The following is a 72,089-nucleotide window of genomic DNA, read 5'->3' on the forward strand; positions in this document are numbered from 1 at the left end:
AGTGGAACCCAAGGATACCATGAAAATGGCCTCTAGAATCAGCTTTTTTTCCCCTTTAATTGAAATAAAGTATGACTCATGAATAATTAAAGAGCTGTCTTGTCCTGTCCTTATGACAGAGTCCCAGGAGTTCCTAGAATATTTGGAAGTGTACTGATGTGAGTCATCACTGCCAAGAGTCCCCAAGAGTCAATGACCATCCCCAAGAGTGGGTTGTCACTGAAGGGCCCCCAAGGGGGAATATTTATTACAAGGATTTCCATCATCTTCTTTCAGATCCGGTGCCCTTATCCATCCCCCGCCCTCCCCTTTCTGGTTTATTAAAGATTCTTTCTACTTCAGTACAAATAACTAGCACAATCACCAGTTTGGCCTTTGGGGAAATCTATATACCACGCATCTCAATTTCCTCCCATTTTTATGTCACAGAACCTAATCAACACAAGGTTTGACAATTATTTTCCACATTGCTTCCCAATCCTTGTCACACTGCCAGGATTTTAGAACAAAGACAGTAGCCCCCATTTACCGAGTGCCCACTATAACCAAGGTGCCCTCCTGGATGCTAGGAATAGACAAGGGAAGGGAGCAGATGGAGCCAACGTTGGACAAGGAGGCAGATGGTGGGCAAGCACACTCAGGACTGTTACAGCCTGAGATGCCCCTGTGAAGGAAAAAAAAAAAAAAAAGCCATCTGAGGGGCAGAGAGACCTGGAAGAGCGGGCTGGGGCCCTGGGGGCTGCACGCTGCCTCCTCCATATTCTAGGGGGAAGAAAGAAGGGAGGAGAAAAGGAAGAAGAAAGGAAGAGAAAAAGGGAAATAGAGGGAAAGAGAGAGAGAAAGAGAAGGGTGCATGAAAGGAAAGAAGGGCAGGAGAAAGGGAAAAAGAAATATAAGCATAAACTTGTGAGCCAACAAACTTGGGTTCAAATCTCTCCTCTACCACTTCCTAGCTTTGTGATCTAAGGCAAGTAGCTTCACCTCTCTGAACCTCAGTTCCATCATCTGTAAAATGGTACAACTATATTGCATCCCTCATAGATGAGAATATGTGCTTTTCGCATGGTAGGACCACAATTAAAATAGAAGTTCCTCCTGCAGAGGAAGGGTTCTTGCTCCCCTCCCCCAAACTACCCGGCCAGTTTCTCCTCTCACCACGGAAGCTTTATAGGGCTGCGGGCTCCATGGGAGGCCCAGAGCTAACACCTTCCCACACATAAGTGAAACCTGAGATCCTTAGTTACTGTAAGTGCAGACCTTTGGGCTTAATGGCTATTGTCAAGAAGAGCCTTTCAGAAAACTTCCAAGCAGGACCCAGGTTTTAAGGCCCCTGAGGTCTCATTAGAGCCAGCATTCCCACCTACCTACCCACCCACCCAAGACAAGCAGCCTATGGAGGGCCACCTGCGCCCCCTAGAACTCTCTGGGGGTGGGGGAGGGGGGCTTCCATGACAGCTGGTGTGCACCCAGCCTGCCCCTAAAGGCAGAGCCTTGTGGTTAGGGTTTTCTGTCTCCTTCTTTCTCTCAGCCCAGTAATGGCCCTGGCCCCCAACGCCGTCTCAGCAAAATTTACCAGGCCGGGAAGGTCGGAGCCCTCCCACAGCATCTGCTCAGGTAGCTCCGAAGTGCACCAGAACAAGCACCACCTGGAAAACCTCCGTGTCACATGGGAAGAGAAGCCCAGCCCACACTGAATATCTACTACTTTTGTAGTTTAAAAAGATTACAACATTAGTAAGAAAAAGGTCATGATCAAACTACTAGTTAAATATCCGCATTTTTAAGGTACATAAAAGTAAACTGGTCCACCCTCACAGGCCTTTTGATATCATGACCCTGGGAGTCATTTTCAAGGCAGACTCGTTATTTGTAGTTTTGAAATATTCCTTAGCGACTCTTGACCTTATTTATTGCAAGTGAGAGATCCCGGGAATCAGAGTATCATGAGAACCTGAAACCGCCACACCCCGGCACAATGTTTTTCTCCAGGAGGGTCCTCCATGCAGCAGGCCACAGTCTGCAGCGGGTTGTACAGTGGAGGCGAGCAGCAGCCCCTGAGACCTGAGTCAGGCTAAGAGTTAAGCCCCAGCTGGTGATGAGAGGTCAGGGCAGGCACACCAGCAGGTGGCCAGCAGGGATGAGTCCCCAGGGAGGTGGCATGGGGCAGGCTCCATGCAGAAACGATCAATACCTTGTACTGAACTGCTTTCCAACAAAAGGCAGTTCAGTACGAGGTATTTAGTATTTACAACTCTGAGGGCAAGAGAAGCTCCAGGCTCAGCTTCAATGACGAGCTCAGATGTGGCAGAACTGACCCAACAGGGAGCTGCCACAGTCAGGAATCAGAAAGCTCCCAAGAGGATGGCTGAGTCAAGAACACACCCTCAGAGCTGCAACCCAAGGTCAGCACCCCACTGCTGCCTTGCACCTGCTCCGGACACCCGCAGAGCTAGAGACTGGATACCAGCATCCCGACCACCTTACTTGCCAAGAGAAAACAGGCCATGGGGAATTGGCTTCTGCCTCTCTCCTGCCTTCCAAAGCTAATTGGCACAACCACATCACGCCCAGCACCCTAGCTCTGAGAGAGTTATTCATTTTTAACTGTTCAGCATCGGCAACACTAAAAGGAGATGGGAATGAATGCTGAGTACCAAGGGTCATTACCCAGGAGAGGGACGATGCCACAGAAGGTCAAGGACCCAGAAAGAAGCCTGGGAGACAAAGTAAAGTCCAGCCCCAAGTCCCAACATGTTCACAGTTCCAGCAGCAAGGAAAGCCATGACATTGCCCCAGTCTAGCTTTCTCAGATGACCCCAGTGGTCCTTAAACATAGGAATGGGGATTTAACCTCAGTGTGGCTACACAGATTAACTCCTACTAAACTCACACTCTGGCCATTCTGAGTTGAGTGATGGCCGTTCTTAGCCAAGCACTGTGCTGAGTGCTTCACGCATGACCATGTATCGGATATTTTGCAGCAACCTTATACAATGGGAACCGTTACTGTTACTATCATTTGAAAGGGGATAAAACTGAGACTCAGAGGGGTTTTGTAACTTGCCCAAGGTCACACAGCAAGTAAATGACAGGGCCAGGATTGGAACCCATTTACTTAATCATGATATGATATCAGCTACCACTATTTATCTTTGATTTTCTTTTTTAAATGGGAAAATGAATCAGTACTTCCCTCAATGCAGTTTGTTTGGCAGGCAATTGTTCCAAAATATAAAATGCATGGGGAGGTAAATCATAAAAGAAATCTTTTGCGGGGGAGACACTAGACTCTATAGTGCTGAATCATCCCTGTGCTCCTGTTCAGAGCCAATATTCTATTCTAAAAGCATGCCTACTTCCCCTGCTAATCTTACCCTGTAACCACATCCACGCTGGAAGCGACTACCCATGGGGTTGGTGAGTCGGCAGGGAGGAGGACTGTTTCTTGGAGGATACTCTGATCATCCCGGAAGCAATCTACAATATGGTCCCACGGTTTCCATAGCAACTCCCCATCTGGGCTACTTAAATGAAAGAGAGGAAGCATCCTCTGTCTCTAGGCTATTGTGGCTTTGAAGAGTGATTCCTTCTTCATCCAGAGGTCGCAAACAAATGCTTGTGGGAATCAGACCGGTAACATAAAGGAGTTCTGTAAGAGGATGGCAGGGGAATTAACTGGAAGGTTGAGGGCTGTCAGGCCCTGAAGAGTGCACACCTTACAATCTGTGTGGGCAGCCATAACTCAGTCCCAGCCCTTCCTTGCTCTGCAGGAATGTAATCTAAGTATTATTCGATGTCAGTATTTGTCAAGAACAGTTGCGAGCTGGGTCTTTGTGTGAAATCTTTCCATTTTTAAACATCAGCAAACAATTCAAAATTTGAGGTGAGGCTTCCAAGTACTGTTGTGCAGATTATGCACTGTACGACTCTGGGGTCACCAGTCCCATGGAAGTTCAAGTGAACGGTATCCCCTGCCGTTGTGCACTGGCAAACTGTGAAACTATATACATGTGGTTCGGTCACATTGTGGGGGCGGTGGGTGGGGGCGCAGGTCTGGCTTGTGTGTCTCTAACTCACCAATTTCAACTCTAAATATCTAGCCATAGAGGTTTGCCTAGATTAATGTTTGTGAAACCACCCAGTACAAGCCACGCGCGCGCGCACGCGCGCGCGCACATACACACACACACACACACACACACACAAAATGATGACTATAATAGTATTCGTTGATGTGAAAAAGTGTTCACCATATATTGATAAGTAGAAAAAACAAGTTACAAAAACATAAACATAACCTCAATTTTAAAAAATAAAATCATACTGTGTATGCTGTGTTAGAAGTGTGGAAGGCTGCACCTCCAAATGTGACAATAGTTACCTCAGGAAGGTGAAGTATCAGATCATTTATATCTCCATCTTCTTTAACTCTATTTTCTAAATATTTTTATGATGGCAAGTAATACTTATAAACTGAAAAAATTTAAGTCCATTTCCAAAGTTCTTCTAAAATGGAATCAAAAGTTTTCTTTTCTAGACAAAGGAAAGAGAACAGGACTGTGGTCAAAAGCAGTGGTTCCCAAACTCGAACGTGCACGAGCGTCTCCCTGACGGCATGTTTAAACGCAGACTTCCGGCCTCCCCGCAGCTTCTGACTCAACGGGCCAGGGACAGGGCTTCTGCAGTTTGCCTTTCACCAAGTTCCCAGATGATGCTAATGCAGTCCCGGACCAGGAACATTAAGAACCACTGGGAAAAAGCATCATTAGGCTCAACCCTCCAGAAAGACCTTCTCATTGGAGAGAAGATAAGAATCGCTTAGTAAACTTGGCTAAAAAAAAAAAAAGCAGATTCTGGGATGATCCCCAAAGATCGTGATTCAGTGGATCTGGGGTGTGGACCGAGAATCTGTGTTTCAGCAAATATACCAGGCGGTTTTGCTATGGGTATCTGGGGACATCCTTTGAGAAACAGAGCACCTCTTTGTGGCACGAGCCCACTTAAGTAGCATCCATTTATTAAATGAGCATTAATTGGCTTCCTACTGTATGCCAGAAGCCGTACCAGGGGCTGGAGGAGCTGGACAGATGCCAGAAGCAGCGAGCACCAGATGGAAGGCTCCAAGGAGGCTGATGAAATGGGGTGCAGGGATACAGGAGGTGGGTATCCCTGAAGGGCACTGGGGACATCTGGGGACACTCTTCCTCTTTCAGACCAGCCATTTACCTCTCATCAGCAACCAGCCTCATTTTGGTTGGTGTTTGAAACTTCAAACTCAAAAATCGTGCTACTAGGCCGCACCCGCTGGTTGGACCTCCACAAGCACCGATGATGTTTTCCTTGGCTTTTGCCTCCCTCTCCCGCGAGTTCTACTTCAAACGAAGTCACCAGCTCCAGGTGAGCAGTCGGACCTTCCAGCATTTGCTAACTGTGCTTTATGAATTCTTTTGCCTGTTTCAAAACAATTTCTAAACATCTGCATTCTAAACCGACAGGAAAACAGAAAAAAATCTAACACATTCCCATCTAACCATGACGCGGATGCCTGCATTTTACTGTATATCTTTCCTTCAGCTCTTTTAAAGTAAATGAAACAAATGGGCACAGCCGGAGTTCCACTTGGTCACTCTTTCCCCGTGTCTCCCTCCCCAGAGCCCACCACTCATTCTCATGGCATTGCATGTAATTTTGCTCATTATCCTGTCTGAAAATTTAGCTCTGGCATTCTCATTCTGTAATCATTACCGTCTTCCAGGTCGCCTTTTACACCACCTTTGTGCTTTGGGATTTATCGGAAGAATCACATCCTGTCTTGCCTGAGCATGCCATCCAGGGCTTCACGTATCCTCAGCAGTGACATCAGACACGGGATCTGCCTGGGGTGAGCCAACGCGGGAAGCACGTGTCGAGGTCTGTACTAGTTCTCTTAGATTTACCAGAAATAACCTGTGGCAGACTATTAGCCCTCCATTCAGTGGGGCTTCTTTTCTCTTTTATAACCCCCCTCCCCCACCGCAGAAGCAGCTCCCCAAAACCAGAGATGGAGATGGGCTGCCCACTCCAGACCCCAGGCACAGATAGACAAAACAGCCCCCTTCTCATGATCACACTGCAGGAGGTGTCCCCTTCCCAAGGGGATCTGCGAGTCTCAGCAGGCTGAGTTTTCCTGGAGTCCCAGACTCCCTGGTGTGGCTGTTGGCCTGCCCCACCTGCCCCACCCAGAGAGAGCCAAGGCCCCATACCTGCCCCAGCCCTGGAGCATGTTCCTGCCTCCCCATGGTATCTTCAGACTCCTCCAGAGATGGGTAAAAGGAAGAAGTAGTCAGAGTAATGGGTTCAAGCCCCGGAAGGCGGAGGAGCTAGACAGGTGCATGAGACAGGCAGACAGGTACACAAGATATACACCTTCCTTCCAGGGGCAGGACTGCGGGGTAGAGATAGAGATGGGAGCCAGCTACCAGGTGGAGGAAACTGGGACGCGCCTCCCCCCGACCCCAGCACCCTCCCCACGTCCTCGCCCCACCTTACCCCACCCCTGCCTCTTCTCCCAGCTCAGCACAGAACAGGCCCGATCCTGGTCTGAGCAGGTCTGGGTCGTGTGTGCAGCTTGGAGAGTGGGGCAGGGCCCCTCCTTCTCCAGTGAAGCCCACTCACTGATTATTTACTGAGCACTTATGTGCCAGGCACTGTGGATACATCGCTGCCCCGGAGAAGTTCACAGTTAATGGAGGAAGGGAGAAACAAACAAGGGAGGGAAGTTTCCTGGGGCTCCTGTCCCAAATGACCAGCTTGGGGGTTTGTGCTGACAACAACAAAAATGCGTGGTCTCGAAAAAAAACGTGTTCTATAATGAGTAATCTCAAAGAGTGATCTGATCATAAATTCCTAACTGGGCAAGTCATGGTGGGTAGTTATTGCCTCAGGCATATAACTTTCTTAGAAAAAGTTTTAAGCCAGCCCTGTCCATTGTTCTTGTGCATCTAGGTTAACACACCTTTGAAATACCAGAAGTAGTACCCCTAGAAGGGAGTATTAACCCTCAAGAGAGCACATAATCATGTTAACTACCCTGTAATCCAATCCCTGCCTTGCTTTCTCCAAACGTCCTTACATGCCCTCCTTAATTTCATGTGCATAAAAATGGCTACAAAACTGTTAATTCTCTGCAGCATTTGAGATCTTGCTCCCCAGCATATGTTGTCAATTTGGCTCAAAGAAACTCTGATAAAAGTTCTCTACAGGTTTGGACGTTTCTTAAGTCAACAAATGTGTTCTCTGGAGGCCAGACATCTGACCTGTTGGCTGGGCCGAGCTTCCTCCAGAAATTGGAGGGTCTAGAGAGGATCCCTCCTGCCTCTTTCAGCTCCTGGTGGCTCCAGGCATCCCTTGGCTTGTGGCTGCATCGCTCCGTCACCTGGCCTCCTCCATGTCTTGCTGTCTCAAGTCTCCTTTGCTTGCTTTTATAAGGGACACCGGTCATAGAAGTCAGGGCCTACCCTAAATCCAGGAAGAGCTCATCTGGAGATCCTTAACTTAATTATATCGACAAAATTATCTAAAATAATTACATCATTTGCAAATAAGGACACGTGCACGGGACTGGGGCATGGACATATTTTTTGGGAACCACCAATCAGCTCACTACATAGGGTGTGGAGGAACCTTCTAGAAGAAGTAGATCAGAGCAAAGACCAGTGTCTTTCTAGAGGGAGGAGCAGGGCCTTCAGGAAAGTGAAGGAAGGACAGCTAGATCAGAGGTCCAGGGGAGAACTGGATCGAGTCCTGGCTGGAGAGACAAACAGGATCCTCCAGGCTTCCTTGGGAAGTTTAAACTTGATCACAGAACCATGAAGAGCTCCTGGGGTTCAAGGGCTGATATAGAGCTGCAGTTTGGGGAACGAAATTCTCTTCTAAATTTAGGATGACCGCTGATGGGCAAGGAAAGGCTCAAAATGAAAGCATAATCTTAAGAAGAAATAAGCTCTAAAAATGTCTGTTGCTTAGTTTCATGACTTATGAATTTACATTTAAACAAAAGTCAGAGTGTTGCAGGCCCCCAGGCTGTCCAGCTCCTGGGCTGCTCCAGGCTGGGAGGAATATGAGAGCTAAAAGCAATGGCAGGATGACAGTCAAGTTTACGCGAGCACTGGTTACCCTTCCAGTCACAAGTGAACGCAGACATGACAGGGTTCATCCACTGGACTCTTTGAGGCGCCCTGCAGCCCAAACACCTCAGCCTTGTCTCATTCTGTCTCCTGAGGCTAAAACTGCCCTCTGAGATTTTTTTAGGTGGGGGAGGGGGGAACCTATGACCCATATCCACTCACGGCATGCCTGGGTTCAAATCCTGCCTCAGCCACTTATTGGGCAGACTGGATTTCTGTTTATAAATACTTGGCAATATATCCCTGTCCCACTGAACTTCACCCTGGCCACATGACTTACCCTGGCCACTCCTCAGAAAAGTCACACAGCCTGTTAGTGACAGAACTGAGACTTGAATGCTTCCTTATCGCCCTGTGCTGGCTCCCAGCACCAGCCTCCCAACTCCCTCGGGGGATCTGAGCCTCATCCAGGAGTCCACCTCCTCTGACAAAACACACCCCAGAGGCATTTGAATCCTCAGTGAGCAGACTGCCAAACCCAGAGCCATATAGTGGTCCCCTGGGCACTGGCACTGACAAGCAGGGGTAGAAGGATCCAAATGCTCCATCGCTGCCTTGATTTTAGGCCAGAAGGTACTCACCTGGCCCAGCCCTTCCCCGGAATGAGGATGGCCTCCCAGGACTACGAAGAGCATAGCCATCATATTAAAATCGCATCGTGCTAAGTAATTTGCACAACTCATTTCGTTTAGCCCTCGTGTAAATACATGAGGTAAGGCTGTGGTCTGAATGTGTACATCCGCCCACATTCACATGTTGGAACCCTAACCCCCAATGTGATGGCATTAGGAGGTGATCAGGCATATGAGGGTGGAGCCCTCCTGAATGGGATTAGCGCCCATACAAAGGAGACCTCACAGGGCTCCCTTGCCCCTTCCATGTGAGGTCACCAAAGTAAGAAGTCTGGGACCCAGGAGAGGGCCCACCCTCCACCATGCTGACACCCTGATCTTGGACTCCTAGCCTCCAGAACTATACGAAATAAATTTCTGCTGTTCATAAGTCATCTGGTCTATGATCGTTTGTGACAGCAGCCACATGGGCGAAGACAGGGAAGTACTGTCATCATGGCCCATTGTTACAGAAGAGGACACTGAGGCTCAGACCACCTGACTCGACCTGCATGCTGAGCTGCCTTCGATGAGTCATCTCCTTGCAGCTGACCTTTTTTGGTTCTTGTTTTTACCTCTCTCTGTGGCTCACTGAGAAACTGGGAACAGGAAGCATCAGGGAGACTGTCATGAGGACAACCCACCCCGAAGGTGGGGACAGCAGGAGGCCTTTCCCACCAGGGCAGCGCCTGGGGCTGGGACCCCTCCCCCTTCCAGCCTCACAGAGACCGCCGGAGAATAAACTGTAGTGTGCGGGCTGGGCAAAGCTGAGAAACAGCCGCCTCCCCAGGGATCAATCAGCCACCTCCCAGAGGACACAGGAATACCTGCCGCAATTACTGGCTTGATTTACTGTAGAGCTCCTCTGCCCCACCCCCACCTGTTGCAAGTCCCCTGAGCATGAGGGTCCTCCATGCCCCACACAGTGCCTGGTCACAGCAGGTGCAGTGCTTTGAAAAGGTCACATGCATGTTGGCATTCCTCCAACTGAGAGGTGGAGTCAATGTCCTCCTCCCTTGAATTTGGGGGCTCATGACCACTTCCCCCAGTGGAGTACCATGTGACTTCTAAGGCTTGGTCGGAAAAGACCAGGCAGTCTCTTCCTGTCCTCCAGGATGCTTGCTCTGGGAGTAGCTAGCTACCATAAAAGTCCACAACCCTGTCCCATGTTTAGGAGAAGCCAAGTCAGGTGCTCCAGTCCACAGCCCAGCTGACCTCCCAGATGACCGCAGCATCATGAGACTGCCTGCCACTTGAAGGGGCGAGCTTGGACATCCAGCCCCGTCAATCTGAAAGCAACCAAATGAGAGACCTCCTGCTTGGGAGAACTGCCTGGCTGAGCCCTTCCTAAATTCCTGTCCCACAAAATTAAGGGCAAAATAAAATGGTGGTGTTTTTGCACCATTCAATTTTGAGGAATGTGGAAAAGCTGTTGGATGACCAATGAGTAAAGTAACTTAGAGTGTGTCTGAGACAGGAGACTAGAGTATCAAGCTCTGTCCCCAAACCCTTCCAGGGCCTGATGGAGGCCAGGTCTGGGCGGTCCGGGCCTTGGGCAGTCACAGGAACAGGTGGAGGCAGCTCTAGGCCACATTACTGGACACCTAGCAGGTGCTAGGAACAGGGGATAAAGAAATGATAAAGGCAAGTCCTCTCTCCACCCTGGAAGACCTCATGATCCCATCGGACACCCTGTGAAAACCCAGCAAAGCCCTGAGCTGCAGCTTTCCTCAAAACCAAGCTCCCGGACACACAAACCCAGTTCCACCCTCCTTGCTCTTCCCCTCAGCAAACATTTGTCCAAGGTCCCCTTGTCCCTCCACCCCCCTTGCCTGCTTCACTCCTCTTCATCTTCAGTACTCAGGCTGTTAAGAGTGGAAAATCTTCAAAGTGAGCCAACTAGCTAAGTCAACTACAGGGAAGAAATATCTTTAGATACCAGAAGGTGTCCTACTTGCTTGGGTGTGGGTTTAGGAAATGTATTGTATAGGATATGAAGATGGCCAGGGGCTGCTTCTGTAATCTGCTCACTTATTAACCAGAGTGTAGTACGAGGTGATGTATTTGTATTGCGTTAATGGTCGACTTCTGCTTTCTGTAAACTGCTTACTTGTTTAATGTAGTTTTGGGCTTTGTGAGCTGCCTCTTTTGAAATTGTAAGAGTGAAGACTTCCCAGTTAATCAGTAACAAGGAGGTGATTCCTTGAGGCACCAAAGTCCCAGGAAGAGGCACAACATTCCAAGATACAGATAACAAGACTGTCTACCAGGCTGTTTGATCTAGCAATTCCCCAGATACATCTATCTTTGTAAAGGACATTAACAGTTAACTTCTGCTTTCTGTAATTTCCTTACTCTCTCTTTGTTCTAAAATGTAGTCCGAGGCTTTATAAAACTGCCTCAAACAAAGACCCGGGGGTGATCTCCTCTAACCCTGCGTGGTACAGAGTCAGTCGCGGCTGGCTAATAAAGGCTCATAATTAACCTCAATTGGCTCCGTGGGTCTTAAGATTTGAACACACCACAATAAGGTGTCATTTCCTCAGGAAAGCCCTCCTTGATGCTTCTGACCAGGCCTAGTCCCTTTGTAATCTTCTCATAGGACTTGGCTTTTCTTCCAGAGGGGAGCTTATCCTTATCTGTAATTGTCCCAAGTTCTCTGACCACAGCAAAAAGCATGAACGTCAGTAAGTCACACACCCTCTGTTCTAGATGTAGGAAAAAATTGGGCACGCAGAGCTAATAAGACCTATTGGAAGGCATGATGTAATGAGAACTGAGCTCCTACCAGATACTCTCAGAATAGTGCTGCTCCTTAAGCCTTACTACCTATTACAATAGGTAATATTGTTGATAATTTTGCGGATGAGGAAACTGAGGCCCAGAGAGGTTAACTAACTTGCCTAAAGCCACACAGCTGTGAGCAGAAGAGCAGGTATTAGAACCCAGATGTGGCTGGTGTGGGCCATGGGTTAACCTTCATCCCTGTGCTGTTGTGGGGTAGTGTAATCGTGACTTTGCACCCAACTGGCAGGATTCCTTCCTGCTCTGACTTTAATTTCTGCCCTCTCCCCACATCCTCTCCCTCCCTACCCCACTCTCAGCTCCTCCAAATCCAGTTGTCTATATGTCTGAGACACCTCTGGCCTGATTCTGAATTCCTACCCGGTCTGGTATGCTGGAAGTCCAGTTTTTAAGCTCTAGGACAACCTTGGAAAGAATGTCACAGCCCAGCTGTGGAGGGTGCAGTCTCTCAGCTGTTCCTGAAAAGACAGAGGGAAGCCCTCTAACCATCGGGGAAATGCTGCAATCCTGCTTTCATGTCGCTCTTTCCAATCTAGGGCCTTTCCACTACCCTCACAAGCCAGAGCAATAGCTTCAGGCTATCAGGAGACCTAGGTTCAAATCCCAGCTCTGCCTCTTTTTAGCTGTATGGCCTCAGAGGACTCACACTCTCTCTCCCTGAACTGCAGTTTCCAGAACATGCGGACACAAACAGCACCTATTTCTGAAGGTGGTTATAAAAATTTAAATAAGGTTCTCAATATGAAGTGCTAGCCTTCAGAAGTAGTTCCATAAATGCCTATTAAATTTGAAGATGACAATGGTCTTTGGTTTTACAGTAAAGAAGCTTTATGAGACAAATCAGACAAACCTGTTTTTTGAAAAACAAACAAAAAAACCATTTATTTCTGTAAACTGTTTGAGTGCAGATGTTCTTCACAACCCCAATACAGCACAGATTTCCTCCCCCCAAATGAAATGAACAAGGAAAAAAAAAAAAGAAAAAGAACTATAAAATATGCTCATGAAGAACCAAGCCAATCTCATCTTTCTTTGAAAAAAGAAAATCCATTTGAATGTGTGGCGCAGACGTAAGATTAAAACCACAGATGTCCTGGTCCCCCTGAGGCTGGGGCTCCACTCCACACACAGCTAAGGTGGCAGAGTAGGCCTTCTGGCCCATGCTGTCCTTGCTGTTGGCAGAGGACCTTCCCAAAAGTAAGGAATCAGTTCCCAGTTCTACCTAAATTCCCATTTCGCACCCCGGGCCTCTCTACCTAATGTCCTTGTCATTTGGGAGCCTCTGACATTAACCCTGAAAGACTCCTCCTGTCAAATCTGGACTCAGACCTTTGCCCCCACTCTATGTTGTAAGGAGACTTCAATCGAAAGGATGGGAATGTGCCATTTTGGACCACGTGGCAAAGCTCCTGCCAGACAACTTTTAAGGCGAATTTTCTCTCTTCTCCTTTGGTCTGAGTCAGGCCTAAACTTCTCACCACCGAGCACCATCTCTGTCAGATATGTAGCTTAGGCAACTTTGAAAGGGGTGGGTGAGGGACCCTGGAGCACATTCTAGGAGGTCTGAGCCTGACGAATGCGGTGAACGTGTGTGCTTATGAAGGCCGCCGCTGATGGCGCGTCTCGGGGCGCGCAGGTGCCTCCTCCGCTGTAAGCAGGCGGGGGCGCCAGAGAAAACCCAGGTGGCGGCGCGCCCGGGCTCCGGAAGCAGCGTGGGTCATGGTGGAGGAGGCCAGGCAGGCCGAGAGCAATGCCAGGGTAAGGGGTCACCACAGGAGGCGCCTCACATCTGAGGATGTGCATGGCCTTGGCATCAAAATGATTTTTCTTCAGAAAAAGGGGAACAAAAGAAAAAGAAGATAAAAGAAAGATGTTCCATGAGCTTCGGGAGACAAGCTATTACAGGGGCTCACAAGGGAAGAGGGGAAGGGGAGTTGGGTTGCGGACAGGGTGGCGGGCGTTGCCTCTCACTGCGTCTCCTCTCCCTGGTGGGCTGGTGGGCTGGTAGCTGAGGCCGATGTCCCCTCCCCCGGGGAGCAGGCAGATGACTTTGGCAAGGGGCAGGGGGAGGGCTGGGGTTACTCCGTCTGAGCATCGTAATTGGCTCCTCCCGCCTTCTTGAGCTCGCTCTTGATGAAATCCTCTGCCAGCTCCTTTCGATCACTGATCACAAACTCTTTAGCGAAATTCTGCAGGAACAAAATAAAACACAGAGTTCTCGGTAAGAAAGAACAAGATTGCGGCATTACTCAGGCAACACACCAGGAAGTCTTGGCACCTTAAACACTAAGAAATGATCAAAATAAAAATTTAGTGACGGAGTGCTTTGGCAAACATGACTAGAGATCAGAAAATGGATACAGTCAAGGTACTGTGTAGTCCCAAGACTATGGAGATGGGCCAAGGTTAGATGTGGGTTTGAATTCCGGCCCTGTCATTTTCTGGCTGTGTTGCCTTGGGCAAGTTCCTTCGACATGCTGTGACTCAATTTCCTCATCAGTGAAAAGCTATCTCATCCGGAGAATAATGAGAGATGAGGTTCAGAAGGCAGGTTGGTGTGATGGTAAATGTTTAACACCAGCTTCTCAAAACCAAATAGAGAAGAAAGGGAGAAGCCCTGATTTGTAGCTTTTGCCGATTTCTACGGTATAAATACTCCCACAGTGGTTGATTTCAAGCTACCAACATGATGTCCCTTTATGTGGAGCTGGGACGACATACATGACTGGCTCTCATAAGCTGGTACAACTAGGTTCAGGTACCCCAGGTCGTGACAGGACAGGTCTCCCCATCCCAGGCCTGAGGGGTGAGTCTGGGCACTGAATGCACAAAGTAGGTACTGAGCTCTCCAGCTGTACAGTTACTTGAGAGCAGGGGATTTGTTTACATTCATTCAATGCAATGGGGCCGTAGTGACAAGCTACATGCAGTCACTGTCCCCTCTTGGGGTACACAAGTTTCAACCACAAAATCTCACAGGCCTGGCACACATGAGGCTCTCAGTACATGCTTGTGGCATGGATGAGCGAAGCAGGTGATCTGGCTCATCGGATAACTCCAAGCCATGAGAAATCATGTTATTTTATTTTATTTTTTTTTTTGGGGGGGGGGGTCTCAATCAGAAGGGCTTGGGCACTCAAGCTATTTTAATATGTGGATCAGGAGACTTCAATAAAAAAAAGAAAGCTTTCAGGATGGCGATAGGAATACAGGGAAACTTACCAAAATCCACATAAGGTCCGTAAGCCAGAAGAGATCAACTACACAATAATAATTTAAAAAAAAAGTCCACAAGGAAATAACGTGAAACATTACCAACATTTATTATAAACCTATGTGTACCAGACACTGTCACACGTTGGCAAACTTAATTCTTAAAATTCTTTAATGTGGCCCAGCAAGTCTACTTCTAGAGCTCTAACCGAGAAAAATGAAAGCATACATCTGCACAAACACCTGTACACAAATATTCCTAGCAGCATTATTCACAACAGCCAAAAAGTGGAAATAATCCAAAGGTCCGTCAACAGATGAATGGATAAGTAAAATATGACCTATCCACATAATGGAATATTATTCAGCTATAAAAAGGAATGAAGTACTGATTCATGCTACGGTATAGATAAACCTCAAAACCATTAGGCTAAATGAAAGGAGCCAGACGTGAAAGACCATACTGTATAATTCCATTTACACAAAATGTCCAAAAAAAAACACCAAATCCACAGAGACAGAAGATTCGTGGTCGTCCGGAGTTCGAGGGGGAATAGAGAGTGACGGCCAATGGGTCGGGGGTTTTCTGGGGCGATGAAAATGTTTTGCATTTGCATAGAGGTGGTGGTCGCACAACATTGTCAATGTGCTAAATAACAATAAATTGTATATTTAAAATGTATACTTAATTGTATATTATGTGGGTTTCACTTCCATTAAAACACACATACACACACAAATACAAAAAAAAGGTCACCATATTCCAAGAATGACAAAATCAGGAGAACGCTCAAGGTCAAGTTTTACAGTATAAACACAAGCCATTTGCCATGTCAAGCCACCAAGAATATGAACAGAGAGGGGGGAGGGGGAGGTTAATATTTATCAAGCAGCTAGTTATGTGCCAAGTGCTGCCTCACACGTTGTCTCACTTAATCTTCCCGCAGTATATTAACTTTTTTATTTGTGATAAGACCCACGAGTTGGGCTTGGAGAGATTGTGTAAGGAGCCCAGAATGACTAAACATTCTTTCTATTCCCATTCCGCCACACTGTGCTGCTCAGTGTCTGTGAATGTCATCAGTACAAGTGAACACAAGCTGCATGTAGGCGTGAAAAAGGAGAACTGAGAATGAATGTGTTTCTCAACCCGGAGCCCCAGTGGCATGGGGGAGGGGTGGAGCCCAGATTCAGGAGGAGGAAGCCAGCAGCTCAAGGTGCCTATAGAAGGAAGTCCAAAGTCTCTCTGCTTCGTGATAGCTATATATGGCAATCTAAAGCAATAAGAACACTACTGTTTGTGTCCGTTAGTTATTAGATTTAGATTTAGATTAAGAAAAAATAAGTTTGATAAAGGCTAAGAAATCTACTGTGAAACTTTACAGGGAGCTGTGCACGGTCCAATCTAAAATCACAACTACATGGGAAATTGAATTACGGCTAAAATAAGGAACAAAACAGAATAACAGAATCCGATAGAGACATAACAATAAATGCGAATGAACAAAATTACCTTTAAAAAAGGCTATGTCTCTAACTACAAAAACAAAAAACAAAAATCCTAAATCCTAGGCTACAGACCAAAGACATGTTTAAAACCAAAAGATTAAAAAACTATTATTCTATCAAACAAAAGTATATAGAAAAGCAACCTCACCCACCCCCACTATGGGGACCAGCACCTGCCCTCCAGAGGCCTAAAGGGGCAAGCAGGAGGTGACAGCCATGTGGAGGTGGCCCCAGCAGGCCTCACAGGCCTTCCTACATCAGGTTGCTCATGCTCCTCTAGAAGCTTCAAAGGTGAGTCTATTCTTCTCATCAGCATCTCATGGTGTGGACTCTAAAAAAGTCCCCAAAAGTTCTGAGTCAACCCAAAACCCAACTGAAAAGCACTGAGATCTTCTCCAGTCCTTCCTCTACATTAGGTCTTGCAAAGCCGGTACATACTACACATGTACAGCACATAGCAGTACCACAGGCCAAACCTCAAGTGCACAGCAGCCACAGGAGGCCAGTGACAGCACAGCTCTAGAAAAAACAGGAGAGAGAATGCAAGACTACTGTACACAGTCACAGTGAATCATTTAGTATAAAATGTTAGAGCAGATCTCAATGCGGGAGGGAGAGCCTCTCAGTGGCTGGAAATGTTCCAGGTTTTGATCAGAGTGGTGGTTTTATGAGTGTGCACAAAAATTCAAAAAATTGAAATTCAAAAGTTTATCAAGCTATAAACATAAGATTTGTGAGTTTTCTTCTATTTAAATTATACTTTGGTTAACAAAAAAAAAAAAAAGGAGGTGAGGGGAATGGAGCTGAAAGGTAAAGAACATTTGAATTCCTGACATTCACCCTTTCATTTGCTAGAGGAGCAGCAAGAGACCCAGAGAAGGGGAGTGATGTGCCTCAGGACACACAGCAGCATCATGGCAGGGCCCAGGGGGCAGACCCTGGTCCTGGTCTCTCTAATATCTTCTCTTTCCTCATGCCACCTCGTGGGCTGCTCCAGACTGCCCAGCCTTCCAGACTGCCTGAGCCAAACATCAAACACTTGTAAGCAAAATGTGCCGGTCTGGGGACACTGTCACCTGTGGTTCTGGAAAGATCTTCTTTGTCGTGTCCAGAAATACTATGCCCCTAGCTAATAACTTCCAGACAAGGTCTCTCCCTTTTCTGCCACGGCAGGACTTTTCAAAGGCAGAAGCCCCACTCAGCTAAAAATGACTCCAATATGGTTTGGAAATAGACACCAACCAAGTTCAGGACACGTTTTGTCCCTGTGACTTTTCTCAAGTGCACATATGCTCATGCTTCGAAGATGTAGGCGAGACATCAGTCTGCTCCTGAGGAAGGCAACTCCAGAGAAGGACTGGGGTTAGGAACCAGAGCTCTGTACATAGTCAAGACTCTATTTGCAAGGCTAGTTTTAAAGAACATAAGTATTTTCCAACTCTTGGTTTTAAATCATCCCATTTTTAAATGGCTCCCAACTGCCTAAGTTTAAACCCCAGCTTCAGTCCTAAAGCATGCTGGGAGGAAGTTTGTGCCAAATACAAATAGGGACAGTTGTCTATGTCCATCTCCAGCAGCCTGACCCTCCGCAGGGACTTACCCACCATGAGCCTCAGTCTCCTCATCCGCAAACGGCAACAATAAGAGGACCTACATCCTAGGGCTATTGTAGTGTGCAATTCATCACCTCTGATGATGTGTAAAGGGCTTGGACACTCCACTCGATAAGTGTGCCTGGTGCAAAGTAAGTACTCAAGGTTAAGTACACAGTATTTTAAATGATCCTAAGTTAACCTTTATTCTCAAGAGAAGGACTGCAGTTAGGAAACAGGACATATTTTGTAGAGTCAGAGATATAAAGAAATTTTCTGAAACACAGAGTGAAGGCACAGGGAGTGGCCAGTTCCTCTTCCTTCACCCACACTGATTTCCCCACCCTCACCATTTAAAAAAAATTTTTATATTAGTTTCAGTTATATAGCACAATGGTTAGACATTTATATAATTTATAAAGTGTCACCCCCACCACTTATTTTTTAATGACAGAAAGTCCAGGGAATTCCTCAGAATAACCAAGACAATGAACTGGCACGCCCTCGCCCTTGCAGACAGAAGATGATAAATCCAGCTTCACACCCGAAAGATAAGTACAAGGTCAGCCACGAAAGAGCAGTTGGGCAGAACTGTCGGGTCTTCTGCCTAGAATATGAGGTCTATGGTGGGTCACTAACCTACACAGAGGACATGGGGAAGGTCTAGGAATTAAAAATGACTGGGAAGTCTTTGATAGTTAAGTTTATAATGTCAGCAATGCACATTTCTACAAAGTGGGACCAGGAGGAGAGGCAACCTTCCTTGTATCGAAAGATAATGCATGCCAATGCAATTTGTTCTTCCAGCAAACACATGCTCGTTGAAGACCACACGCTTTCCTAGGTCATGGGAAGTCAAAATTCCAGGACTCTCTGTAAGAGTCTGAGAGCAGAAAAAGAGAACCAGAGGGCTCAAAGATGCCCTGAAGGAAACAGTCAATGGCTCTGGGCCCCAGTTTCCATCTCCGTGAAAGACGGGCTAGATGACAGGTTCTATCAGCCTTTTCTCAACAGGCATCCATAGATTTGTACCTAAGCCTCTGGAGCATGTAGGACAAAGTTTCAACTTGGATGCCAGAATCTGAGGGGCAACGGAGAAAAATGGCACAGAAAGGTCAACTTTGGGATCAGAGCGTGGCTTTCAAAAGGAAGGTTGTGTGCAAGCTCAGGCCCATCCCCAACCCTTGCAAAAGAATGCGGGGGTTAGAATCTCTCCTCCCACCTGTGCGAGATGGAGCAGCGGGCAGACGGAACACATGCTGTCCACAATAATTTGTCTTTTCCCCAAGAGGGTGAAGTTTAATCATAAACTAAAGACCTTGGCATGCTGAAGAAAAGCAGTTGGTCCACAGCAGCTGGAACACGAGCCAGATGAAAACGCACAGCAGCAAACCTGCTGGGCACTCAGCTGCCACCTCCTCCTGGGCATCCTACGCTTCCCTCCTACAACCATTCAACATGCTTCAAAGACCAAAGTTTTAAAAATCCTTCCAACAAGGTGTAATTTACTCAGAAAGAACAGGTTCTTATAATAGGCATGAGTCATCACAGAGAAGCGAAAAAACAAACAGATCAAAATGGTATGGTCTTCTGTTTGACAGATTTGGGAACAAAGGTGCCTGCGTCACTACCACAGTGTGGAATGATGAGGTCCTATATTACTAGGAAGAGAACAAAGGACAACAGAGAGACATGTCCCATTTCACATGGGCACAGGGTAAGAGACGGAGGGCAGGAGCACATGGTGTCCTAAAGCATGCTGTGGGTAGGTTTAGGCCAAAACCAAATAGGGGCAGTCATCCATGTGCCTCGAATCCTGACTCCTGCAGGGCCACCCACCTCTTTAGCACGTGGGGCACTGTCTGGAATCTGACCCCTGCTTTCCTAAACACAGACATTTACAGAAGCCCTGACTCCACTTTGCCTGATTTCTGAATATGGCTCCATCTACATCAGGGATGCCAAGAACGTGGGAATATACTCTACTCTCTATTCCTGCATCCATGGCAGACGTCACAAACCAATCATGCACTTTCCCCAGTGAGTTCAGACTTAACATGAGAATCCTTCTTAACCGAGAGTTTCGTCTAGCTCCCGATATTGCTCACCTGACAAGCAGGATTAAATCCAGGTTCAGGTCTTCAAATTCTGCCTGGTCAGGGTTGTTCCTAGCAGTTCTTATTCCTTAGCCACACCCACTTCGGGGAACTTTGCCCAAAGAAATAACTCAACATATATTTTTTGAAGTACAGCACATATACTCATAGTTGTTCATTGTTTTATCAGACTATTTTCACTTTCCAACAAAAGTTGAATAAATAAGCTAATAGTACCCACATTGAACACTTTGTGTACATCGGACATTATATATAGTTTCTTATTTAATTTTTTAATTTTTATAATTCCATGAGTTAGCTATTATCATTCCGAATTTTTAGAGGAAGCAGTTAACACTCAGGGAAGTGAAATAACCAGCAGAAAGTCACACACACGGTGAGGGGTTGAGCTGACACCCACATTTAACTCCATGCTAAGGTCTCTACCAGGACACACACACACACACGCACACGCACACGCACACGCACACACACAACTACATTCACTGAACAGAACAGTATTCAGTCATTACAATTATGAACTGTTAGGTGAAAGAACTCTGCTATGATTAATCATATTTGTAAAAACATGTACCATGTGACAAAGGCTGAAAAAGAATTAGCAGAAATCGCTATGCGAGGTGGAGGCCTGGCTGATCATCATTTAGTTTCTTAATTTTGTCTGAACCATTTTTACAAACACAACGCCCTGGGATAAGCCACCATGAGGGAGAAATTCGAGTGCATGGGACTTGTTCCAGAAGGGACTCTCAATAGGCAAACGTTCAGAGACAAATAATTACAAGAGAAGGAGAAAAGTAGGGAGGGGTACACGGAAGGGAAGAGAAAGAGGGCGGGAAAATCTGAAAGACATAAGATGTGAAGAAACAGACGAAGAGCTATCTAGACTCAGTGCCCCGGGCTCTTCAGTTAAGACCTGAACGCGGTCTAAGGCAGTACCCCACAGCATGGAAACGACACACTATTGACAAGGTCAGAGATTGCTACATGGGGCTTTGGGAGGCCATGGCAAGGCCTGCTGGACAGAGCTCTTGGCTTGTGAAAGTGGCTTCCATTTACGTTCCAGGCTCAGAGTGTGGGGCATCTCCCTCTTTCTCCTAAGATCTAACCATTTAGTTAAAGGAACTCAGATGGAACACAGAGCTCGCTGCAGGGCCCAACTGCCCCATTAAATCGGCCTCTGATCTCCTACCATCAATGCTCCCCTTGGATAAAGGCTCATCCCTCCAAGCCTTGATTTCCTCATCTGTATATTGGGGGTAGTAACAGCACATGCCCCATCATGAATAAGCATGGCCCTCCACACATGACACATGGCATCACCCATCACAGGCTGCCAGGGAGCTCTTTATTTGCTATCAGGTGGTTTCTTTTAAATATACGACATAAGTAACAAAAAGCCCCGTTGCCTGAGCCCAGACCCAGGTGAAATGCACCAGTACAAAGGGTCCTTTCTGGTTCTGAGAAGAATAAAGGCCTTTCCACGAACCATAGGCTTGAAGAAGTGTAAACACTCCCTGTCAAGACAAACAGCTGAAACCCTCAAGAGGGCAGTGAGGTGTCTACCGATGGTCCCCGAGTGCCAGGCGGCAACTGATGCTTTGCGTAGGGGAGCAGCAGCCCATTTAAATCTCATTACATAGAGACGCATGGGTTCTCCCAGCTGACCCAACCAGCACTCACCTCTGCTTTCCACTGAAGCAAAAGCAGAGCCTTCGGAAATTCCTATCCACCCCACATCCCTCCCTGAGTGTAACTGGATCCCACGATTTAATTTAACCCAAAAGACAGTTATCGAATATTTACTAGCTTCTGTTCTAGAAATACACACATAAAAATACATAATCTAGAGCATATGTGAAGAGATTCATTTCTTTCTCATTTTTTTTAGCACTGTTATGTGCTCCATACATAATAAAGCAGCCATGGGCCCTACCCTCGAGCTTGCTTTCTAGGAGTACTTATTTATAATTTGTGGAATTCGGATAATAGTAGAAGCACAGATAAAGGAGCAGTTAGTTATGATTGAGGCCAGTAGGAGAATGGGGTAAAGAATCAGGAGTTTTGAGAACGAACAGGAGTTTACCAGTCATCAAAATGAAAAAACCCTTTTAATATCCATTGCTTTTCTTCAATCCTTCCAACAGCTCTATGAAAATTTAATTCTCTTTTTCATAAGCGAGAACAAATTCTAGAGATAAAGTGATTTGCCCAAGGCTCTCAAGCTAACATTTGGCCAAGCTAGAATATCAACTTGAGTCTCACTCCTCCTAAACCCATGATCTTTTTCATTCAACGCAGCAGCAGCATTAAAAAAAAAGGGGGGGGGGGCGGAGGGGGTGGTTCTACCATTAAGGAAAATTTGGAACCAGTAAGTTTAAAGATAAATGTAAAAGGTTTGTTTCCTGCAGAACTTCTCAGAGCCTTTCATGTGCCATGTGAGTGTAAAATGCATACGGCCTGGGAACATTTTTCTTGGTGCTGGAGGACTCTAGGAAATGTGTTTTGGGGTGAGATAATCCAGTCCAGGCTCTGAGATGACACAGTCTGGGCTCTGGGCAGAGCTCCGCCATATCTGAGTGCTGGGATCTGGAGTAAGTTACTCAACCTCCCCAGGCCCCAAGTTCCTCATCTGTAAAACAGGAATAATGACAGAACTGTGAAGAGTAAATGATTTCATAAGTGTAAAGTCCTTAAAAGTATGAGGCAAAAGCTAGGGGCAAAATCAAACTATTGTTATTATTGATATTATTACCATACTGGTACACAAAATGACCCTCCCAGAAGAGTGTCGGTACATCTGGCCCTGGGAGGGTGGGGGATGGTAAGAGAAGGTCCAAAATTTGAGCCCACCCTGCTCCTGAGGTTTAGAGACCAAGAGAATACACACTGAGCTGATCACTCCACAATGACACTGAAATATCGGTCCTTCCTGCCTCCATTGCTTCTTGCAGGAAATACTCTTGCCATTCTCTGTTTCCAGTGCAGAAAGCTGAGATGTACTCTCTGCTTATTTGGCTCCATAGACGTACGCAGAACGTTAAAAAATGAATAAAAAGATCATGTGAATAGAGCCGTCCTGCAAGGCAAGCATGATGCATCCCTGACTGAGGCTGGCTCCAAATCAAGACGGCCTAGCCGGGCACAGGCAGGGCTCCAACGGTGGCGACTGCATTGTCCCCGTAATCTCACGGAGACACAGAACAATGGGATGGGTGCTTTGTCCTTGGCACCAGCCTGGCACTTCTGTGTGGCAGATGACAGCAGTGGAGAAGCAGCCATGCATGCTGTCTGTTCGACGAATTCCCGGGACTCAAGTCCGGGTGTCCCCATCACCCAGCCTGACTCGTTTTGCCCTGTTTTTCCCCCTGCCACTGATATGGCTCAGTTTCTCAGCCTGGCTCTAAATACTGACTAAAGAGACCCAAAGTCAAACCTCTTGAATTTTAACTCCTCTGAATTCCAGCCCCGGACCTGCTGCTCACTAGCCTGTGGGTTTGAAGCAAGTCCTATGACTGTTCTGGACCTCAGTTTCCCTACATGCTGACGCACTTATGAGGCAGGCCCCAGCTGAGGTATGGATTGTTTAAAGTCAGCACTGGCAAGTGTGGGTGACGCCAGGGCCTTGCTGTGTTGCTATGGCTATGACTCTTATCCAAGCCATTTGCAAGACAATCAATCAGGCAACATGGATCAACAAGATTCATGCCCCATACCCGTGGCTCAACATGTGGACCTACTATCTGCTAGGAAAATGATTCATAGCATAGAAAGCTGTGCATCACAGCGGGGTCTAAAGAGAAACGATGGAAATAACTACAACCACTCCTCCGGGCCTTCGCCAGACATGGTTCTAAGCACTTTCCCTATATTTGCTCATTTGATCCCCACAACAACCCTAAGAAGCAGATACTATATTATCCTTGTTTTGGATCTCAGGGGACTGAGGCCCAGAGAGGGTAAGCAATGTGCCCAAGGCCACACAGTAAGTGGTGGAGCTGAAATCTGAACCCACACCATCTGGTTCAGAAGGACACTCCAGACCGTTGCACTACCCTGTCTCTTGTCACACAACGTAAAATAAGCTTCCTTTAAAGGTAAGATGCTGGCATAAACAAAGTACCCAATTTTGAAAAATGAAAAAGTTTCAGAATATGTCAAAACAATATGACACAACAAATCAACTCACATAACTCATTTTACAAACGGGGAAACTGAGGCCCAAGAAGGGAGAGTTGCCCACCATCAGGCAGGTAGTTAGTGGAATAAAGACTTCCTTCTTGATTTCAGGGTCTCTACGTCAATTTACATTCTCTGTGTTTCACACAAAGCATAAGGATGTGGGTATATACTTTTATTACAATAAAATCCAAGGGTGTATTAATAACCTTAAACTAAAAGTCAATCCTTTTATTCTTCACATGGAAATTGTGGTAAAAGGCATCTGGGGAAGTGGTCCAGTCCCCAAAATATGGAATCCAGCATGGCCCATGTAAAAAGCCCCTTAGAGGACAACCGGTCTGAGTCTCCATTAAACAGAGGGAAAATTGGCACACTTGCCAGGATCAGCATGATTTTAGGGACTGTCAAAAGACACTATTATGCCAGCAAAATTGACCCTTTGTAACTTAAATGGCTGTATTTGCAACCGTAGTATAAATGTGAGGTCTTGTAATAGCTTCAGGTAATAAACTTTTATGCAGAAGTGGAAAATGCAAAAGGGAATGGTCAAAACGTTACATTGCATCTGTAGTTTAAGATGCATCCCAGCTCCACCCCCTCCTCTCATCCTATGAATATCTGTGCTTTTCATCTACCAGCATTCCTTTAACAACTGGATTAACACTATAGCTGCCAATCATAATGCTCTGTCTCTCTGCACACACAGGATGTGCATGTGACCTAAGCTGGCTCAATTGGAATCCTTAAGGGAATGACTGACATAGAGGGAGGGGGGCTCTCTTTTCACCTGGGATCAAGATCCAGAAGAAGCAATATGTCTGGACCATTTCTCCTATTGTGCAGAGGCCACCTGAGGCCAAACCCAGAGAAAAGAGAGATGAAAAGAAGATACTGCTTCAGCTCTAGCTCTAGCCACGCCTGAAGCCAGCAACCCCTGTACTTCCCAGGTCAGAGAGCCAGACAATACTCCTTTCTACTACCATGTAATTGAGCTTGCAAATGAAATTATAACCAATATTCCCAACTGAAGGTTCCCACCAAAAAATCATATTTCCCCAAATCACCCTCTGTTACTAGCCCACTTAATCAAACTAAGAAGAGTTCTAGATTTAAAACAAACTCAGCCAACCATTAATATGTACAAAGTTTCCTTTGGGGACGTTGAAAAAGTTCCGAAGCTGGACAACGGTTATGATTGCACGACACTATGAATGTACTTAAGGCCGCTGAATTGTACACTTTAAAATGACTAAAATGATCCATTTTAAGTTAGTGTATTTTACCAATACGATTTGCAAAATTCAAAAGACTGCCCCCATCGGACACATCTGGACGAGCATTCTCTTGTTCCCTGGTCACACCCAGGCTGGCCAATGAAGAGGACTAACTAAGTGTGGCTGGCAACATTCGGCAGGAGACCTTGGCCGTGGAACGTGCATTTTTTTGTATTTTCCACTCTGCTGACATAAAAGAGACCCCTTAAAGCTAGTTCACCATGAAAACCCAACCGTCTTGGAGAAAAATAGCCTGTAGGGCTAAGTAGGTGGCCCTCCAGAGCTCAGATCGGTAATTAGTAATGCTGATTAGGATGTGAAATAAGTGACACTTATTAAACATTTACTATGTCCCAGGCATAGTGCTAACCCTTTTCAAAGGTAATCTGACTAGCCATATCTTTTTTTTTTTTTTTTTGGTTTCTTTTTTAAACTTAATTAATTAATTTATTATGGCGACATTGGTTAACGAAATCCAGTAAGTTTGAGCTGTACATCTTAACAGTAAGTCATACATATATTTACACTGTGTGTTCACCTCCCACAGTTAGATTTCTTTCTGTCACCACATATTTGACCCCTTTTTTCCCGCCTACCTCCCCGCTCCTTCCTCCTCTCTCCCCTCTGGTAACCATTAGTCTATTGTCCATGTCCATGAGTACCATATCTTTTTAAAATGATTATTGCCACGTCTACTAATTCTGGAACCCCACCTCCTGAAAATGTATTCTAAAGAAACAATTCATCAGAAGAAAGGAGCCGCTATTTCTGTTATTTAGAAAAATAAAAACTGGAAGCAAGTCAAGAGGCCAACGACAGGGGACATTTAGTACATTACAGTACACTTGAGAAATGGGACAGTCAGCCACCAGAAAACGTTCATTACAAAGACTCCGCGGCCACATAATTTGTGAAATTATGTTAAGTAAAAAAAAAAAAAAAAACCAACTAGAGCGTGATTTGCAGACTGACTGCATCAACGCAGAGGTGGGTGAGCTCGCCCACGGAGCTGGTAGGGAAGATGGGAAAACAGGAATGATAAGAACTTTATGCTTTCTTATTATTTTTTAAGTAAAAGTTTTATGTTGGATTTACAGAAAAGTTGCAAGAAATAGTACCAAGAGTCTCCATATACCCTGCGCCCTATTTGCATAATCGTTAACATCTTGTGGTACGTTTGTCACACCTAAGAAGCCAACACTGTAACTATAACTAAACTCCATATTTCATTCTGATTCCAGAAGTTTTTCTGTTCCAGGATCCAATTCAGGATACCACACGGCATATAGCCTATTTTTGCAAGTATGTTTTGTTTTTGTTTGTTTTTTTGTTTGTTTGTTTTTTTAACAATTCAATGGCTTTTGGCATATGCACAGGTATGTACAACCATCATCACAGTCAATTTTAGAATATTTTTATCACCTGGAAAAGAAACCCCCTACCCATTAGCTACCACCTCCTTATCCTGGGTTTTGAAAAATCCTTTGGCAAAATGGAGAACCCTTTAGTAGAGAGAGACTTCGCTCCCTCACTTCTCTTCCCTTGGGTTTCCTTTCTGGAATTCAGATTTTCTTTTCTCAGCATGACCTCATGCCGTAGCTCAAACGAACCACCTTGGAAGTTTCCCATAGTGTCAATTTTCGTGATGTCCAGAAAGGGAAAAAAACAAACTTTAAAATAGAGAATTCTACAAGTTAGAACTATTCAGGAGCTCAGAGGCAAATCCAAAGGCATGCCCACCTTTCCCAGTTTCCTCTCAGCCAGACAGGGATTTGGGACGGAGTCAGCCATGTCCAGTGCCCAGTTACCCAGTCTAGGAGTCTGTGCCATTGCTGATACAGCCTTTGTCATTCTAGAGCCACACGATTCTCATAAAGCTCCCACTGACCCTTGACATAAGGTTGACACCTATTCATTCATTCAACAAGTATTATCAAGTCCCTGCTGTTTGCCAATAACTGTTCAGGAAGGATGTGCATGAATTCTCACACAGGGCGCTCACAGCCACCACTGGAAGTCAACCATGATCATCCGTGAGCCAAACAGGGGCCATGACTTCAGTCATCTTTCCAGCCCCCTTCTCCATGAGCCACCTGCCCCAATCTCTAAGGTGGGCTTCCAGCTGCCATGCTTCTATTATGCGATGGTCAAGATCACAAACCCAGCTACCTGCCTCCTCCTAGTCCGCTTCCTGAAAACAATTTTGCTAGCATTTCACCAATAGCTGTGATGGTCCAGAGACGGAGTATGGCTTCCTGGAAGTCACAGCTAAGTCACAGGCCCAGGAGCCAAATCCAGCCCTCTCCGTCCCTGCTGGATAGTGCCCTTTTGTGGGTGTGACCCTCAGATCCTGAAAGAACACAGGCCAGTTACCTGCACGACTTCCTTCACCAGGGTCTTGTCCGTGCCGGTTTTGGCTCGCTGTAGCCCGCTGACATTCTCCCCGATCCACGTAATGAGGGCGAACTTTGACCTCTTGCTCATGGCGTCCCCGGTGGTGAAACGCACGAAGGCGAACAATCGGATGTCATCTGTGGCCAACGGCAAAAAAAGGGCACAGGGCTCGGTTAAAACACCCAAAAATCATGTCCCCGAGAAGGTGCTATGACCCATGAGTAGGCCTAGGGTGGCGATGCAGGGCCAACACTGACCTTGGCCAACATTCCTTCATTTGATCCCGACAATAGCACCCATTTCGCGGATGAGAAATAGACGTTGAAAAGGGTCGTGTGACACTCCCAAGGCCACACAGGCAGTTGGAAGCCACACTGGGAATGTGAACGCAGACCTCTGCGGCTACTACGCCTGAAACCCTCCCATCTCTCATACGGTTAAGTCTCAAGTTTTGAATCTTATCCCCAGTCTTTGAGGCCTCACTAGGAATGGGAGAGCCACATGGTGGAGAGATGGAAATTCAGCTTGGAGAGGGATGGGATGAGGAGGAAACAAAGAAAGGGGCCCCTCTCTTTTGGTCTGAGATACAACTCTGGGTCCCTGAGTGTATCTAGCTTATGGCTAGACAATTAGGCCATTAAGAATTCTGAATATTCTTCCATTAGTGTGTTCCGACTGTTATATCTTATATGCTCATTTTTATTAAAATGATTCTGGGAGCTATTTTGTTTCATTGATCTACATTTGTGTGTGTTTTTTTTTCTTACCACACTTTTTTCATTATTGTCACTTTAGAATCTCTTCCACGGTCCACCATCATGCTAAGTTCCTTCCAACCTTTATTGCTCTGCGTTACTAAAATACTATGTGACATTCCCGAGTTTTTAGTGTCCTGTGTGTCCTACTAGGCTAGACTGGGGTCACTCCTCCTCGGCACTCCGGACACTTGGGCTGATCGTTCTGTGTCGTGGGGCATCCAGTGAGCTGCGATGTGGAGCCGCACCCCTGGCCCACTCACGAGATGCCAGTATCGCACTCCCCTCTCCAGTTATGACAACCAAACATGTCTCCAAACATTGCCCAATATCCCCTGGGGGGGCAGAACCGCCCCTTGCTGAGAATAAATTTCTAGATATAGTCTGTGTCCCTTTTCAATGAGGACCCCCTTTGTGTTTTCCACCAAAATTCTGTGCTTTTCATTGAGAAAAATCACATATCCTTGCTCTGCTTAACTCCCAAATTGTTCTTATTTTAATTGCTCTTGTTAGTGAGATCTCATCATAGTTCCCCACTGGTAAAGGTTAGCACGTGGGGATGTCACTGGTTTGGGTTATTCGTTCTGTACCAGCCGCTCTGCTACGCTCCGATGTTCTTAACGGCTTTGAGTTGCTGGCTTTAGACTTTCTCAGGACCCAATGACAGTGTAGAGCTGTGCTTCTCAAACTGTCATGTGTACTCAGATCACCTGAGGGTTGTGCTAAAATGCAGGTTATGATTAACAGGTCTAGGATGGGGCCCTGGAGTCTGCATTTCTAACTGGCACTCAGGTGATAACTGATGCCTTTTGAGATTTTGTTTTTTAAATCAAGGTTCCTTTCTCCTTAGAATCTTTCTAGATGCCTCCATGCTGAACCCCGCATAATGTATAGGTTTACACCAAGATCACAAGCCCTGAGTGTAATGGAGTCTGGAGCTGATCGAGCTCACTGCGTGGTTAGTACCTCAAAGTCTGAGCACTGTCACGTGAGAAGCGGCACTGTCTAATAGGTAGGTAATCATCTGTCCCAGGGGAGCTAAGACACAGTTCTTAGCAGGCCACGAACTCCTGATTCAAACTCTATAGACCAGGCTAGGGCGCACTCTACCAAATCCTTATGACCGTTTGTACGGGCACGGCACCTCTCCGTTTATGAAACACACTTATGTTTTCCTACCTCATTTGGTCTTCATGACAATGCTGTATGGTGGGCTATGGCAGGAAGAAGGGTTTGCCATCATCGCCTTCATCAATATCCAAGCCACCATTTGATAGATGAGGCTCAGTAGTCATGTGACATGCCCAAAGTGACACTAATAACAAAGCCTGGCCTGACAAAGGATCTAGATAGCTTGGGTGTCTCTGACGACCCAGCCCTAGGAGTCTGGTGGGGAGCTGACCATAGGGGTCAGTGAGTGACAAGTGGTGGGGACAGAGAAGAAAGGATGGTCTCAGGATACTTCACAGGCCAAATTGACAGGGCTTGGTGACCAACTGGCTATAGGAAATGAAGAAGGAATCCAGGGGATTCCCACATGGGGGAAGGACAGAGCTCTATCTTTTACTCCTCAAGGACTATGACAGTCTGGGCCTCAGCTGCCTCCTCTATAAAAATGAACCGATTTTATTTTATCTTTTTTGTCCTCATTTTTTTTTTATCAAGATAAAAGTCATATACCATTAAATTTACCATTTTAACTGTTTTAAATCATAAAATTCAGTGACATTTAGCACATTCACAATATTGTGTGACCATCACCACCACCTAATTCCAGAACATTTGCATCGCCCCTCACAAAAACCCCACACCCACTAGCAGTCACTCCTCGCCCTCCCCTCCCCCGGCCATAAGCAACGCTAATCTGCTTTCTGTCTCTGGATTTGCCTGTTCCGGACATTTCACACAGATGGAATCATACACTCTGTGATCTTTTGTGTCTGACTTCTTTCACTCAGCATGTTTTCAGGGTTCATTCACATTGTAGCGTGCTCAGTATTTCATTCCTTTTATGGCTGAATAATATTCCATTGTATAGATATGCCACAATCTATTCATCTAGTCATCTGTTGATGGACAGCTGGGATTTTTCCAAATTGGAGTGAGTTTATACATCCTTCATTAGCTGATCATGAGGATTAAATATGAACACCGTGAAATCCGCCTGGCTGGCCACGGTAGACTCTTCTCCCTGAAGCTGTAGCCACAGGGCGGAGCTGCCAGGTGGGTAGTGAGCACAGGAAATGAGGCTGCTGGGGCTGAGGAACTGAAATTCACTCAGCCACACGCGGCTGGTGCGGACGCAGCGTGGGGGTAAGTCGCCAAGCATTTCCCAGCATTCACAGCCGTGTCTGGGAAGCCAGTGCACTGTTTTGGGTAGTGTTGTTGGAGGAAAAGGAGAACCAGCACCAAAGTGTTTAATTAAATTGCAGCCTTGACCCGAGGGGAAGGCAGGGCCACACATCGGATGCCACGGCAACGCAAGCACAAAAAGGCAGTCTATGTCTCAGCAACCACTCCATTTCCCATTTCCACATGGCTCGGCCCAGACATGTGGGTTCTGTGATTGCATTTGGATCCCAACCACCCCATCAGCATCCAAAACCTTCATGTGGGAAAGTTGCACGCCACGTGTCCCAAGTACCAGCCCAGGACCTGGCATGAGATAGACGCACAAGAAGTAAGTCACACACACACACACACACACACCCCCACACACACCCACAAGGATATTGGGAACCTAGCCTTTATGGACCTTCCAGATCCGCAGGACAATGACATTTAAATGATCATGGCAGGCAAGGCTGTTTTCCTGGGTGGCTGTTTGCTGCTTAGCCGACAATGGTTTGCCAACAAGATTGCTGATGTTTTTGAAAATCCAAGAGTCACGTACGCTTACAAATGTTTGCTGCTCAAGATTTGGCCCAACATTGAAAAGTCAGCTAAATCTGAAATGAAAAACCTGCTGGTCTGAGCAACATTTTCGTAGCTGCCCACACAGACCTGAAGTCTCTCTCTCCCCCGCTCACCCTGAAGGAGGCTGTAAGGCTAATTTGACCTTAAACTGATCTGTGCAGGAGGAAGTTCTAGTCTTAGTTGCTCACTGAGCTGCCTTCCTGCTTCTGGACAAACTGGGCAGACTAAACACAAACACGCGGCCACAGCACGGCCTCATTCATCACTCTAGCACACAGGAAAATGTGGGTATATCAACTGAAAGGCATAGCTAAACATCATATATGTACATAGTATGCTTGTGCATGTGTGTATGGGGCTGCGTGTGCATACACATGTGTGTGTGTGCTAAGACGGCAAATCAGGCTGGGAGACAGTTGTCATCGCCCTCATGGTGCCGCTCAGTCCCCAATGGGGTGAGTGGTACATCTTTTCAGACTGAGGTTTAGGAGTTGAGGGTACAGCTCTGGATGACCCCATTGGGAGAAGCTGGGCCCAGACATTTGCACCAGAAGACACGCCGAGCTCCCTCTGTCAGAGGCCTCAGCACGGCTGTCTACAACTGCAGGTCCCTGCACTGTTAACCCTCAATCTTCTGCTCTAAGGCATCCGGGTTGAGTCCAAGGTTCCAGAGTCCATTAGAAACTCACCTCACTTTGTACCAGCTCTGTAACCTCAACCAGAGTCCTGAATGTCTCTTAGCCTCAGTTTCCTCATCTGCAAAATGGGTTACATACCTACTTCATAAGGTGGTTGTGAAGATTAAATGAAAAAAAAAATGAGACGTGAGGGGCTTGGCTGATGGGGGTGGTTGCTATTTTTCTATCCCCACCTCGCAGTGAAACCTCCCCCAGAGGTGGGTCACGGCCTCCTAACCGCCAAACCCAGAGGAAGGACTCCCAGCCGCGACCTTCCTCACTGGTCTTCTGTAGCCACCAAACTCACTACTCGGGGTTTCAAAGCTGGGCACTCCTGGACACACGTCATTTGGTCACTCATTCCATGAGTGTTCCTTGAGGGCCTACTAAGTGCCAAGCCCAATATTAAGGTCTAGGGGGTACAGATAAGACCAACGACGGTCCTGATGATAACAGAGGTCAATGTTCACTGAGCACTTACGATGTCTAGACACTGTTCTAAGCGCTTACATGAATTTGCGCATTTCTTCATCCCAACCTTTCTGTGAGGTCAGCATTGTTCACAGTCCCATTTTACAGGTGAAGACGCTGAGGCTTAGAGAGGTGAAGTGATAAGGAGCCAGACAACTCTTGCCCTGCCCACTGGAACTAGTTAAGCCTAAATCAGCAGTTCTCAAACCAGCAGCATCGGCATCACCCAGGAACACATTGGAATATAAATTCAGACACTCTGCGAACAGGGCCTGGAAACAGAGTTTAATAAGCTCCCAGGGTGATTCTGATGCCCCTGAACCTTGAGAACCACTGACTTAGGGAAAGAGGTGAGAAAAGGAATTGATGAGGTTTTTCGCAGAGAGAACCCACTCCACGCCTGACAGAGAAAGGGGGTGAGTGAAAAGTCCCGGGCAGGAAAGCTGAAGTGGCCGAAGTTCAACCGCCCGCATTCTTTCTCACCTGCACCCCTTTTAAGGAAGTGAGCGCGTAAAGGAGTTTCCTGTGTGGCCTGGCTTCTCGACATTATAATTGACAGAATTAGAGGTGTCTAAGTGTGGTTCCTAAGTAGCTCACCGTCAAAGACCATCAGGACTGTCTCCCCAGAGACTCTCCCTCCACCCAAATCCCACGGCTCAAGAATGAGCAGAGGCGTATTTAAAAAAGAGCTACTGAACCATGGCACTGGGTATGAGGGAGTTCTCTCTGTTACCCCTAGGTCACTTATTTGACATGAGCCATCATTAACAAGGGTTCCCAAATGCATCACAATATCGCACAGAGCCCCATCTCATGGAAGATGTCAACCAATGACAAAACAAGGTCAGGAGCCCTGTCCTCAAGGACCATCCATGTCACTTTGTGCTGACTTCTGGCCAGCGCCATGAGCTCAAAGGCCAGGCTGACTGCATGTCAGGTATCTCCAATTTGAGGCTGTGGAAATCCTCCGCTTCCTGCCCCATGAGAGTCTTGTTCACGAAAAGATGATCTTTACACAGAGTTAATGTAATATTTTCCAAAAAACTTTACCCCTTGGTTAGTCGGTGAAGTCTCATCACAGGAAATGACAGGTTATCAGCATGACAAAGCTCCTGGACCAGCCAATCCCACCAGCCTGAAGGATTCCTCGGGACCTAGAAAGCCTAAGCAGGGCCCTTCTGGTTCAGTTCTCCCGTCAAGGTTCCTTGCCTTCATTTACTAAGTTAACACACAGCATAAAGCTGTCTCACGTAAAGTTCTGGGACCCTGCCTGGCACAGAGGAAGTGCTCACGAACACTGCTGTCGTTGTGTTATCACCTCTGCAGTCTCTGCCTCCCTCTGGCTCTCTTCTAAATCATCCGGGACCCTGCGCTTCCCTTCTTTCTTTCCTGCCTTAGCACCCCGTCATCTGAGCCTTTTCTCCCCTCTCTTCCCTCCTCCCATATTCTCCATTTAGGACCAGAAAGGAGGGAAAGATTTACGAACAGAGACAAGGAAAGCGGGAGGACCAAGGAGGTGATGCTAAACAGGTATAGCAAGGGATAAAGGAGGAAATAATGACACAAACAGGGGAGATGACCACAAACAGGCGTGGGAAGAGGGGTAAGGAAACAACGGGGAGAGCTAAACGTCTCTGGAATTGCCAAGGCCACCAGGATGAGCTGCTCTAATATTTTTCCCAAAAACTACAAATGGCATAATCTACACCAATCTCAAGAACTTCCCCTGCTTCCCTCACCCAGACTTGACATCTTCCCAGGCCAAGGAAATCCCCAAAGGGCAGATTCTGCCCAATCTCACCAATAGTCGCACCAGGGTGACTCCAACACAGAATCCACATCGATTGAGGGCCCGTGCTTTCTCCCAAAAGGGACCCAGTCTTCCCCTCTGCCTGCCCCCAAAGCCAGCCCTGGCTGGTGAGGACAAAACCCAGAGGAGACTGAGGACCTACGATATGCCAAGCAGCGCACGAATTTCTCATACCTTTGCACATGCTTTGAATGAGTGTTTTCTGCTAAACACAGAACACATATTAGGTGCAGAATAATTAAAAGTACAAATAAGCAAAAATAAGGGTCTCACCACCTAAGTAACCCTTGTAAATGTCTTCATGCATGGCCTTTTGATCTTTTTAACTACTTTCATACTCATTGAGTTTCTGTTATATCCCACAGTGCCAAGATAAATAGTAGGTGCCCAACAGAAAGAAGGACTGAGAGAGAGAGAACTAATCATTTCATAATTTCCATCCAACACTGAATCTCAGAACAAGACAAGGAAAGGGGGAAGGAGAACATGGAGGAAATTGCCCCAGAATGCTACTAGATTACAGGTCACTCTAAAGCTGACCTGGCCTTATATAGACTCTCTAAGAAGTTATGCAAACAAAGTTCAGTAAGAAGAAAACAACCCACACACCAAAAAGCTGAGCTGTCAGCTTCCACTGAGAGAGCTCCCTGGAGTGGGTATGAAATATAATGGGAAAGAATTCTAACATCCTGCTGCTCAGGGCAAAGCGACAGCTGGACAGTAGCCACAGCAGCGCTTGCTTCACACAGGCTGCTGCTGTTGGGGGGAGCCCGGGCAGGGACAGGACTGTAGGATGAGGACTTGGGAAGCATGTCCTCTCTCGGACACAGGAGGCACAAGAGGGTGTGTTGGGTGACCTCCCCGCCCCACAGGGAACTAAGGCCTGAGACTGAAAGGAATGGGATTTGTCCCCAGAAAGGAGAGGTTTCATTATTGAAAAGCCCCATATCACCTGCTCTCTCTTTTTCAAAGTGACTTTCACATTGTTTGTCCTGATTGGTAAAACCAACAACAAAGAGCCCTCCTGTCCCACTCGAAAGTTTTTTTAGAAAATATTACATTAAATGCAGAATGACCCAGCTTTCCCAGTTTTAGAGAACACCAGAAAATAGAGTACAGGATAGCCAGAGGAAAAGAAAGATGATTGCTTCAGTAGGAACCCTCAGGGAATGGGCTGATCTGGATACCCAAATTATGAGGATAGCTAATGGTTTTCCCCCAATGACAAAGCACCAGAGTTTTTTTTTAATTGATGACTTTTACTTCCTTAAATGGAAGTCAGTGTGTTATAGCAAACCCCACCTTCTGACTTAAGAGATGAGTGGCTATAACAGCCCCAAAGGCTCTGAGTGCATCATTATGGCAACTACAATGAGACACTCCAGGGACACTGAAGAAGTCAGGGTCTGATTGCTTGAGCACTAAATGCCCCTGGTGCGCACTGTTCTGCATTCTTGTATCTGCTTTTTGTAACTTTTCTGTTTTTCCATTGCTGTCAGTTAGTCATTTGACAAACATTTATTAACATAACAGTCTGTGATCCAGGGACTTTGCTGAATAAGTCCCTACCCTCAAAAAAAATACACAATCTAGCATGGCAAACAAAACAAAGTATGTGAACACCATGTAGTACAGCAATGAGAGTTATCACAGGGTGAATAGGAACATCAAAGAAAGAAGAAAATTAACTCTGCCTGGGGGAGGTGTTGATCAGGGCAGGCTTCATAGAAGAGGTGATGTTTGATATAGGTCTTGAAGGATAACTTAGAGTTCATCCAGTTAACAGAGTGAGGCCAAAGGGGGAATCTTACCAACAACTTCATGAATAGACTCTAACAGAATTCCAGAAGAAAGCAGTAGTTTCTGTGGGCAAGTTCAAAATGCCTGCCTCCACCAACCCTTCTATTCCTGACTGGCCAGAGGCTAGCGGGGCATATAATTAGCATGTCATTACTGTGTGTGAAACAACAATTCAAAGGCTCAAAATGACTTTTCTGAGGGGCTCTTCTAGCTTGTTCACCCCTACTCCAGGAGGGCAGGAACCTTGTTCCCTGCAATATCTCAAGTGCCCACAATGGTGCCTGACACACTGGTCATGCTCAATAACGATTTCTGGATGAAATGAAGAGCATTTGCTTCATCTTCTGTAGCTGCTTTTCAGCCCCCAACTCTCAGCCTCATCCAGTTCAGTGGGAGATGCCATTTTATAAAAATAAAACCAATCTCCTTCCTGAATTTGAAAGGTATAGCTGCCACCCACAGAGAGCAGGAATGACTAGACCAGCAGCGATGATCAGATGTGGACAGACAGATAACAAATGACTGGTCTGGACAAATTTGCCCTTTAAAAAAAAGCATGAGGAAAGGGCAGACCAACAACATGATGTTGCTAGAATTAGCCACGCTTGCATATGCATAATGAAAGTCGAGGTTCTTCTCTGCCTTTCATGCTCACATCACCGGGTACGGCACCTAGAAGAACAAAGTAAACTCTAACCCTCAGCAGCCTTAGGGAACCAAGTAACCTGGATTCACATCCCGGTTCAGCCTCTTCCTGCTGTGTGGCCATGGCCCAATAGCTTTCCCTCTCTGATCTCCCGTTCTCTGGACTGGAGAATGGCTTTTCCATCTCTGCCTCAGATCGCCTGGGTGGTAGGGACAGACACACAGAAGGCTTTCCATCCCTATGGCTATTAATGACATTCCCAGCCCTTGAGTTTGCCCAGACATTTACAGCTGACTCATTTTACTCTTCTATTGATTCATGTATTTATTAACCCACATGAATATCCAAGACGGAACCCCTACTTATCTTTAAGTACTCATTTCCGATACAAAGGATTAAGGCAATAAAACATACCCTTGGCACCAGCTCCATGCAGGCTGGATCGGAAAGATGAAACCACAGCCAAGGGTACGGTGCTGTGTCTGAATGTCAGCTCCCGTCAGAAGCGGTTGATAGCATTAAGCCCTCACGACTGGGCCTGAGACTGAGCAGAGGGTAGAACACGGAAGACAATGATGACGAGGACAATGGTGACTGTTACGGAGTAAATGGAGGCGGCGGGGAAGATGAGGACACACGCGAGCAAGACCAAGTGAGCGTGTGGGGTGAGGGGGCTGGTGGGGCTGGAGAGTCACCGCGGGGAAAGGCAGGGCTGAACGGAGGGAAAAGTGACCGAGCTAAAAATGCTGACCTGGGAAATAGCCACGAAAAGGACCAAGCGAAACTCTAGAAGGTCACAGGACAAAAGAAGTAGGAATGAAATGCATGCTGCTCAGTAAAATCCAGAGTCCTCAGCGTGGCCTGCAAGGCCGGCCACGCTCTGGGCCCTGCCCACCTCCTTGTCCCCGCCTCCCGCACGCTTGCTGCCGTGGCCCACGTGGTTTCTGTCCTGCTTGTCCTTTCTCTTCTTGACATTTTAACAACTGAGATATCATTTATATACCATCGAATTCACCTTTTAAGTGTACAATTCATTGGTTTTGTATATGCACAGGTTGGGTTCCAGAACATTTCATCACCCCAAAAAGAAACCTCATACTCATTAGCTGTCACTTGTCATCGCCTGTCCCCACCCTTAATCTGCTTTCTATCTCCATGGATTTGCCTGTTCTGTTCTAAAAACTTCAAATAAATGAAAGTATACAATATGTGGCCTTTGGTGTCTGGCTTCTTTCGCGAGGCATAATGTTTTCAAGGTTCAGCCATGCCGTAGTGTGTGTCAGGGCTCCATCCCTTCTTACAGCTGAATTCGCTGTCATCGATAGATAATATTTTGTTGGTTGATAGACATCTGGGTGGTTTCCACTTTCCGGCTATCATGAATAATGCTGCTGTGGGCATATTCAAGTACAGGTTTTGGTATGGACACGTGACTTCCTTTCTCTTGAGTAGATACTGAGGAGTGGAATTGCTAGGCTTAACTGTTCCAGGAACCACCAAACTGTTTTCCACTGCGGCTGCACCATCTTCCTTCCCCACCAGCAGTGCATGAGGGTTCCGATTCTCTGCATCCTCACCAGCTGCTATTACGGCCTGCTAGTGAGTGCAGTGTGATATCTCACTGGGGATTGACTGGCATCTCCCTAACGACTCATATTGTTGACCATCTTTTCATGTGTTTATTGGCCACTCGTTGACCTTCTTTGTAGAAATATCCATTCAAATCCTTTGCCCATTTTTCAATTGGGTGGTTGTCTTGTTACTGTTGAGTTGTAAGAGCTCTTTATATATTCTGGACACCAGGCCATTATCAGATTCGAGGGCCTTCCCTTTTGCTGGGCACACTTTCTCATTCAGGTCTCTCCTCGGTGTCACTCCTCTTAGGGTCTCCTCAGACCACCCTGGCTAATGGTGGCTTCCCTGCAGTCTGCAGCCCATTGCTTCATTTTATTTTCTTTATGGCACTCATCTTTCTTGTTTTGAAGTGACCTCACTTGCTAGTTTGTCTATTGTCTGTCCCTGCACTCCCAACAGAAAGTAAACTCTGTGACTAGAGCACTCCACTTCTCCAGGATCCAAAGTACCTGGCATATAGTTAAGTCTTCATTTTAAATTTATTATTGAATTAATGAGTAACTACAAATCACCAAAGAAGAAAGTTACTCTCCCGGAATCAGACACATGGCAGCAGGTTTTGCCAAATCAAGAACAGAGCAAGTGGCATCCAGGTCAGGGCTGCAAGAGCTCACAGAGTGAACACAGGCCCTCCTCTGTTGGGCAGGGGGCCAGAGGGGATGGGACACCCTGGGCTCACACAGGGGCTGTCCAGAGCCTGGCTCTTCTCACTCTTCCCCAGAAGTCCCAGCATGACCCATAGGGGCCCAGGTCCTGTCTGAGGCAGTAGCTTTCTTCATTTGCAAGCCATGAACAATACACTCCATTCTGTAGACAGGGTAGAATTATAGCCAAAAAAGGGGAAGAAAACTACTTCCGGGTCAGATCAGATGACCTCTAAGAGATATCCTTTCAGACAAAAGAAGCAATGTCAGAATTTTACCCTGGGAAGGATAGAGGCATTTGAACTGCAGAATGTTGCTCCCCAGAGACCATCACAGGTTTTCTACTTCAACAAAAGTGGAAAAATTACCTCCGAGTTAAGTGTTCCCACAAATATAACACCAGCCAGAGGCACGGGCATTAGGGGCTATCCCTTAGCAGTCAAGAAAAGAGCTGTGGAAAGTTGTGAGGAGAATAGATCCTATGAGTTCTCATCGCAAGAGAAATTATTTTTCTTTTCTTTTTATTGTATCTATTTCAGATGAGGGATGTTAGCTGAACCTATTATGGTAATCATTTCACAATATATGTAAATCGAACCATCACGCTGTACACCTTAAACTTATATAGTGATGTATGTCAGTTACCTCTCAATAAAGAATGAGAAGAGAAAACAGCTTGCCTGTGGTCCTCCCTCCTTGTTTCAAAGGAATTTCAGCTGCAATTGTCAGGAAGCAGTGGGGAGTCAGGAGTGGCAGCCAGGAGCACAGCCACCAGGTTAGGAACACAGCTCGACCACCTTCTGTGCAACCCTGGGCCAGTGCCTTCACGTCTCTGAGCTTCGATTTTCCCATCTATGAAATGGGAACAACAGGGCCCGCCACACCGGGTCATGATGCAGATTAAGTGGCTGTATCTGGCAAAACAGTGGTCCCTAAAGACATCTGTGTCCTAATCTGCAGACCTGGCAAAGGGGACTCTGCAGCTGTGATTAAGTTAATGCTCTCAACATGGGGAGGTGATCCTAAATGATCCGATGGGACCAGTGTCATCACAAGCATCCTCACATGGGAAAGAGGGAGGCAGGAGAATCGGAATCAAAGAGATGGCATTGCTGGCCTGGAAGATGAAGGAACAGCCCATGAGCAAAGGGATGCGGGCCGCCTCTCGAAGCTGAAAAAGGCAAGGAAATGAATTCTCCCCTCAAGCCTCCAGGAGAAAAGAGCCCTGCTGACACCTTGATTTTAAGCCCAGTGAAACTAATTTTGAACTTCTGGGCTCCCGAACTATATAAAATGATTAAATTATGTTGTTTTAAGCCATTAAGTTTGTGAAAGTTTGTTATAGGAGCCATAGGAAACTCATACAATGACCTCAGCACAATGCCTGGCACAGTAAAGGTCCAGTGCTCACCATTATTTGTTAAAGTATTATTATTCTTTGTTATTGGCAAGGAAGCTTCCACAAATGCATAGAAGATAAAATGAGTGCATGAGAAAAAAGAAGACAGATGACCATAAACTAGGTCCAGAACTAAAACAAGATCAAAAGCAGGTTAATTTCGAAATGCACTGATGAAATAAAATACAAAGTGCTGAGGTAACAGCCCTGCCTTCAGTCACAGGCTCTGGGACCTGCCCCTGCTGAGGCCACTGAGCTGAATGTAAAAAGCCAAAAGCATAGCATAAAATCACATGGATAAGGAATGTAGGCATGCAGGGACTCCGAGCAGGAGACCTGGGCTACAGGCCAGTTGGGGCAGGGGCCACAGCCAGAGAGCCTGGGGGCCTGCAGACCCTCGCACAGATCACTCGGCTGTTATGTTGGCAGAAGGGACAGCAGGTCTTCCAGGGGTGAGCTCAGTTCCCAAACATCTCAGAGGAATGTCATTCATTCATCTATTCAGGCCATTATGGTAGAACAAAGACCCAAAACAGACCAGGATTCTGCGCCCCCAGGAGCTGCGATTCTAGCAGGAGAGTCCGATGACAAACAGATACACCTGCTCATGTGGCTATAACTTGGGAAACTGGTTCAGTCCTACAACCATGACCTTGGCCCACACAAGGAAGTGACACACCCACTAGGGAAAAAGAGATTGGGACTAGCTAACCATGAAGGATAGAGATTCTCCACTGAGGATACTGCCACCAGAGTGACAAAGCCCCTCTTTCCAGGACCTTGCTGTGGAACTGAAGAAATAGACAATCATTGCACAACGTAGTGGCATCATAAAGGCAAGGAACGCATCTGAGCAGAGGGGACATTTACACTGGGCCTTGACAGATATATACAAGTCCTCCAGGAAAGCCAAATGTATGAGGACGGAGCAGAAAGACTGTCCACAAGTCTTACGGAAGAGGGAGGGCAGAGCAGCACAGTGCAGGGGGAAAGCTGGGAGCCTCAGACACAGATCTGGGTTCAGAGTTCAGTTTTTCCACTTATTGTACCATCTCAAGTGAGCGATTTTTGACTCCCTGAGGAAACTGTAAGTAAAATGAGGATAATTCCTACTTACAGTTGTCACTGTACTCACTCCAGCCACATCCCTCACAGATGAGAAAAAATAGATGAGTTAGTACATGCAAAGCACCTACACAGTGCCTGGCATTTGGGCATCCATGAGGTCAGAATCTTATGTGCTGAGGACATGCATGGCAGTGTGGGTAGCCGGTGAGCATCTGCTGGAAAAATTTCCTGAGGTATACTAAAATCAATCTCCTGAAGAAGATGCAGCCAAGTGATTGAAAAAAGAGGCTGACAACTTCAGAATTAAATCAAAGAGTTTATTAAGGGAACTTATAGATAACTTGGAAGATGGCAGATCTCTGCACCAACATGGGATGGGGGCTTAATATTTATCATATTATACATATAGCCTCCAGGACACAGGCTTGTTAAGAGCTGCACATTCCAAAACCCACCCATCCTAGGATGATCTAGAAGTCACTGAGAGCAACTTGCTTCTTAAGATAGTGTTGTTCACACTAAGCAATTGAGACCTTTTTGCCTAATAGCACCCTGTCATAAAGAGCATCCATGTAATCTCTAAACATTTGGACCTCATGGCAAAAAGTGCAAAAGGTTCTTAAGGGGAAAGGAGTTGATGCAATTGGATGTGAAGTTTAGAAAGCCACCTCTGGCCTGGACTGCAAGTTCACTGGAGTCGGGGAAAGGGCCCAACGCAGCATTCGGCAAAGGACTTGGCACACAGTAGGTGTTCAACAAATGTCCTGGAGAAGGAAATACCATAATCAAGGGTGGGGCCCTAGAAAACACCCACACTTATGGAGCAGGAAGGAAAAAGAGAACCAAGAGAAGGAAGTGAGAACAAGAGATGAGAGAAATAGAGGGAGAACTAAGGAACCATTGCAAGGCAGAAGCAGAGGGAAGGGTATATTTTCAGTAAGTAGAGGTCGCTGACAAATGCTTCGGGGAGGTCAAGTGGAGTAAAGACAAAGAAATGGTCACCAAATTTGGCAACCAGAAGATAACCAAAGACCTGTGCATGGGATTCCATGCTCTGGGTATGGGGTGGGGGGCACCAGAATGTAACGAGGGGAGGTGAGCAGTTAGACGTAATAGCTACACAATCCATATGCAACACTTTCAAAAAGTTTGTATTAACTCCTAAGGATTTTCAAGGGGCAAAAACTCAATTCAATTCAACCTGTTGAACACTTTTTCTGAACAAGGGACACCCTACTTACCAGGAAGATGAACATCTAGCAACCTTCCCCATGGGAGATGTAGCCACAAACTCAAAGGCAAGCACAGATATTACCTATAGACAATCTGAAAAAGAGCTGTCACAAAACCCATGAGCCTTATGACAGAAGCCATGCAATGCAGCTCATGACCTCCCAGCAATAGGTATGTGGAAAAAGGATATCGAGTCTGAATGTTGCAGAAAACTATGCAGGCAGTGGCTCAATAGCCCTTTAGGGTGCCACTTACAAATCGTAACCCAACGTTGTTTCTTAAACAAAGCCAATGCTCAATCAGTGTTTGTTAAATGTATAACTGACACACTGTTAAGCACTTTACAATGTTCAAAGCACTGATTTAAAGCTTCCTTTTATCTTCATAGCTTCTTAGACCCATTAGATAATTTCTCTCCTTCCCTTCTCACTAGAATTTCTGAATCCACATGAGTATGTACAACTGGGGGTGGGAGGTGGGGGGGGAGGGACCCAAGGCAGAACAGCATGATACATAGACTGCCAATTGTACATGTGTTGTACTGCTACACACACAGAGCCATAGACAGCAAGTGTATTTGTCTCCTGCATTCCATCACCCTTCTTTGGTTATGGCAAAGATTCTCAACTTGACCACAAACTCTAGTTAGACTCTTCTGAGCTCTTTCTCAACTGGGTCTCAACTTGTGGACTTGTGTGTTCATCTCTGCATTATCTGATTTTAGCAACAATCCTGTTAAGTCATTTTAGCCAGAATCCCCCTTACTCCATATCTGATCACCCTTGATATACGAGCATGTTCCTCATCCTCCACCACCCTCCTGCGGTGATGTCTGAGCACTCTAGCCTGCCTTCAGCAAGAATACTGTTAGGTTGGTTTGGCCAGAATCCCCCTTACCCCTGATGTATCCTCTTGGTAATTTTCCATCCGCTCACTCTCAACCTGCTCTCTGACTATAAATTCCCACTTTGGCTTGTTGTATTCAGAGTTGAGACCAATTTTTCTTCCCTACTTTGCAATGGTCTCTATACTTATCACAACAGTCCCCTGAATAAAGTCTGTTCTACCATTCTTTAACAAATGTCAGAATAAATAATTTTTTCTTTAACAGTATACACACCCCCATTTTCCTTAGGAACCAACCCACTGCCGCTCTCAGTACCTGGTCAGGCGGACCCCATCCTAGAGGGGCATCGCCCAAGCCTATGTTAATATACTTTGCCATTCTTCCTGAGATAAAATAGACCAGAAAAGGGGGCTGTGAGAGGATTCATGGTTAACTATGGCCTCTTTCAATCCCTTTCTTAAACATCCATGCCAAGTGGTCGAGCAACCTCTTCTGACATAACTTTCATGATGAGAGTCTCATTACCTCCAGTGACAGCCCATTCTAGCTTGAGGACGGTTCTTCTTCATATGGACTCAAAACCTAGCCCTGAAACTTCTACTGTTTGGTGCTCTTCTATTACATGGGGTTGGGATGCGGGTAGCCACACTGAAGAAGCTCACATCCTCCACATGACAGCCCCTCAAACATCTGAGGACAACACTCGTGTCCCCCTGAGGTGTCACTCCTCCAGGTTCAACATGCCCAATTTTCTTAGTCATGAGAGGTTTTGAATTCCTTGCCCAACCTGGATTCTCCTCTATTATCCTGTTCCCAGCTGCCTACTCTAGAAAAATGCTTTAAAAAACAAAAACAAAACAAAACAAAAACAAAAAACAAAAAACTTACTCAAGCTGGCTTACGAAAAAATTTCAATTGGCTCAAAAAAATTCAAATGGCTGGATCCAAGAGTTTAAGCCATGTCATCTGGTCTCCAGTCTCCATCTTTGGCTCTGTTCCTGAGTTCTCAGGCAGCTTTCTCTCCAAATGGTAGATGGGTCCTATAAGCTCCAAGCCTTCATTATGCTTACAGGTCTTCAACCCAGATAAAGATAAAGGGATTCTTTCCCAACAACTCCATCCAAAGTCTCAGGGATCAATCTGAGTGGCTTGACTTGAGTTTCCTGGGCCCGACCCTCAACCAATCAGTTAACAGAGAAGATGACTTACTCTGATGGGCCAGGTCTGGGTAAGGGGCCCTCCCAGTGGGGAGGGGAAGAATCAGCCATGCTGGAACTACATTGGCTAAGAAGGATTATTATGAAATAGGAAGGATGAGAAGTTCTCCCAAAGGATGGAATGCCAGACAGACAAAAAGGTTAAAAACCACGTCTCTCTGTGAATAATGTTTTGATCTGAACACTCCAGGCTCACCAGAGAATCATGGGAATATCATCTGCACCCAGACTATCATCCAGCCACCATCACAGGGCATCTAGCCCAAATCAAGCTTCCTGTTGACATCGCCTTCCATGAATATACTTTTTCTGGTAACCAACCCACACATCAAGTTTATTTCAATCTCTCCACTAATGTGCAACACCTAAGAAGGTGCTACGTTAACAATATCCACATTTATTGAGCACTGACTCTATACCAGGCACTGCCCTACAAGCTTTATATGTTTCATGTCAGTTTATCTTCACAACAACCTGGGCGTTATGCGTAACCATTATCACCAAATTACAGATGAAGAAATAGAGAATCTGGGAGACTTGTCCATGGTCACACGGCACACCAGGGTGTCTCAGTGGAGCAAGACACCCTGGCTCCACCATTGATACTCATAACTGATCAGCTCTAAAAAATTAGCACCAACAGAAAACTAGATTCATTCCCAGATGCCTGGATTCTTTCCAAAATAAAACTCTTACAACAGAGTACCTTGGGGTCCATCAATAAAGGAATAGTTAAACAATGTTACATTTATATGAGAGAACATTAGGTAGCCACTTTAAAGGCTGAGCAATGAGATAAAACATCAGCTTCATGAGGACAGGGGCCTTCTCTGCTTCTGTGTTTAACTTCAGTGCCTAGTACAGTATCCTGCAGAGTAGCCAACTTATGTCCATTGAAGGAAGAAAGGAAGGAAGGAAGGAAGGAAGGAGGGAGGGAGGGAGGGAGGAAGGAGGGAGGGAGGAAGAGAGAGAGAGAGAGAGAAAAGAAAAGAAAAAAGAAAAGAAAAGAAAAGAAAAGAAAAGAAAAGAAAAGAAAAGAAAAGAAAAGAAAAGAAAAAGAAGGAAGGGAAGGAAGGAAGGAAATGAGAGGGGAGGAGAAGAAAGGAGGGGGAGGGGAAGGAGGACAAATGAATGAACAAATTTCTACAGGGTAAAACTATAACGGAACTATATCTGGTTTGTATTCTCTTCTTTTTTCTTAGTCTCAGTTTCTGAATATTCTACAAGAAACATGTTTTACTTGCAAGGTACAAAAACAGAAAGTGATTTCATAGATGGCCCAAGCCACCGCCTCGTCACATATAGGTGATCTATGAGCCCTTTATGCTTTGATCAGAGAGAGATCGTGTGTCCAGTCAGTCTGGCAAATAGCTCTTTCCCTGCTGTCTTTGCCAGCTGAGCCCCAGCTCCTCCTGACTCCCAATGGCTCTGTCAGGGGAACCAGAGACCCTTCAGCGCAGCTCAGCACCTGTTTCCTCTCCATCGCCTCTTTACCTTCCCATCTTCCTGATGCTCTCAGACTACATTCTCTACTTCCTCATTAATTAAATTCTACCAATGAGATTACACCGATGGTAATTAACATGTATGGAGCACTTGACTATATCCTAGATACCAAAGACTTGCTTCCTTTCTCTTCCTAATGACCACATTATAGCAGAAGGATGACCAAGGATGACCAGATGGGTGCTCCAGGTCACATGACTGGCAAGTATTGAAATCCAGGCCATCCGATGCAGCCCAAAGCTTTAACCAGTGCGCTAACCAACTCTTACCACATGCCGAGCACCTATGGCATGTGGACCTGGGCCAAAGTCTACTGCGTGCCCACACTGGGCCTGATGCCCACTGCATGCCAGCCTAGGGTCGAGTGCCTACTGTGAGCTAAGCCAGGGGTAAGCCTCGACAGTGTGCTGAGGTGTGGCATGCACTGAAGGCTTCGGAACAGACAGCGCAATGTCATAAGCACCATGAGAGTAAAAATAATGATATAAAGTGACAATAACAACAGCCACTGTGTATCAAGGGCCGATGCTCTCATTTTAAAGGAAATAGTTCAGTTACCCTCAGAGGTAGGCATTGTCAGGATCCCCATTTTACAGACCAGAAAACTGAGGGACAGAGGAAGGAATGTCCTCGCCCAAGGCTACACAGTAAGAGAGGGACAGAGCTGGGACGTGAATTTAGAGCTTTTCTGATTCCAAAGTATCCTGGCTGTTGAAATAAAGAAGGGATCGAACTAGGCTGAATACCAGAAGGGTTGAGATAATGAAGATGAATCCACTTGAAGGGAATATCCAAAGTCAAAGGCCCAAAGGCTGGGAGTATTACACAGTGTCAGGCTGCAGGTGCAGAGAAGGGTTTGGGAAGCTATTGGGCAGGAGATGTGGGTGGAGACAAGTTGAATGGAATGCCAGTCAGATGGCCTAGGCTTAATGCAGTGGGCAGAGGGCAGTCATGGAAGGTTAATGAACAGGAGAGTGACTTGATTAGAGATGTGCTTTAGAAAGTTACTAGAAAGATGTGGGGAGAATGGATATAAGATGAGAAAGAGAAAAGGCTGAAAAGCTGTTGCAATAAAGGGGTCACGGGTGAGAGGCAATGGGCCTGTTTTGTAGTTTGCCCCTCTCTGGAAGCAGCACGCACCAAACCCAACCCCCCAGCCCCGACTCTTCCTTTAGAGAGCCACCCTCCCCTACTCCAGGGTGGGGCACTGATGCAGGCTTAGTCAGCCAGAGTCCCAGGGAGTGGTTCAGGATGGACACACAAACCCAGCCAGGCCGAGGAGAGTCTGGAGACCCAAATCATTGGCAAAAGGACTCTCTCTTTCTCCACTGGGATGGCTCTGCCGATGGCCTGGAAGGAGGGGAAGCTGGTGGCCATGTGTATCACCACTCAGGGAGAATCTGCCCTCCGGCCCGCCTGTCCACAAGAAGGGCGATAAAGGAGGAAGGCAGAGCGAGGCAGGAGATGGAACAGAAAGGGTCTGAACTTGGGCAGTCTTGTGTGTAGCTAGCCAGCACTTCTCTCGGACTTTCCAACAATGGAAGTTACAGACCAACTTTTTGCATAAGCTAATCTGCATGGGGATTCTCTCACTGCGCCTGAAAGATCTCTGACTACCCATATGGACTGAAGTATGGGGTAGAAGCAAGAGCAGAGATGGAGATGATGACGGAGCGCTTAGTGCAGAAGGAGGGGCCAGATGAGTACAACGCCAGAAGAGCCAGTGCAGGGCCACACAGGTCTCCAAATCCTGCCAGCAGAAAGGAACAGGAAGATGACAGCCCAGCAACTTTCCAGATTGGCGACCTTCCAGAAAATAGCTGCGGCGGACAAGGAGAGGCCAGGCCTGGGGGCTGGGAGAGATGACAGTGGGAGGCTGGACAGACAGATTCCATTCTGGAAAACGCTGGGCAGGGACAGGGGAAGGAAGACAGTAGCCAGAGAGGAGAGGGGAGGGGAAGGAAGGTGTTTCAGAGAGATAATGACCCAGGAGGGACTGTCAGAGAGGAGAAAGAGCCCAGGAGGAGACACCCCACTCCCGACCCTACAGCCCAGAGCAATGGAGACAGAGACCAGGTGCAGTTCGAGGGCTTCCAACTCCTCTGTGCACCATGTGAGATGTTTGGAAACATGAAGCCTGTGCTAGAGGGGACCCTCAGGCCTGTCAGAACACCTGGCTAAAAATTAGGCCTATAAAGAGCCCTCCCTTCATCACACGAGTGGGCAAACATGTCTTTAATAAGCTGCAAACAATCCCACAAGCCCCAACCAGAACCTGCTATACCACTAAAGAAGTCTCATAGCTTGGAGAGGAGAATCTAAAGCACTTCTTAGAGGGAAAAGGACAAGAGCATGGGCCTTGGAGCAAGCCTGCCTGGGTTCAAGACCCAGCTCTGCAACGTCCTAGCAGTGTGATCTCGGGCAAGACATGGTTTACTCATCTGTAGAAGGGAAACAATCTCAGTAACAGAGACAAAGCATGTCAAGTGCAGGGACAGACATACTAAAAGTTACTAGTTAGTGTTCTGATTCCTTCGTCACTAGGTTGTAAGGACACAGCAGTGGGAAGCAACAAGCTTTTCAGAGAGGAACAAGAGCAGACACAGCACCCATAACTCGCCTATACATTTGTCTAACAGATGGCTGGGGAAGGAAGGCAGACTTCCAGCCAAAGCAGACTGAGCTTTCAGATCCTACAGTCCATTCATAAGATCAACAAGCAGCAGGGAAAGCATTTTTAGTTCCCCCGCCAGGCATGCCCCACTCCCATCCCTGTCCTTGGAGGAAGGGTCAGAGTAGAAAACCGCAAAGCCCAAGGGAGGAAGGAAGTGTTCTCTGACCCAAGCAAGCCCTTCCAGTTTAGCAGGCCCAATGGCCAGGAGCATCTGTTCAGAATCTATTGACAGGATGCTCTTTCTTCCCCGGGTCACCTTCTCCTACTTGATGAAGAGAACAATAATAGCTTCAGAGGCAGAACTCAGTCTGATGGTTGGGGCGGGGGGTGGGGAGGTGGTGGTGGAGTGGGTGATGGATGGCCAGGCAGCAGGAGGAAAGAAACTGGTAGTTTACTGTGCCCAGTTCAGGGAATAGGAAAGCTGGCCTGCGAAACAAAGCCTCAGAGCCAGCGAGGCAAAAAATACCGCTGAATCTCCTATTTGTGCACCAAATCGGGGGAAAGTCAAGAGTTTTTTGTTTATTCCACTTGCAAAAGCATTTGCCACGGTGGCGGAAGAATAGCAGTGGTTGAGAGGGCTCCTGAGTCAGGGGTCTGGGTCCCAATCCTGACCCCACCAACTCTCTACCCTGTGCATCTTAGGAAATCTGAGTTGTTATGATACTTTACAAGTTTGATATTTTGAACCGATCCTTTACAAAAGCAATGCGCGAAAGTCTGGAGGCAGCTCTCAGAAAGACATTTTAGTTGGAAGAACATTAAAAAGATAAAAACCTAGTACCACCAGCCCATAGCAGATACTTCATAAATATTCTGTGAATTAGATTAATGCAAAATGTCATTTGATTAAGAAAGTAATTAGAAAAAGGAGCAGTCACATGATCCTTAGCACAATTTTGTACTTCAGTTCACAAATGACCATGTAGTTTGTACAGGCATTGTCCTGAGCATATGACACACATTGACTCACTTATCTTCACAACAACCCTCCAAGGTTACAGGTGAGGAAAACCAAGGCCCCCAGAGGTAAAGTAACTTGCCCCAACCACAAAGCTAGAAAGCGACCACAACCCACTCCCGCAGGCTAGCTCAGAGCCCACGCCCTAACCTCCAGGCTGTGCTGCCTTTGTCTGAATGTGTTTCCAAGCTAGAGACCAAAGGCTAGGAGGAAGCCCACTCTCCGGTCTCAGCTTTAAAGGGACCTATTTACCAATGATGCCGAGCCTTTGACTCGATCGAGGGGTTTAGGGTTATGCACACTACATGTTCTTTCCTTTTAATGGTTCATAATACAGCAGGGAAGTGCACAAAGTTTACAAATCTTAAGTATTTGCTTAATGATTTCTTACGTGTGCACACACCTCTATAACCACCTCTAAGATCAAAATACAGGACATTTCCAGTGCACCCTCCCCCCAGCCTTCCTTGTGCTCCCTCCCTGTCAGTGGCTCTCTATCCCAAAATGTGACCACTATTTCGACTTTATACACCACAGATTAGTGTTGCCTTTTCTACAGTGTCACATAAATGCAATGAGGGGTGTATTCTTTCATATGTGGCTCTATATTAATCAAATAAAAAACATATAACCAGCACATTGACAATGACTGTGTTTGAAAGGAGGGTGCACCTGACAGTTCATTTCTCTTGCAATAAGCTCCAGTATTTTTATTTTGGCTCGCTGACCGATCAAAGGGGAAGGTGGGAGGGCTGAACACTGGAGTTTGGAACTGCAAGAGTTGGCTGTGGAAAAACCAGTGATCCGCAGGGGGCAAAGGAGCTGTCCCACCTGGAGAGGGTACTGCGGAGCAAGGAAGCCAGGCAGGCAGTCGCCTTTGGTTGCTCCGGATGTCCAGAAAGGAAGCTTTTGGAGGCTTTAAAACGCTCAAAGCTTCCAGCGCCAGAGGCGCCCAGAGTGGCCACAGGCTCTTCCCAGTTTGGCCTCTGCCACTGCTCCCCCAGACTTTAACAATTTCTCAAAAGATCAGGAATTCCCCCAAAAGGCGCATCTCCTACCTGTGCACAATTGGATGAAGTCCTGATATTCCGCTCCCTGCTCGCCGGGGACGATGGTGGAGCCCTCATATTTAAAAGTCACCCTTTGGATTGGGAGAAGAAAAAACATACACACGTCAGCGTTGGTAGCTGCATGGTGCCGAGCTTCCAGCAGGACAATCTAAAAGATGCTGTGGCTCGGGAGAAGCCAGTGCTGGCTTTCCACGCTGTCCTGGGTTAGGGCTGAGGAAGACAGCACGGGATGACCCTTAATCCGTCCCGCCTGGAAGACTGCTCAGTGCACCAGGCCCCTCGCGAGCTTGGGGAGCGGGGCCTGGAGAGCAATAGAAAGTTCCTCACCAGATGACTGCCGAGCCGTCGTCGCGCACCAGGTTGTACGCCTCCCGGCAAGCCTCTTTGTCGATCTTAGTGGCCATCGCCGCGGGACCACAGCGGAGACACTCTGCCCAAGAGCACCGAGCAAGCTCTGGGCCAGCCGCAGGGATCGGAGCGCGGCGGGGACGCGCCGAAGGCCGGCGAGCGAAAGCGGCGGGTGACTGCAGCGGAGACAGCTACGCAGGGATGCAAGATCCGTGCTTCGAGCGCGGCAGCAGCTACGAGTGCGTACTGAGCGCTTGCCTGGACCAAGGCCGCGTCGCCCCGCCCCCCAGGACGCCCCGCCCAGGCCCCTTCCAGCCATTGGCCTCCCAGGCCGCAGCCGCTCCGTCCCCGCTCATCATTGGTGGCCGAGCCGCGGGGGCGGGGTCTCTTTACTCGCAGGCGACCAATCTTAGTCCGGTGGGTTGCGCAACTCCGCAGTGAGGGCTAAAGGGGCTTTCCCCCCCTCCCTCTACCTCCTCTCTGTCTCTCCTCCTTCTTCCTCCTCCCTCCCTCTCTTCTTTTCCCTCCCTCTCTTCCCTCTTTCTCTCTTCTCCCTCCTCCCCTTCGCCTCCTCCCAACCCCCTTCTCGTCTCCTACTCCCCCAACTCCTCCCCTCCATCTCTTCCTCCCCAAACCCTCTCTCACCTCTCTCTACCCCTTCTCTGCTCTCTCTCCTCCTCCCTCCTTGTTTCTTCTTCTTCCATATTCCCTACCCCTCCTCTACTCTCCCCTCCTTGCTTCACCCATTACTCTAACCCCTTCTCCGCCTACCTATTCCCTCCCTCTCCCCTTTCCAACCGTTTACCTACCCTCCTCTTTCCTCTTCTTTCACCTCATTATCCCCACCCCCAACTCCTTCCTCCATATTCCCTCTTTCTCAAGCTCTCTTCCTCCACTTCCTCCCTTCTACCTTCCCTTCTTTCTCCCTCTTCCCTCCCCCACCTTGCATCTCCCTCCTCCTTAGTCCCCTTTCTTCTCCCCCCTCCCCAGGGCTGCAGAGCTCCCCAGATTCACAGGCTATCTCTAAGTGGGTGACTTAATGCATCAGACCAAAGAAGATTGCCCCCACCCCACCCCAGCGTTTGGCTCCGAGGTTTCTAGGTGGGGAGGAATTGGAAGGAACTAAGCATCTTAAACAGGAGGGGATACAAAGTGGACTGCTTCCAAAATACTGGTGGGATCACTGTTTACTTTGTTTTCTGGTTATTTGCATTCACATCTTATCTCTCCATTTGGGTTCCTCTGAGTGAAGAGCTGACTCATTCTGTCTTCATTTCCTCACTGACTCACTCATTCATTCCCTCATCCAGTCATTCCACAAAGACCAGTTACAGTGTCAAGACAGATAAAAGGGCCAAACCCTGGAGACCAGCCTGCTACTTTCTAACTGTGGGTCCTTGGACAAGCCTCAAAAGCTCGAAGACTACATTACTAAAATGGAATAATACTGATACTGACATCCTAGGTTTGGTTTGTGGTTTAACTGAAATGATACATGTAAACAAATATATTAGATATTCAATGAAAGGTCATCACTGTTGGTTATTAATTAAAATAAATCCTAAATAGAAATCCAAAAAGTCAGGGACAATGTCCAATTAATAATAAAATTTTTAGTGGCAAACAAAAAAGGTCAATCAATAAATTAACCAATGAGTAGATGGTACCACATTTCCAGGAAAGTGGGGGCAGATGTTGCTATTGCAAGGGAGGAACAAACTTTCCTCTGTCCTTAAGGTTCTTCTGGCTTGTGTAATAATCAAATAGACATGAGACAGGTTAACAAGAGAAAATAACAAAATTTAACACATACGTATGTATGGGAGCCCCACATACATGAGAGAGTCAGAGATCCACACGCAGGAGAGATTCAGAGACAGAAAAGGAACATGAGTAATAAGGCATCCTGAACTAGGGATGAAGTAAGTTTCCTTGGGGGCTTCAAAGGGTCATTGCAGAATAAGACGAGCAGATGCTTAGTAAATAGACATTTGTACTGCCCTATATATAGGTCAAAAAAGGTTATCTCTGACAATATCTTATTATGGGCAAAGGCCCTTAATTTAGGTTCTTCTAGGTAGTTAAAGAAGGGGCAGAAGTTTCCCTTGAGCCTGCTGCTAAAGGTGTCTTTGGCTCAGAACACTCTGTATACCATGGAGGCACATCTTGAGGTGACTCATTCTGAACCCTAACACTATAATAAAAAGGTAAAACAAAGAAATTCTGATATGATGCAGCCCAAGGCAGTTCCTACCTTACTCCCTGATAAAGGTAATGAGACAATTGACCATAGGAGAGAAAAACAAAAATGAATCCACACATCACACCATTGACCAGGGTAAATTCCAAAAAAAATCAAAGATATAAATGTAAATAATGGAAACCACAAAAGTTCCAGAAGAAAAAATGGGAGGCTTTCTTTATAAGTCTGAATGGTAAAAGTCTTTCTAACCATGATCAAAATCCAGAAGCCATAACAAAAGATGAATACATTCAAATATTTAAAAAGTCTTCAATAGAAAAAAACATGTTGCCTCATGCGAAGTGTAAAAACAAAAGACAAAGCAGTGAAAAGTATTTGTAGCTCAAATCACAAAGAATTAATCTTGCTGACTTTTGAGAAACCAATCTAAAAAAAAAGAAACGGGAAATGGGCACAGGATATGACCAGACAAATCAAGTGGCTAGAAAAGCAAATTAAAGCAGGACTGAGATGCCTTTTAAAAAAAATTAGCACGTTGGCAACAATTAAAGTTTGACAAGCCTGATTTAGTGGTGAGACTATGAAGATTCAGGCCCTCTCATACATAGTATCTTGGAGAACAAGTTGGCGCAATCCCCTTTGGAAGCCATTTGACAATATCTAGTAAATTTATAAATCTATATGCTCTTGACCCATCAATTTCCCCTCGAGGGTTAGTGGTGCCCAGTTAGATACTGGAATCACCAGAATGCCCTGGTTTCATACTCACAGATTCTGATAAAATTGATCCAAGGTATGGACCAGGTATTGGGATTTTTAAAGCTCCTCTAGGTGGTTTTCATGTGCTGTGAGGCTGACAGCCATTGCTATACATACATGTGTATGTGTGTGTGTTTGTGTGTGTGTGTGGTGTGTGAGCGCGTGCACACATGCAAACGATATTCAATGTTATTTACTGAGCTTTATTTCTAGTAGCAGAAGATTAAGAACAACCTGAATGCCTATCGGTAGTGGCCTGGATAAAGAGAAAATGATAAGAGCATGCCGTGGAGAACTATGCTGCTGTGAGAGAGGGAATGATGGAGAGAGAGAGGGAGAATGAGAGAGAGAAACTTTTCTCTATGTACTGATGATATGGAACGTTCTGCAAGACAAGCTGTGGACAAAGGGAAGCAAGGTACGGAACAGTATATTCAGAACATCTTTGGTGTACCTACCTTTTGGATAAAGGTGAGGAAGCTGTAAATAGATATTTATATTTGTTTGTATGTCCATAAAAACCTCAAAAGAAAAACAGCAGTTGTGCCTGTGGAGGAAGTTAGGTAGGAAGCCAGGCACAGGGGAGAGCGAGGTGGGAGAGAACGTTCACCATGTATCATTTTATTTTATTTTATTTTTTATTTTATTTTACTTTACTTTTTAACCATATGAATGCATTAATTAAGTAATAAATAAACAACAACAAAAAAAGTGGCTCCCGATATGACTTTTATTCCAAGGTTCAGCGCTACTGGAGGAAGACCCAGAAAATATTCCACCTAACCGCTGTTAGCCTTCTTTTTGTTGTTGCTGTCGCCCTCTGCTGGAATGAAAATGTAAAGGATTACTTTTTAAAAGAACCCGATTTTGAGCACTCTCAGGTCAATATGCCTAGCTAACGCAGAAAAATAAACTGCACACCAGAAATAAATACTATGTGTAAATATTTGTTTAAATTTGGATCCACACAATATAAGAAGAAATCTTATATAACAAGCAGTTCATGTTTCTTTAGAAGACAAATTAAATCAAAATATTTGACACTACGTACTATGTGGAGGATTGGGGGAGTAGTAAAATTTTGTGCATTCATTCATTCATTAATTCATTCATTCCTGGCACTGGGCCTATTATGTGTCCAAGGGGCTCACAAACACTTGCCTAGGGTGCAGGCACATAATGTAAATAAACCAAGAACACAACCGATAAGAAAATTTGTCTAGAGAAGGTGATCCTATGTGGTCTGCCCTCCTCTGAGTGTCAGTTTCATCTTCAGAATGGACATCTCAAGGGGGGTGCTGGTTCTCAGCTCCACCTTCGTTGCCGTGCAGGAATGTTAGCACGATGTGTCAAGCCTTCCAATTGCCTAAGAAATGCAAACAATCTGGATCTCTTTTTGGAATCTCTTGCTTCTTAAACTTGGGCAGTATAAATGTTACATAAATGAGCCACCTGCTTGTAAATGTAAACTAGACAAATACTCTTCCTTCCCTCCTGAGGCTTATAGTCTAGTGAGGGAGACAATAGTCACTTCAGTGTGGATACTACAGGTTGTAAACAAAAGAACATGCAGTTCAAATAGATTTAAACAATATTGGAGGGAAGTCATAGCTCAGTGACTGGAAAGGCCAGAGCTTAGTGGAATTCAGGCATCTTTTAATCAGGGTTTTGCCTCTATCGTTCTGTATGTTTCTATTTTGCCCTCCTTCGTGCATCCTTTAGGCAATTTCACCTTTAGACAAATTCTACCCTTCTGCTCAGCACACCGTACCCAAAATTCTATGTGGCTGACTTCTCATTCAGACCTCAAATGTCAACCCTCAGAGAGACCTTCTCTAACATCCCAATATAAAGTAGCCCTCTCTATAACCTCCACTGGTCACTATCACATAATCTTTTGTTTTTCATATCATTCATCCCTATCTGAAGTCATCTTTTATAATTATTTCTTTATTTGTATATTGTCTATCCACTCCCAGAAGGATGTCAGGTCAATGAGGACAGGAACAGTATCCATCTCATTTACAACTGTATGCCCAGCCCCAAGCACAGCACCAGTTCCTGACAGATACACAATTCATTGTTGTTGAATGAATGAACGTAGGGTGAGAGGGAGAGAAGAGTCAAGGCGGGTGATATTTGCACAAGGATAGACATGTGGAATACAATTGAGAGTCCAGAAATAAACTCTTACATTTATGGTCAATTGATTTTTGACAAGGGTGCCAGGATAACTGACAAGGGAAAGAATAGTCGTTTCAACAAATGGGTGCTGGAACAATTGTATAGCACATGCAAAAGAAGATGGATCCCTGCCTCATGCCACATATAAAAATTAACTCGAAATAGACCACAGACATAAACATAAAAGCTATTCTCAGAAGAAAGCAGGTATAAGTTTTTATACCTTGGATTAAGCGGTTATTTCGTAGATATGACACACACACACACACACACACACACACACAAAACAGAAGTGACAGAGGAAAAAAATTAGATAATTTGGACTCAAACAAAATTAAACATTTTTGTGACTTAAAGGTCACCAACAAGAAAGTAAGGAAACAACACGCATAATGGGAGAAAATATATACAAGTCATATATCTGATAAGGATCTAGAATCTAAAATATATTTTTTTAAAAATGATTACAACTCAACAATAAAGACAAGAAAGCCAATTTAAAAACAGGCAAAGGATTTAAATAGACATTTCGCCAAAGAAGATATACAAAGAGCCAATAAGTATGTGAAAAGATAGTCAACAAGATTAGTTTCTTAGAAAAATGCAGGTCGAAACCATGATGAGATATCACTTCAGACCCATTAAAATAGCTAAAATTCAAAAGATGGACAATAAATGTTGGTGAAGATGCAGAGAAATTGAAATTTTCATATACTGCTAGTGGTAATATTAAATGGTGTATCTGGTTTGGAAAGTAGTTTACAGCTCCTCAAAAGGTTAAACATACTGTTATCATATGACTCAGCAATTTCAATCTTATGAATATACCCAAGAAAAATGAAAACACACATCTACATAAAAACTTGTATGTGAATATTCATAGCAGTCTTATTCATAATAACCAAAAGTGAAAATCTAAATGTCTATCAACTGATGATGGATAAATAAAATTTGGTCTATCCATACAATGGAATGTTATATTATTTATCCACAAAAAGGAATGAGGTACCGATTCATTCTACAACATGGATGAACCATGACAAGACCATGCCAAGTGAAAGAAGCCAGTTGCAAAAGACCATATAGTGTAGGATTCCATTTATAAGAAAAGTCCAGATGAACAAATCCATAGTGACAGAAAGTAGACTAGTGGCTGCCAGGGGCTCGGAGAAGGGAGAAATAGGGAATGATTGATAACGAGGATGGAATTTCTTTTGGTAGTTGATGAAAATGTCCTGGAATAAGACAGTGACAATGGTTGCACAACTTTGTAAAAATATGAAAAATCACTGAACTCCACACTTAAACAAATGTTTAATGAAATTCTTTAAAAGCGTGAAGGAAGAAGTCTCCTGGGTTTGGGACCTGAGCATCTGAAGGAACATCTGAGTGAAGGAGATGAGTCCAGTTTGGGACAGGTGGCACTTGAGCTGCTCGTGGGTCATCAAAGTGGAGGCATCCAGCAGACAAAGTCTGGGTGGGAGATGCAGATCTGGAAGCCATGGTCTACAGATAGCGATCAGGCCAGGGGTGTTTGAGATGGCCCAGGGAGGATGCTTAGGTGGAAAAAGGCCTATGACCGAGCCCACGGACCACCAGCACATAAGGGAAAAGGAGCCTCAAAGTGGATTGATTGGGATTCTCCAGAAAGGGAAGAGAGATATGTCAGGAAAGGGGGAATGATCGGCATTGCACAAGCTAGGATCATCCCTGTAATATGAGCCAGGGGAGAAGAGAGGTGGTTAAGCAAGTGGAAAGGGGGCATAAACAGTACAGAACAAATGTTTAAATCTGTTATTGATGCGGGAATGGACGATGGACAGAGATCAGTGTGTGTGAGCACCTGAGCTCCCTCATATTTTGCCTCTTTTGAGCCCCACCACCACGTCAGGAGAGCAAGATATAGAATACATAAAGATGCATGATAATATTACATATTATTAGTAATAGTAATTAATGCCATATATATTATATGCTAACTAGATTATGCAGTATTAGTAAGAGTAACATCTTCCTGCGGGTTGTATTCTACGTGCTAGGCGCCACGCTCAGTGCTTTGCCACTGCTTTCTGGGTAATTCTCACATCAACTTGAGGAGATGCTGCCACTAACCACCCCCACCCCAGACACAGATGGGGAAACTGAGATTCCCAGAGGTGAAACTGTCTCCCAGGGTCACATAGCTAGAATGTAGCAGACATGCTATCTGAACCCAGGCAGTCTGACCTCAGGAGTCTGAGCCTCCCCACCAAGAAACAGAGTTTGGAGACCATGACATTGACCTGGGGTAGGTCAGCTACACATGCTCTAAGACAACTAGAAAAATTGGTGCTGGCTTTTTAAGACAATCTTTTTCGCATGGGCTCTATTTCTTTCATGGCGAAAATCTTACAGATTTTTTTGTCGGTTCCCTAGTTTCCACCTTTTTCTTCAGGCTACAAAGGAAAGAAGGAAGAAAGGGAGGGAGGGAGGGAGGGAGGGACGGAGGGAAGGAGGGAGAGAGAAAGAGGAGAGAGAGAGAGAGAGAGAGAGAGAGAGAGAGAGAGAGAGAAGAAGGAAGGAAGGAAGGAAGGAAGGAAGGAAGGAAGGAAGGAAGGAAGGAAGGAAGGAAGGAAGAAAGAAGGAAGGAAGGAAGGAAGGAAGGAGAGAGAGAGAAATCCCGCCTCAGCTGTAATTAGAGATGGGAATAAAACCTAACTCTGAAACTTGCTGTTCTCAGCAAGGTAGTTGTCATTCTGAAGCAGGTGCCTTATACGGAATGGATATTTATAGAAAATGATATTTATAGAACCAGTGCTGAGCTCACCAATTGTCAACTCTCTGAAAAGAGGCTCCCAGGAGTGTTTGAAAAATGAAGATGATGAGCCACTGACTGAGAAAGTGTAAAACAGAGCTCCTGAATGGTCTGTCTCAGGAATCCTGAATCACTGGGAGAGAACTCCACTTGGGTTCCAGAAATCCAGCTAGAAAACATTGGAGGGGCTAAGGTAACTTGGAGGTTTCACTACCAGTGAATAAGGGCAGCATGGGTCCAGGTCTATGAGCAGGGCAGTGTGGTCTAATATGTAAGGACTTAGACAGTTTACCTAAAACCTGGCTCTGCCATACCCTTTCTGAGCCCCAGTTTCCCCTTCCATGAAATGGGTACGATGATGGGAGCACATATGGAAAATGCATGTAAAAGAATTTAACGGCAACTAGTATTTCAATGACTAGCTCCCCAAATCTGTATGCATTACTAGAAATAGCACACTAGAGTCCACTGGAAAACAGAAACTATGTAAGGATGTGTGTGTGTGTGTGTGTGTGTGAGAGAGAGAGAGAGAGAGAGAGAGAGAGAGAGAGAGAGAGATGGACAGGGACAGAGACAGGGACAAGGACAGAGACAAAGAGAAAGAGAAAAAGGAGGAAAAGAAAGAGAAAGAGAAACAGACAGGGACAATATACAGAAGTTCTTTCCAATGGCGACAGAATGGGCTCTCCTGTGAGATAGCGAGTTCCCTGACACAGCACAGGAATCGTGAGAGTTCGTTCTTGATCCTGTGACTATTACATTCTGAACTAGTTTCTACTTTTGGCAAGGCAAAGCAGTTTCAGTAACACAGAGGATCTTGGATTGTCAGCTAAATTTTTCAACTTGCTTTGTAAAAACTGTTTTATTTCCCATTAACAGGCTAAAAGTTACTCACAGACAGGAGCGCGTTGGTAGATCTGCTTGACTTTAAGCAAACACAATATGAAAATCTTGGTTCTTGCTTTTACTATAAACCAACCAACCAAAAAAGAAAAATCTACCAGGCAAGTCCTTTAAACAGTAATTTTCCCCAGAATATTCAGAATATACATTCAGGTTCATATAAGATTTTTCCTGAGACATTTATTTCATGCTGGAAAAGAGAAACTATAATAGGAAGAAATTAATCTGGACAATATGCAAATTAACAGCCACAATTGTCTGCAGTATTTGTTAAAGTAAGCATCTCTTTGGCCTTAAGTGACCCATAACGGCAACATGCAGTGGGTAGAGCAATATTGTTTAAGTTAATTAACAGAGAATGTTCCACTTAATTCAATAAATATAATAAATTACAAATTAAATAGTAAGTTAAGTAATTCTAAAAATAGTTCTGTATTTGGACATTTAATAAACAGGGGGGAAAAAAGAAAGAAAAAATAGCAGAGAAAAGGAGAAGCTGGAAGAATAGGATAAAAGAGGAAACAGAGAACTTCAGAGAGATGAGAAAGCTTTCTGATCCTATAAAATCAGGACTTTAGTCAATCAGCTAATTATGAATCTAAGAAGTCAGTTATCACAGGGAGTCACTTTAAAGTCATCTGTACCACATGTAATTTACTTCACCTAATATGTATGAGTGTACGTTTGCTCTGTGAGCATGGGTGGCTGAAATATGCTTGTGTCCTTCTCACGTAGACCATATCTATAACCTTCCTGCTACAATTTCCCATTTCCTGTTCTTGACAGTGTTCTTGACAGTGTTCAAAGTAACCTATGTGCAGAATCATTCCCTGCACTGGGGTGGGAGGGGGGAAGGGGGGTGTCCCAAGTCTCTTCTACCTAGTCTTCCCCAGTTTCCAGCTAATTTCAATTCAGTTTCCTCAGTCACTTCAAGTCTTCTCAAGTTTCATCTTCGTTTTCATAGAGACGATAGTCCTTTTAATCCTCATGTTCCTACAATTTCTTTACTACTTAATTAAATCAATTAAAGATAATAAAAAGCACAACTGCCATCCAGTTTGGTAATAAACACAACTGATAGGGGAAGAAGTATCCAGGTGGGAGTTCAACAGAAGAAATGGGACAAGTCTGTTAATCTGATGAGTCAATTAAGTGGAAGCTGGTCAAGAGAGCATCTTAAAAAGTGAGTGTTTAAAAATGAAAATTAGACATTAGAAGTTAAAGGTGTTTTTTTGCATTAGCTCATTTTGTTCAGTCATCCATTTATTCTTCAATGCAATAAATATTCCTTCTGTGACCTCACAATAGTACAGTGCTTCCTGCAGTTGATCGGCAGGGTCAGTATTATTGTTCCCATTTTATTGATGGGGGTGGGGGGAGGGAGGCTGGAGCCCGGGCATTTGACCATTGTCATATATACAGAAAGTAAAAGTGCCAGGCCCCAAACCTAGATCTCCTAATGGTAGATCCTTGGGTGCTTTTTACTATGTAATGGTGTGAGTTCAGATTTATCTTCCCCTTAGACTAGAAGTTCAAGTTCTCCACATTGATAGTGTAAGTAGAAAGCGGACAACTCTAGAAGCCATTTTGGATAAATGACAGATAAGTAGATGTAAAGGAAAATTTTCCCAGTGTAAGGAGCCAGAGTGCTGTGAGCAAACAGAAGGCACATCAAGTGGAATTAAGAAGATAATTTAAATAAGAAACTATTTAGAGAATTGAGTTAGAAGAACCAGCAAGGCCTATGAGGCACCTGAGGGCTAGCAGGAATGTAGCTGTCACCACCCTAGGCCTGAAGAGGCAGAGGCAGGAAAGAGCGTTATTGTAGCTTGTGGGGCTGGAACTTGGCGGTGGGGGGGGGGGGGAGCGGGGGAGGGGAGGGCTGATGCAAACACTCCTCCTTAACCAAACTTTAGTCAGGCTCCTCTGAGCCCTCTTCTCCTCAAGGCCTCAACTGTGGCCCCATCCTATCTTTGGTCTGCCGAACCCAGTTTTAGCAAAGAATCATGCTAAGTTGATTTAGAGAGCATCCCCCTACCCTTGATATCCTTGGCCTGTTTTTAGCAAGAATCCTAATCCAGTTTAGCAACAACCTCCCTACTCTTAATATCTCTCCTTGGTAATTTCCTGTCTACTGACCCAGCTGTTTCTGCTATACTTAGAGATGAGCTCAGATTCTCTCCTCTATTGCAATAGTCTTGAATAATAAAGTCTTTCTTGCATCTTTAACAAGTGTCAGAATAATTTCTCTTTAACAGGATCTCCTGGCAAGCACTATGCCCATGGAAGGAAGCAGCCATTGACAGAATCTCAGCTCAAAGCAGGGAGTATAAGAAATGCCCCCCAGCCTCTTTCCTCTCACACTTCAATCTCTTGCTAGTGCCTCCCATTGGCTGAACCAAACAGGCCATTACAGGGGAGGGAGCCCAGGTAATGTCATCTATCAAGGTCAGACTTCCAGGACACAGAGAAGGTCGAGAATGAATCTAGGGAGTAAACAAAGAAGGAGTGGCTACCCGGCTTGCCAATGGGTGATATAATTGATAGGGTCAGAATCTCTTGACTCTCAGAAGGTGACACTGACACCAGAAAAGGGACTTGCAAGAAATTGAAGTTTAACAAGGCAGACAAGTGGTGTGGCAGAGGTGACTCTCCAGTTATCCTGATTCAAGCAAGTCCCGGTAAGGGTGAACTGTGGTCTTCAATCTGTGAGTTGAGAAATGATCACTTGGTGAAGTGCATGCCCTGCAGATCCTCTCTCCCCATTTCTTACTCTTGTTGCTGCAGGCCTTGGTAGTCTTGTGCAAAATAAAAGCATGGGGTCCTCCAACCAGAACCATCTGCATCTTGCTGTTAGCCCCCTGGACTTCTCAGACACAATGCATGCAGTACTACAGAGGCCTCTAGGGACTAACACAGGCACAACGCAAAAAGTGTCCATGGGTTAACTCCCATGGGTCATTCTTGACCAGTGGGAACCAACCAATAAACAAATGTCCACTTTCATCTTCTGGGTGGACAGTTCTGATATGTATTGCATGGGCTCTCCAGAAGGTCCCACAGGATGGACCACAGTCACCCCAGCATTGAACAACTTGATATATATCCCTGGCCCAGCAACCTCTGATTCTCTATTCCACATCCCTATCCTGCATTCCTACTTCCTGGAATTATATGTATTATGTAACTTGGAAAAGAAAAATATGAAGCTTTCCAGTTGAGCTCAGCCTTCCAGGAACCAACAGCATGCGAAAGGCCCGGCCTTAAGTATTTGGACTCATAGTTCGAGATTCTCAGTCAATAAATGTGTCTTCACCCCTGAAATGCTGCCATTTCTGAAACAGATGAGTTAAAATATGAATAGATTCTGCATTAGTTAGGACTCACTTGTTGCAAGTGAGAGAAAAAGAAATCACACCAGCTTAAGCAATAGCTTGGGTGAAAAAAGATGGAGAATTTACTGGCACATGTAACCACCCATAGAAAATAGAGGTACATTGGAACGAGGGTTCAATACCATAACTGTCATCCTCTCTCTCTCCTTTAACCTCTCTCATCTCTCAGTTCTGTTTGTTTGCATTTTGGCCACATTCATTCTATTGCAGATGAATTACTTCCATGCAGAGAATGTTGAGCTTAGCCAGTTAGTAAAAAAGAGAGAACTTCTCTCTCCTGGCAACTGTATAAAAATCCCAGGAAATGATTCTGATTGGCCCTGCTTGGATGACACATCATCCCTTGAGCCAATCACTGTAGCCAAGGAATTGGCTACAGTGATTGGCTAGACATGGGTCATATGCCCACACTAGTGGGTGGGGCTGTGTGGGGTTCTCAGATTGGCAGCTTTGACAGAAGCTTTTGGAAAGGATTTGAGGAAGAATAGTTCCCTAAAGGAAGGTACAGTGGATACTGGATGTTGGTGTTCCATCCATGTTCCTCAGGCCTTACTTCTTCAGCTGCCAGTATCTGCAGCTCTGGGACTGAGGGATTTGCCCCTAGTTTACGGAAGATATTTTGCCCACTGGCCCAACAGGTGGGAAGTGTGAGCTGATTAACACTGTGAACAGCCGTCAGCCAGAAATGATATGTTTGTACCCCATCTGCCCTACTCTTTGGGTGAGAAGACTCTAAGGGTTGTATTTCCCACTATTTCCCAGAGTTCCCTGTATGTAAATCTCCAGCCACCCTCAGAAGTGGCTGGCTTCATCTGTGCTGTTAAGACCCCTTCTCTATGACGTCTTCCTCCCCTCAGTCTGTTTCCTGCATTTTCCAAATCAACTTCTTGAACTTGAATAATAGTCTCAGAGTCTGTTTCTAGAGGAACCCAGATTCAGAGGGAAAAGATTGGTAGAGGCAGGGGTCACTGTTTTATGAGAAGGACAAAAACAAGTGTTGTCACCCACAGCCCTGCCCCTTCATTTACTTGTTCATCTGTGGTGTTTTAGGTCAGGTGTCCAAGAAGCAGCTCCTGAGACCTGGATTCTTGGGTTTATTGAAGAGAGCTCTCAGAAGAAATCTATAAGGAGCTGAGGAAGCAGAACAGGGTAGAAGAAACCCCCACTAAGGGTGAGCTCAGCTTAATCCCAGAAGGAGCTCTGGAGCATGAACAGAACCAATAAATTGTTTCCTCTACCTTGAGACAAGGGGGCCAGACCTCGATACGTTGGTATTGGTCAGCCCTTGGCAACAGGCTGCCCTCAGCCAGAGTGGGCTGAAATCATTCTGGCATTCCAGGGTAGGAGGCTCTGACATTTACAGAAGGTGGGATCTGGCCGGAGCATGGGCAGCTTATAGACTGCAGGTTATAGGAAAAAGGAACCTCAAAGCTGCTGAAACTTTTGACACAAACATCAAATACTATATGTATTGAGTATGACAGAATTAGAACAAATGAGCTTTGCCATCTCAAAATTCACGGTGCACTTGTGGAATTTAAAATTAAGATACCCTGTACCAGACACCCAGCTCAGGGCTGAAGGATTTCCGCCCTCATAGAGTCCATGGTCTCCCTCGTCAACCCCATTCCCCACTGTTCCCTGCAAGCAGCAAGCAACCGTGTTCCGGCCTCAGTCTGCTGCTCCGCCCTTCCAGGCCTTTGCATTCTCTGTTCCCTGTGCCTAGAATCTTCTTTCCTGTCTCACCTGCCTGCTGATCTCCCACTCACCCTTTCAAACACAGCTCAAGCACTCCCCCAATAGTTACATGTCATGAGCAGATAAGTCTTATCCCAAGGGTGCCAAGAAAGTTTATCACTTACAAAATATTGTAGTTCACAGGATACCATGCTGATACAGTAAAAGAGGAAAATCTCTGGGAATCCAGAGATGTGAGTGTGTATGTAGCTGACAGCAGCAGTGAGCCAATATCAGGCACTTGTGACAGCACCTCAGGCACCATGCTAAGCCCTCTCTGTGCAATAACTCACTAAATCCTCCCTGAGACGCTTGACCCTCATGGAGAGACCCTGTTGTAATCCACATTTCACAGAGGGGGAAAGCAAGGCACAGAGAGGCTTGGTAATTTGCCCAAGATCACACAGTAGAAGCAAGAATTAAACCCTTGACACCACGTGTCATTACTGCACGCTGTACGGAATGAATGATTGAATGAATGTGAGCAGCAAAACCAAAATGAAGCAAGAACCGGAGAGAGGACAGCCCTGCTGAGTCGGGTCAGGCCATCCAGGTCAGTCCCTGCAGTGGGGAAGAGAAGGGACTCCGACAGGCTGCCGATGGTGGAGAAGACAGTCCAGGACGGGCAACCCCTCCATGAAGCAGACTCCCAAGGACCCAGTGTTCCTTCCTCCCCTGGTTCCTCATAGCCAAAGATCGGCCTCCACCCTCCCCCTTATCTCACCATATTGCAATTGCCTGTTCACGTGTCTATCTCTCCCACTTTGGATGCGGGGCCAGGTTTCACTCCACCCTCTTTGACCAAGACTTGTTGCCCAGCCTTGAAACAATCCATTTTTCTTAAATAAAGGAGAGGGACAGGATTCAAGCCCCGAGGAGCCCTAATGAGAACACGGCCAAACCCCACTCCAGGAGGCATCGAAGCAAGAAGCCAGTTACTGGCACAAGTCAGAGCAGGACCAGCTGCTCCGCTAAGGTACTGACTTGCTCTTTCCCCTAAACTGGGGCAGACCTGAGCCTGGAGTGTTAGCTTCCGCCGGACCAAGGGATCCCAGCATCCAGGATTGGGGAGGCCAAGCAGTTCATAGGGGAACTCAGAGGTAACGAAGAGGGGTGATTGTGAGTTCTGAGGGAGCTTGCTGCCTATGCTCTGTTCCTAGACTCCCATAGGTACTTCTGAGCTCAGTGGGAAAGGATGCTGTCATCAATTAGCAATGTCTATCATAGGTACAAGGTGGGAAGAGGAGACATGCATATTATGTGTTTATCATCCCAAGTAGCTTCTCTTATCCCATGGTAGAAGGGAGTTGGGCAGATTACTAGTAATAATAGCAGCTAACATCTATTAAGCACTCAGAATGTTCCAGGCACCATGTTGAATGCTTTTCGTGCTCTATTTCATTTAATCTTTAGACTAACTCTAGGAGATAAGTGCTGTTTTTGCCCCTCCTTTAGAAGGTCAGCTGGATGGGGGCCTTGATTTTATTTATCTGTGTGGTTTGGTGCCATATACTTAGCATCTAAAAGAGTACTTGGCACATGGCGGGCACTCAATTATTTGCTGTTGAGTAGATTAACTCCCATTTTGCAAATGAGGAAACTGAGGCACAGAGAGGTAAGTAACTTGCTCAAAATCACACAGCTAGTAAGTGCTACTCTAAGACAGCATCTCTTCTAGAGTTTTCTGTGATGATGGAAATGTGCTATAACCTCCGCTGTTCAATATGGCAGCCGCTAGCACATATGGCTATGAAGGACTTGAAATATGGCTCAAGTGACTGAAAAACTGAATTTTTAATTTTATGTAATCTCGACTAATTGAAATCGAAATGGCCACATTGCTGGTGGTAACCATTTGGCACAACACGGTTCTAGAGCCTGAAGGCTTGACTGCCCTGGGCAGACATCAAATGCCAGATTCAGAGAACACACAGCCCAGGTTCTCCATAGATGCATACATATAGCCTGAGACATTTCCAGTTACAATCCCATTAGAGAGGGCAGAGGGTGTAACCAATGTGTGATTCTATAAGCAATTGCATTAATGCTCTTCCTGCCACAACTCTGGTAAGGCTTTTATCCATATCGTCTAGGTGGACACATGAGAAAGTGAAAGGTTCCAGAGGAGGACATGGCTCAATCAGGGATACCTGCTGGCCTTGGACCCCAGTGAGGTTTGCAACCCCGAAACCCCAAGCACTTCATTTTAATGGCTGACAAAAGGAGAAGCATGTGGTCAGCCTGGCATGCCATGGAGGAGTCAGGCTGTGGTTGATGCTAGCTTAGTTAGGGACCTTAGCAGTCAGGGACAAGCAGTTCGGACCCAACAGGCCCCAAGACAGAGTCAGCGCCAGATCAAACTGTGACATACAGGGAGCCTCTGTCCAACCTAGACCTGGTACCTGCGTCTCCTTCCTCCTTCTCTGTGCCTCTGTCAGGGCGCGCTAGCCCCCTGATACTAATTTCCGGAAGCTGATGAATGCTGAGCTGTAAACGTCTGATAGAAAAGTGTCCATTTCCAAATTATTTCTATTTTAACAGGAAATGAAGACTTAAGCCGAAGGTCAGCTCTCTAATTGGAATAGTATCAAGCAGTATCAGCAAAAGTTCATATTTGTGGAGCTTGATGTAGTAGTCACTGTCGGAAGTGGTTGTCATATAAATAACTGAGTCATTTAACTCTCAGTGAACACCATGAGAGAGGAAAAAATGCTACACCACTTCGAGATGGAGAAACTGAGGCATGATGAAGTTAAGTAGCTGGTCCAGTTCACACAGTTGGGGAGTAGCGAGGACAAGGGCTCAAATCCAGGAAGAGCTGGGGAGAATAATATTGGGGAGAAGAAGGAAGGAGGAAGCAGCAAATGCCAACCGAGGGAGGTGTTTTTTCTTTCACCTAAGATTAGGGACCCAAAGACTGGGTCCATACGCACACTGTGGCTCTGCCCATTGGCTTGTCTGATACTCCCAATACATTTTTTGCTTCTTGTCCTCTGCTCTAAACAGTTACAAACTTACAAGGAGTGAGCAGGCCAAGAATTCTACTTGCGGTCATGATACGAGTTGACCCCTAGGCCTGCTTGGTTTTTGCCAGGCTGCAATTTTTTGAGATTACTCAGCCTTTGGGAGGGAAGCTGGGCCAAGGACAACGTTTGGTGAGAACAGAGTGTTTAGAGAACAGTCCCCACCACTTCCTCCCTCCTTTCTCCCCTGAACACTTAGGATCTAAGAAACTCCCTGGAAGGAGAAGGAGGGGTGCAGCTGCGAGTAGCAGCTCTCATGATCCTAACCCTGCCAGGCCCTGCTGGTCACGGGAAGCCTAGCTGGCAGTTCACCGACACCTCTCCCCACCTCCCCTTAGTGCTAGCTGACACCAGGCAGGTCAGAGCCAACTCGGTGGTACAAAAGAAAAGCAGCTTGCAGCCCTTCTGGCGAACCTTCCAGTACGCTGGTTAACTGGTTACCTGTTTGGGCATATAATGGCCTGGGTTCCTCGTGTTGGTTACTGCACTTACAAGCTGTGTGATATTTGATACACAATCCAATCATTCAAAATCTCAGTTTCCTCATCTGTAAAATGGGGATAACAATAGCATGGCCCCATAACATTATGGTGAGGATTCCACAGGTGACTGAGAGAGTGTTTGCATAGGGCCCGTGCATTACCCAAGATTAACCTAGGCCTTGCTTGTCTAGGACCCCTCTCCCTCTCTTTTTGGCCATTCTGTGTTTCTGTGTGTCCAGATGACATGCTTCTTTACAAGGGCGTGATATTCGTTTTTGAACTGAGGTATTGAGAATGGAAATGAGCCTCATGTGTTCCTCTTTGGTGACAGTTCCAATTGCTCATTTAGGGCCAGCAGTTGCACAGGGCCACACACTCAGAAAGACCCCACACCTCGAGTTTAATGCTTTGAGACTGTTGATTTGAAATTCTTAATGATTCTATCTTTTGTATTTGTGTTATGTAAGTGAATGGGATGTAGGGCATATGCTGGGGGCTTGGAGCCTGGGTTCCTACGGGGTTCCCACCTCTCCTCACCCCTGGTATTCCCCAGGATGGTTCTTGGCCATATGCACCCTCATCCCTGTCCAGTGACACTGTCACCTAGAGGGGACCTGAGCACAGGTGCAGGAAGGCTGGAGGCTGGGCCTCTGGGCCTGCTCGACACAACACAGGGTAGGGCCCCAGGTGCCTGTGAGGGTGTGTGTGTGTCCCATGGGAGCACGGCATGAGACAGCAAATAAAAAGCAACATGACAGGCTGAGAGAGAATGCAGAAAAAAGAAAAAAAGCTTTTTTTCCTGCTTTATGAACAAGGAGCCCTCCATCTGCCTTTGTTACTAGACCTTGAAAATTATGTAGCTGGCCCTGGTTCCATCTAATGGTACCTGAATCTCAGAAGGGACAGGGTGCTGAGCCACTGTCAGGAGGCACCTACTAGTAGAAAGCCTTACAAATATGCATTCCTCTGACCCAGTAACTCTTCTTCAGCCATCAGATATGTGTGCAAAGGCATGTGTGTAAGAATATTCACCTGGTGTTATTTATAATGTGATACCAGCCGGATGCCCAACAATGAGGGTGGGTGAATTCATGACCCAAATCCAGGGATCAGATGAGCCATTAATATTGTAGAAGGGAACTTATTGACATTAGAAAAATTCATAATATTTGCAAAAGGGTAAAGGGCAGTTACCAAAAGGCCTGTACTGCATGACCTCATCGTCATAGATAAGTGGAGGATATACACAGGGAGAAAACAGTGAGACAATTTACACTTAAATACTGACAGCTGTTTTCCTTGGGTGGGTGATTTCTTCCCTTTTGTACTGGTCTGTGTTTTCCAAGTTCTCTGCATGGTGCGTGCACTCCTTTTATCATTTCTCAGAGGCATCTATCTATCTATCTATAACGGTGCAGAGGGCAAGGTTAGGACTGTAGACTACGAAGCCAACGACCTGGGTTCAAAGGCCAGGACTGCCCTTTACAAGCTCTGTGACCTCAAGCAAGTGATTTAATTTCTCTAGACCTCGGTTTCCCCATCTGTAAACAGGGAAAGTAATACTGCCTGTTTCAAAGGGTCGAGGAGGTTAAACGAGTTAATATATGTAGGGACCTTAGAGCCATCTAGCATCTAGTAAGCAGTATCTAAGTATTGCTATTACTGTAAAGAAATTATATAAGGGAAAATATGAAGAGATTACAATATTAACAATATTATTTTTAAATGGTACAGAAGTGAGTGGTTTATTTTTCCTTTTGGACTTTTCTGTATTTCCCAAGTCAAGCATGAATTACTTTATAATTTGAGAGGAAAATGTTAATTAAAGAAAAAAAGTGAAAGGATGGGTCACTAAGTAGTATGGGGAAAACAGCATGAAGTCAGGTTAGTTAAATCTACACGTTTTTTAGGTCAGGGATTTCTGAGCTTGTCTCAGGCTCTTACTGCAGGCCTCCCTCTCAGGTTGTGCATCTTCTCATTCAAAAAAAGTCCAACACCTGGGAGGCATCAATGCCAAGTTATAGGCTCTTAAAATATCTATACCTAAATCTAGATATAGATATACTGACATTTACATCTATCTATCTATCTATCTATCTATCTATCTATCTTTCTTTATCCCTATCCCTAGCTAGCTGGCTAGAGAGAGAAGCTTTAACTATAGCTATTAAAAAAAATACGTCCCACCCACAGCACTCTGAATATAACCCTAACACAGGACTGATTGTGATACAGTAATTGGTCATTTGCCTCTCTCCCTAAGATCCCTAAAATTGTCTTCTTTTTATCCCTGGCACCTACCACAGTGCCTGGCACATGGCAGGAATTCCCTAAAAGTCTGTTGAATGAACCAACAAATAAAAAAGTGTATGAATTGATATAATAGCAGAGATCCAAGTGTCAAGATACAGATGTAGAGCAAGATGTGGAGTTAGTTTTGTTTGGGGTGGAGAGAGGTCAAGGTAGGGTCAAAGATGAGCAAGTAAGGCTTCAGAATACAGACGATGCCTGAGTAAAGTACTGAAGGGTGAACCTGTATTTGTGCCACAGAAAAGGGGAGAGAGATGGGGGACAACAATCCAGGCAGGCAGTGACAACATCACTTAAAGGATCCCCTAGGTGGTTCCAGGGCTAGTTTTACCCTCGCTCCCTTGAATTAAAAGTTCCATAAATGCAGCACTTTTCAGAGAGATGCATGATGTGAATGGACAGTGGACTGAACTGGGAATGGGAAGGCCAGGGAGATCAGGGAACGCTGGCTCTGTCTTATTGACCCCATTCACAGATGAGAACGCTGAGGCTCAGAGGCAAAGCTCACACTTGGAAGAAAGCAATGGAACTTACCCCGTGTCAATATGCCCACATACCATAACATTCACCCTTTTAAATTGTAGAATTTAATGGTTTTTAGTATATTCACTGAGTCCTGGGATCCATACTTCAGAACGTTTTCATCTCCCCAAAAAGAAATCCCTTATCCTTTAACACACACACACACACACACACCCGTTTTCCCCCTTATCCCAGTCCTTGGTAACCACTACTCTACTGGATTTGCCTGTTCTGGACAGAA

The 72,089-nt window shown here is 45.8% G+C and overlaps 2 protein-coding genes across 2 annotated transcripts in view; one reads left to right on the top strand and one right to left on the bottom strand.

The window, feature by feature from the left end:
* Positions 1–12,432: 12,432 nt before the first annotated feature.
* COTL1 (coactosin like F-actin binding protein 1) lies at positions 12,433–51,779 on the bottom strand. Its single transcript, XM_016165936.2, has 4 exons — positions 51,516–51,779; positions 51,177–51,259; positions 27,842–27,999; positions 12,433–13,770 (listed from the first exon to the last, which is right to left on the bottom strand). The coding sequence occupies exons 1-4, from the start codon at positions 51,590–51,592 to the stop codon at positions 13,660–13,662; spliced, it is 429 nt and encodes a 142-aa protein (XP_016021422.1). The 5' UTR covers positions 51,593–51,779; the 3' UTR covers positions 12,433–13,659.
* Positions 51,780–66,370: 14,591 nt separating this feature from the next.
* The window catches only part of KLHL36 (kelch like family member 36), a 23,731-nt gene continuing 18,012 nt past the window's right edge, over positions 66,371–72,089 (top strand). The window contains exon 1 of the mRNA XM_016165948.2: positions 66,371–66,487. The gene's annotated coding sequence lies outside the window, so the exon portion shown is untranslated. The remainder of the gene's footprint in view (positions 66,488–72,089) is intronic.

Source organism: Rousettus aegyptiacus, unplaced genomic scaffold, assembly GCF_014176215.1.
Source record: "Rousettus aegyptiacus isolate mRouAeg1 unplaced genomic scaffold, mRouAeg1.p scaffold_m13_p_14, whole genome shotgun sequence".
NCBI classification, from domain to species: Eukaryota; Metazoa; Chordata; class Mammalia; order Chiroptera; family Pteropodidae; genus Rousettus; species Rousettus aegyptiacus.

Coding starts and splice junctions, on each gene's coding strand:
- COTL1 (XM_016165936.2), bottom strand. CDS start 51,592: ATGGCCACTAAGATCGACAAAGAGGCTTGCCGGGAGGCGTACAACCTG. Junction 28,000..51,176: donor CTTCATCCAATTGTGCACAG/GTAGGAGATGCG, acceptor CGTTGGCCACAG/ATGACATCCGATTGTTCGCC. Junction 13,771..27,841: donor TGGTGAAGGAAGTCGTGCAG/GTAACTGGCCTG, acceptor TTGTTCCTGCAG/AATTTCGCTAAAGAGTTTGT.